We start from the raw sequence: 72,089 nt of genomic DNA, 5'->3' as shown, positions 1-72,089 counted from the left end.
CTAAAGTTTCTAGGTCTAAGGACTTTTACCACTAACCTTTGGAGGTCTTTAATGAAGCTAACCCTAAGTTCTTTTAAGCTCCATTACCTGCTCATTGCTCTTTGGTAGACCATCTCTCTTTTGGACCCTTCATGAGATGTAGCCTTCTCTCCCTTTGGTCTCATGCTGAGAGAGGTCCAAAATCAAACATCTATATTCTAAATCTTGTTCCCGTTCATTTTTCTACATTAAATGATCAGTTCAATATGAGAAAATCATTTGGGATAGGTAGATATTAGATTTTATGACATTACCTCTCTTTTGAAACCATAGTCGTCCTCGACTATGAGGTAGAGAAGATAAAGCCTTAGTCATTAGTCTATGTTTCTTAGCGGGTAGAGAACTTGCCTTGTGTGTGTGTGTGTGTGTGTGTGTGTGTGTGTGTGTGTGTGTGTGTGTGTGTGTGTGTGTGTGTGTGTGTGTGTGTGTGTGTATGTGTGTGTGTGTGTGTGTGTTTTCTCATTCCCCTACCTTTAGGACTTGCCCCCTCCTTTGAGGACTCATCTTTGACTTGAACACCTCAAGCACCTTGGTCAAGAAGCGTGACGAGCACCTCAAGTACCTTAGTCATTAAGCACCTCAAGCACCTTAGTCAGCTCAAGCACAACAAGTAGCTCAAACACAGGCCTGGCTTGCCGAAGGCCTAAAGTACCTAAAGTTCCTAGGTCTAAGGAATTTTACCACTAACCTTTGGAGGTCTTTAATGAAGCTAACCCTAAGTTCTTTTAAGCTCCATTACCTGCTCATTGCTCTTTTGTAGACCATCTCCCTTTTGGACACTTCATGAAATGTAGCCTTCTCTCCCTTGGGTCTCATGCTGAGATAGGTTCAAAAGCAGATATCTATATTTTATCTCTTGTTCCCATTCATTTTCCTACATTAAATGATCAGTTCCATATGAGAAAATCACTTGGGATAGGTAGATATTAGATTTATGACATTAGTTGTCTTTTGAAACCATAGTCGTTCTTGACTATGAGGTAGAGAAGATAAAGCCTAAGTCATTAGTCTATGTTTCTTAGGGGGTAGAGGATCCCTGTTTACCCTACAACATCATTCAAGAATGTTCGAGAATGAATGACTAATCCATTTGGTGCTTGGGAGACTTAGCTGCCGCAAGTATGTCTGCTCTTTAGTCCATATCATACTCCCAAAGTAGAGTTACAAATTCTACTTGGTGTTTGCGAGACATCGTCATCACAAAACATGATTCTAAGCATGCATACTACTTAAATTTGTGCACAATAAAAATAGAGCTACAATTATAGCATTGTTATTTCAAAACATTTACATTTGCTTACTCTAGTGTAGCATTGTAAGCATTGACAAGGGCCATACTATCCTTAAGCTATGTTCCTTGCATCCATCTAGCATCTTCAAAAGGATAAATTTTGAACTTAATAAGATACCATCGGATAATGTTACCATTTCTTAGTACCTTGTCTTCATGTCAAAGGATGGATTCGGGCTAGAGCACCTCTTCTTGATCTTCGATCTCGGGCAGAATTCCTCAATTATTGGTTCTCTTGGTGGTTCTCCTTTGTAAGGCTTAAGTAGGCTCACATGAAAAGCATTGTGTATGAGCCAATGATTGGCCAACTTTAGTTGATAGGCCATCTTGTTGATTGGTTTTAAGATTTGAAAAGGACCATAGTATATTTTTTATGGTCTTAGGGAGGATGGTGGCATGCAGGATCCATGGCGAGAGGTTGCAGAGAAAAAATGAGAGAGAGGGAGGGAGAGAGAAAGAGAGAGAGAGAGAGAGAGAGAGAGAGAGAGAGAGAGAGAGAGAGAGAGAGAGAGAGAGAGATAGAGAGAGAGAGTCGATATTGCAAATCAAATAACATTGTATACCTATTGTATTAAAATGTCTTTACATTTATAACCTTGTGGAGTGATATTGACCACTCCTTGACTCATGCAATCTCCACTAAGCCTCTGCATGTATGAAGAGGCGTTCCCATAGGCTAAACTCCAGGCAAAGGACTTCAATACCCAACAACCCCCCCTCAAGCCCAAACCAGTGACTATGGATTTGATACAGACCATGGTAGAGTCCATTCACCTAAAATCATGAGTAGAAGTCCCCCCCTTGACAATAACATAGGTGTGTGTGTGCACTTCCCTCAAACAACCATCAGTGTGAGACATACCAAAACTCGAACAAACAACAAAAGGGCGGTCTTACCACTTTATTTGTGGAATTGTCTGTAACCTGTACATTTTATTGACAAATGACTGACATAAAGGAAACAAAAAGACAAATTGAAAACTATAGGACATCTCTTTCTACGAGAAGCATTGGTGCTTCACCATCGTCGTCATCTTCAACCATATTGATTTGTTGCTTATTCTTCTTAAAACATTTATCGGAAGGATGAATGTCTTTCTACAGTGGATGCAAGGATTTCTGTCAAAACAATCTTTGGTTTTATGATTGTTGAATCCACATATCACACAAGGTCTAGTGTTGGTAGTAGGCTTGGTTGAATTTGCAGTTGAAGTGCAACCACGAGCTACATATGCAGTCAATACGAAAGAGCTAAGTCATGGTACTCATTTCTCTTCTTCCTGCAATGAGCTAACAATACCATCCAAAGAAGGCAGAGGATCCTTCTCCTTTAAATTAGTGACAATTTGATGAAATTTTGCAGGTAGGCTATTCAGAAAAACGGCAACAAGATCTTCATCTGGGACAAGAGCTTCAGCATAAATTAGCTAAGTGCGGATGCTTTTTAGTCTGTTAGCTAAAGCTGCAATATTCTCATCATCACGCATTGAAAGAGAATACAGCTCCATTTTAAGGCTCATCTTGGAGTATTTGGCTTTAGGACCAAACACTTTCTCTAGTTCCATCCAAGCAGCATTTGCAAATTGCATGTCATCCAGATAATGAATAAAATCATCTTTCAGAGATGTCAGAATAATACCTAATGCTTACTCGTCCTTGCGTTGTTGCTCGGCAGATAACACTCAAGTAATTGTAGTGGATGTGCCTGCTTCGCCAGTTGACAAAGGCTTAACGACGCTCCACAGATTCTTCTGCATCAGATATCTCATTATTTTAATTTTCCAGGTGTGGAAACCAAATCCGTTGAATTTATCCACCTTTGATGCCATGATAAATCGGCAAAAGAGTTTGATGTTGAAGGCCACTGTCGACGAATACAATTGGATTGTCACACCACTGTTAGTAAAAATAATGCGAGTCGTTTTTGAAGTATAAATTGATTTTACGCCGTTCAAATAGGGGCTTGTAAACTCTCAGTAAAAGCTTGCCAATATGCCGCCAATCTAGAAGTTCAGCTTGAAAAGCAACTTCCAAGATCACTTGATAATCAACTTGCTAATAAACCATGAGTATTGACAAGCACCGAGGGTAATAAGCTTGCATGAATGACCTCTTGAAGGGGTTAAAAGGGGCTAAGTTGAGTTTTAGAATTTGAATAGCTAATGTGAAAGCAAAAAAATGAGTTTTGTAATAGTAAACCAGCACAGACAACAGAGAGCTTGAGGATTTTTATTCACAGCGGGCTCATAAGGCAAAAAGAGCAGATGTTACAGTGTCAAAATTTGTTTCTATAGCCATGGCGCTTTTGCAGAATTTGATTGTGTTTGGTTTCGAGTAGATCGATGATCTCTTCTTCTCCTCCATAAGCGACTTCTCTTGTACTGAGCCTTTCAAACACAACACAGCGCCTTTAAGGTGTGATACTCCCAAGCTCTGATACCAGTTGATGGTCTTAGGGAGGATGGTGGCGTGCAGGATCCATGGCGAGAGGTTGCAGAGGAAAAATGAGAGAGAGAGAGAGAGAGAGAGAGAGAGAGGGGGGGGGGGGGGAGGGAGTCAATATTGCAAATCACATAACGTTGCATACCTATTATATTAACATATCTTTACATATATAACCTTGTGGAGTGATATCCGACCACTCCTTGACTCATGCAATCTCCACTAAGCCTCTGCATGTGTAAAGAGGTGTTCCCACAGGCTAGACACCAGGCAAAGGGCTTGAATACCCAACACTTTTTCCTAGCTTAGCATAATACTTTTGGTGGCCCGTAGAATTTTTGCCCGTAGTTTGCCTCAATCAAGCCTTGGGAAACTTGAGTAGGGCCCAAGGGTGAAAGCATGGTTTGGTGGTACAAAAAAAGGACCTATTTTGCTTCTACCTGGTTGGTACCTCTACATATGTCCACACTTTGGAGGGAACCTTTTTTTTCATCTATGTTAAAGAATGGTAGGAGGGAAATTTGTATGATTTAAACTTTCCGTGAAAGAAAACGTGGGTGGGGCAATAAGTAATGCGAGTGGTGTTTTGAAACCGTGCCAAAAGTCCCATCACAGACTGCGTTTGTGAGTGGCACAGTTGCTCAACACATTTTCCAACTTCCGCCTTGCTCTCTTACTACATCGCCTTCTACAAACCACTACAGTTGCAAGTAACAAGCTCCCCGAATACTCACAATCAGGAAGATGAGGACGCCAGCGAGGAAATCAGCAGCCAAAGCGTCACCGGACAATGGGAAAAAGAAGAAGAGGACAATGGATGCAAAATCCCCTCGAAACATCGACACCCCAAATACGAGGGCTAGCAAGGGGGCCTCCTTGGTGGAGAGGGAGAAACCTGTTGTGTCCATGGAGACTTCATTTTAGCCTGGGCCTCTTTTTGCCGATGATGAGACTCCACGGTCATCTACAACATCTAAAGGTAGGTGCTATGAGAGCTGTGCGTTTTCTGGTGATTTACCATTTTATTTTCCATGCATGCAAGCTTCTGCATGTCTTTTATCTGATGAGGTCTGCATTTGCTTTTTTTACATGCAGCAAGTACATGTGCATGTTTGGGATCTTCTTCGGAATTTAGGGTTTAGGAAAGTTACAAAGTTACATGTATAAGCTGCTCTTTAGATTGCTAACTTGCATGCATGCAAGTGCAAAAATCAGTATATGTTGTGCATGAGCATAGCACAAAGTTGAAGCTCAGTAGGGATGTCAGCATAACCAAATTTGGTTAGTACCAAATTTGGTACTTACCAGTACCAAATTTCATACTAACCACTACCAAATTTGGCTTTGTACACAACTGAATTTTGCAATTGTCACCTGAATGAGATACATTCATTTCATTCCATGTGTTTTGTTTTGCGCAACTGAAATGAGGCATATAATGAGGGCATGTCTTTACTTGCGTGTTGTTTCCACATCGCAGGAAAAAACAAGATGGAGGAGTACCCTATCTTGACAAAGTTCTGCTATACAGCACAAGAGCTTCATGATGAGTATGGATTGAGCATGGAGGGGGTGCTGCCAAAGGATCTTACGGAAGATGACATCCCCAATGACCAGTGGCTCACTGTATTCAGGCATTCCAGCCAGAAGAAGACAAATATTTACTTAAATCACGTGCAGCCACGGCTTCGGGATGAATGCAGGTTCCTGTTCCATAAGGTGTACCAAGCCCCACCATCATGTGGGGAGATCGGTACAAAATTTGCCCGTTGTTTTGCATATGAGAAGCGTCATGCAGCCACAAAGGACCCTACGGGCCACAGGGTTGCATGGGCCAGGTTTGGTGAGAGTGTACTCAACATGTGTTCCTCCCGACCAGGAGGCTTGGAAAAGAAGGTTGAGAATTGGCGAAAGGCAAACAATGCATCCCAAGGAGGCCACCCGTCAAATACCAAGAAGCCCCGACTTACGCCAGTCGGTAGTATGCCCCCTACACAGAAAGTCCCCCCACAGCGTCATGAGGAGAAGACACCTGATTATATTGCGGACCTTGAAGCTATGGTTGGGAGAGTCCCTCGGACATGTGTCGGGGTAGCCGATAGGCTGAAAGAGCTGACAATGTCTATGAAGCAGAAGCAGGAAACACTCTTGAGGGCAGAGGGTTCCAATAAACTTGTCAAGCAGATTATGGACGACATCAAGGAATATGAGACCCAACTGGAAACACTGAGAGAGGCCAACACTGGCAATGACACAGAAATCAATGTGATAGAAGCTGATTTGGCTGCCAGACGAAGGATACTACGTCGATACGGAATCAGTGAAGATACGTCATTGCTCGACAAGGAGATTCTAGAGCAACAAGTGCTGGTAGTTTTGGGAGTTTTTGGTAGAACTGTTTATGCTTGGTTTGGTGGGATCGGTAGTGTTAGGTACCTTTGGTAGAACTGTTTATGCTTGGTTTGGTGGGATTGGTAGTGTTATGTACCTTTGATAGAATTTTTTATGCTTGGTTTGGTGGGATTGGTAGTATTATAACTGTTTTTATTCTAGGTAGTTTATGGTTTCCTTCTGTCTTATGGTTTGGTATTTCTGGTACTATGAAGAAGTTTTGGTACGTTAAGGTACTTTAAGGTACTTTTTGAAAGTGCTGCAAAAGGTGTTATGGTAGTTTTATTCTGATAGTTTTGCTAGTTTTGGTACTTTTAGGTACTATTTGAAAGTGTTGCAAAAGTGTAATTGGTAGTTTGATTTTGGTAATTTTGGTAGTTTTGGTAGTTTTTGAAAGTGCTGCAAAAAGTGTTTCTTTGGTAGTCTTGGTAGTTTTGGTTGTTTTGGTACTATTTGAAAGTTTGATTTTGGGAGTTTTGGTACTTTTGGTACTTTTAGGTACTATTAGAAAGTGCTGCAAAAAGTGGCTTCTGTAGTTTGATTTGGTAGTTTTGGTAGTTTTGGTACTTTTAGGTACTATTTGAAAGTGCTGCAAAAAGTGGGTTTGGTAGTTTGATTTTGGTAGTTTTGGTAGTTTTGGTACTTTTAGGTACTATTTGAAAGTGCTGCAAAAAGCTTGCTTAGTAGTTTGATTTTGGTAGTTTTGGTAGTTTTGGGTACTTTTAGGTACTATTTGAAAGTGATGCAAAAAGCTTGTTTGGTAGTTTGATTTTGGTAGTTTTGGTAGTTTTGGTACTTTTAGGTACTATTTGAAAGTGCTTCAAAAAGTGGCTTTTGGTAGTTTGATTTTGGTAGTTTTGGTACTTTTAGGTACTATTTGAAAGTGCTGCAAAAAGTGGCTTTTGGTAGTTTTGATAAGGTTTGGGTAGTTTAGTTCTGCATTGAGGGTATTTATATGTTTTTGGTACTATATGATTCCCGAGTTTGGTACTTTTTGGTAGTTTTTGTGGTTTTGGTAGTTTGGGTTTTGTTTCGTAGTACAGTACTTAGAAGTACCAGTCTCGGTATGACTTCTTGGTAGTTTTTGAAACTAATTGGGACCGCTGGTTGTCAACAGGCTGAGTATGACACTCTGGAGAAAAAATGGAAGGAAGGTCAAGAGCATACCCTATTTGTGAAGGAGATGTTGTCTGATATCAAGCTTGGGAAGAGGTTCCTACCATATCCTAGGCCCCAGGTTAATGATTCGGTAAATGTGATCTCGGTGTTTGGTATGTGTGTTGCATGCGGTGAGCCCTTGGAGTGTGCACATGTAGTCGGAACCTTCATGCTAGAGTGCCGACACCAGTATCATCCCTTGTGCTTCAGTGCTCTGTTACAAAGCAGGGATCATTGTGTCAAGCCGGGTTGTAATATGGTAATCTCTGATTTGGCAAAGTCCTAGGCCAGTGGGCTTCAAGTTGTCAAGAGTAAGTATGTGTGCATTTTTGAATACATATGCGCACTTACAGCTCAGTGAGGTTTTTATACAAGTTAGTATGTGTTGTCTTTCTTTGTGTTTGCAGAGGAGCAGGATGTTGCAGTTGCTGACCAGCACGCCACAAAGTCGGCTGCAAGTCGAATATGGGAGATATCGAGGTGACAAGGGAGATATCATATGTTCTCCACGATCTGAAGCAAGGTAATTCTGTAGGGAAAGACAATGTGACGGGGCAAAAATGTGAGGCAACAGGTGACAACGAAAGTAAAAGTGAGGAGGAGGCCAGAGATGATAAAAAGATAGGTGACAGCGAAAGTAAAAGTGAGGAGGAGGCCAGAGATGGTAAAAAGACTAAGGACAAGGAGGAAGGTAAAGTCCCTCTTGTTGTGGAGCTAGATGCGGAGGAAAGCCAGGATGCTACCAACACAAAGCTCGATGAAGCAACGACCAAGAAGGGAGAGGAAGAACCCACAAAGGGGGGTGTTGGGGAGGGGGTGGAAACCACAAAGGGGAGTGAAGGGGAGGTCAAAGAGGGGTCGGAAGGCAACAAAGATCGGAGGGAGGCCGAGGATGAGCAGGAAGAAGTACTTGCGAGCAATACTGTTGTGGACAGCACCGACGGGGGCGTTGACTCTACTGCTACCAATGCTGTTTCGAAGCGGAGCGGTGATTCCCCTGATTCCGTGACCCTGCAGGAACTTTTCTGTTTGCAGAGAAAGAAGCGCAATCGCGTCCGTGATCAATTATCCCATGCATGAAAACTGTAGCCAGTGAGAATCTGTTGTATTCCGCACTTTGTGCTTTTTAGTGACTGAGTCAACTTGATTTTTTGGCCCTGAGCTTTATCTGTTCTCTCTATCTAGTTCTGTGTTGGTATGTTACCTTTCGTTACATTATTGTTTCAGTTGTCCTCACTATATGTGCATTACAGTACCAAATTTGGTACTTTTTAGTACTATTGAACTTGGGTGCACGTCTGTCCACTATTACAGTACCAATTTGGTACTTCTTGAACTTGTGATTTCGGATAGTCCTTATCACTTGTGCAATACAGTACCAAATTTGGTAGTTTTTGGACCATTTTTCTGTTTTAGATATGATGTTTGCACTGTGTATTTGTCCCCACTCATTATGTTTGTTGGTGCTGTAGTAAGTTGGTGGCTAGACGAGACACCGGCAAGCACATTGTTGCAGCCTGATGTGGCTGCTAGACGCGGGCGGATGATTGTGCTTGATACTAATGGCGTGCTACTAACCAGCTAATGCAACGAAATCCCTGAAGAACTTGAGTGCCTGCCAAAGGAGCACACGCCAGGGGTAGTCTATCTCCAAAAGAATGTAATTTGTCTTGTAAGGCCGAATGCGGAGCAGTTCATCCTATGGCTTAAACATAAAGCCAGCCTAGTGTTGTGGTCCTGCTGTAGAAGGGAAAAACTGTTACACGTGGTGAATGCGTGCTTCCCCAACCATAGAAGGCAAAAATATTTTGTAGGTAAAGCATGCCCACTTTGAATGTTGCAAGACATAAGTTATGCATACCTCTAACCTCGTTTTTTGGCATTAGCAGATATTCTCTCCCAAGAGGACTGTGAAATATGGCGGCCCCGTATGTCGGAGGTGCCGATTGTGCCCAAACACATGGGCGATAAGCCCGTTTTCCTGAAGAAGCTACGGATGCTGTGGGCAAGGCACCCGAAGTACGATGCCAGCAACACTATTCTTGTAGATGATTGTAGATACAAGTCTCTTAAAAATGACTATGAAAATTGTATGGCAATCCGATCATACGATCCCATGGTAGTAGGAACCGATTACCCGTTTTACTTGCTGGATTTTGTTTTGCCTTGGTTGCTCGGGTGGATAAGGGATCGGTACCCAACAGCGTACACTCGCAAAAACCCAGTCTTTGACACTGAAGACGATATTTCTGGGTACATTACTGATTACTTCATACAAATGGAGGGGTACTCCTATAAATTTGATCCCCCGAGGTAGCAGATTGCCATAATCATGTAAATAGTGGAATTTTGTAACCCGATACTATACATAATGGAAAACCACTTCTCTTGTTCAGACTGTCTTGGTATCTTGATCTCTACTATTGAAACCTCTGACTAATTCTGTTGAAACCTCTTGGAGCTAACCAGGTTGCCCAACATTTTAATTTTTGAGGCAGATAGCATCTATGTTTGGCATACCTTTCATGTTATCAACGTAGTTCTAGACATTGCTCAAGGTGGTCGTATCAAATACGAATAGACAAACTGAAAAATACCAAGAAATAAAGTAAACCATAAGTGATACAGCAAGTTCAAGGAGTACCAAATTGTACCAAATTTGGTACTATAATAGTGGACAGGAGTGCACCCAAGTTCAACACAGTACCAAAAAGTACCAAATTTGGTACTGTAATAGTGGACCGACGTGCACCCAAGTTCAACAGTACCAGAAAGTAGAGATATGGTGAGGACAACTGAAACAGTAATGTAATGAAAGGTAACATACCAACACAGAACCAGATAGAGCAATAAAGTAAACCATATGTGATACAGCAAGTTCAAGCAGTTCCAATTTGGTATTGTAATAGTGGACAGACGTGCACCCAAGTTCAACAGTACCAAAAAGTACCAAATTTGGTACTGTAATAATGGACAGAGAAGCACCCAAGTTCAACAGTACCAAAATGTACCAAATGCACATATAGTGAGGACAACTGAAACAGTAATGTAATCAAAGGTAACATACCAACACAGAACTAGATAGAGAGAACAGATAAAGCTCAGGGCCAAAAAATGAAGTTGACTCAGTCACTAAAAAGCACATAGTGCGGAATACACTTGGTACTGTTGACTACCAGATTTGGTACTATTGACTACCGGATTCAATTGTTCAATCAGGGCTTCTCATTGCCCTTAAGTAACATGGACGCACCTTCGTCGCTCTCATCATCATGATATGGCATGCTATTGTATATCCTCTCATATACTTTAGTAGACAACTTGTATTGTAAAATTTGACCTAGGGATCCTGCAATAGGCTCCATCGGGAAACGTATGGCCCTAACAAGATGTGAGTAGATCATTATCGGAGATGTGTGATCCAATAGCCGGTATGTATCAGCTTTTCCTTCAACTTGGCCATAAAAAAAGCCTTCAACAACCTTCCCACCTCTAACAATTTTGTTATGCCACTTATCCTTTTGTGCTTTCACCGTTTGGTACAACACTTCTGTGCATTTGATAATGTAGAAGTCTTCGTTTGCCTCAGCTGGTTTTACTGCAAAATTATCCCCTATGGACAGCATGCCACTTAACATTTCAGGGCATCCTTCATATAGTGGCAGGTTGGACACTTGGCTCATCGGAATCGATGTTGAATCTCCACCCTCCTCCTCGTCATCTGATTTGTCATCCCTAATTGTATCCCCGGACTCTGGCAATGGTTTGATGCAAACATATTTCCATTCTTCAATGTGCATTCTGTTCCTGCATCTTCTCCACAACCCACGCATACACGGATCACAAAAGCATGAAAGTGATCGAAAGCGTATGGCGGTGCGGTTGTCCTGTGAATAGCCACCCGCACAATGAAATGAGCAGGAGCCAACGATGCGCTCACAGTCCATTGCAGATTGCGCTGCACTTCATTTGCGCCAATAAGCCAAAAGACTCTTTGCGTATTACACCTCTGAGTCTGTTCTCTTGGCTGAAAAGTTGCTTTCAAAAAGTTGACAACATCGGCTGCACACTTCATATGCCAGCCATCTGGTTTCAATTCTTCATGCGTCAAAGTTCTCTTGATGACTGCCCCTACCCCATCATGTTCACCTTTTCCATGGCCGGATGCAGAGAAGTTATGCATCATGTGCAAGCCTGTCATTTGATAGTACCTGACCACAAAATAGTAAGGTCTACGGGCCTTAGAATTGTGAAGCAGCACCATCTGACCAAACCCAATGTTGTTGCAGAGAATGTCCTCGTTCTTTCAGCCACTTGTCATGCAGCAAGAAACAATGTTGTACAAACAATGTGTCATGCTGCTTGTCATCCGATATGTAGAAGTGTAGCGTCTTCTGTGTACCACTTGCTGCATTTCTTAAATAAGTGATGTGCACAAGTATTGTGACTTGGGTAGACCACCAATGCATTGACTGAATTTCATTCTGAACTTTAAAGGAATAATTCTCCGCAAAGTCAATAACAGATACTACAACGTTGCTAGGAAAATTGTGCAAACACTCCTTGAATTGTTGGGCTTGCCAGCGGAAGACAAAGTTGTGCCTAATGAAGCCTATCAGATGGGCTGAAAATAGGCTAAGAAAAGTCCCACTTTTCATCCGTTGCACAATCAAGTCCTTTCTCTTCTTCTCACTCCCACCTTCGTGAACCTGTCCTGTTCCAACCTCCATGAAAACCTTCACAGACACCTCCTTGTTATCCTCTGCTATCTCATCGGGACAAAATGTCAACCTCCGTACTCCACATTGTGAGCAGTCCCCCATCAATCATTTCTTTGCATGGTATTCACAATTTGGAGGCTTTGGGCACATGATGGATTCCCACATAACGGTGATGTGCTGACACACTGCTTGGTTTGCAAAACACATTCCTCTCTCATCACCTCTGCAACAAACGGAGCAATGGCAAAGGTGACCTTTCCTGTGGTGCCCGAACTTGTTCTGCCGCATTTGATTAAGGGCCTCTTTGAAATAGAGCATCTGCACATGAACCACATAGCAGCAAGTATTTCTGTCCTTCAACTTCCGTACAAAGTATGGCTTCAATGCCTCGAAGCATCTAAGAGACACTACCACTGTTGGGTGAGCCTTCTTGAATCTTTGGTACAGCTCAACCTATGGCACAAAAACAAAACGATTCAGAAAAAAACCAACATCATGGTACTGGTAAAATTTCACTACTACAGTAGTGCCAAAACTGGCTTTCGACAGTTCCAAATATGGTACTATAATAGTGGACAGACGTGCACCCAAGTTCAAGAGTACCAAAAAGTTCCAAATATGGTATCGTAGATTTGGTACTGTCGGTAGGCTTTGGTACTCTATAGATATTATTTGGTACTCTACATATAGGCTTTGGTACTATCAGAAGTGTGGGGTACCCTGTAAATATACTTTGGTCCTATAGTGGTAGGCTTTGGTACTCTACAGATAGGATCTGGTACTCTTCAGAGAGGATTTGGTACTCTACAGATAGTCTTTGGTGGTATCCGATGAGTTTGGTACTCTACATATAGGCTTTGGTACTATCAGAAGTGTGGGGTACCCTGTAAATAGACTTTGGTCCTATAGTGGTAGGCTTTGGTACTCTACATATAGGATCTGGTACTCTTCAGAGCGGATTTGGTACTCTACAGATAGTCTTTGGTGGTATCCGATGAGTTTGGTACTCTGTAAATAGACTTTGGTTCTCTATACATAGGCATTGGTACTGGATAAATAGGTTTTGGTACTCTGTCGAGAGGATTTGAAACTCTATGGATAGGCTTTGGCACTCGATCGCTAGGATTTTGTACTCGATATACCGGATTTGGTACTCTACAGATCTGAGTTGGTACTCCATAGATACGCTTTGGTACTCGATATACCGGATTTGGTACCCTACATATGTGCGTTGGTACTTTATAAATAGCCTTTGGTACTCGATAGACAGTATTTGGTACTCTACATATAGGCTTTGGTACTATCAAAAGTGTGGGGTACCCTGTAAATAGACTTTGGTCCTATAGTGATAGGCTTTGGTACTCTACAGATAGGATTTGGTGCTCTACAGAGAATATTTGGTACTCTACAGATAGTCTTTGGTGGTATCCGATGAGTTTGGTACTCTGTAAATAGTTTTTGGTTCTCTATACATAGGCATCGGTACTGGATAAATAGGTATTGGTACTCTATCGAGAGGGTTTGAAACTCTATGGATAGACTTTAGCACTCGATAGCTATGATTTTGTACTCGATATACCGGATTTGGTACTCTACAGATCTGCTTTGGTACTCCATACATATGCTTTGGTACTAGATACACCGGATTTGGTACTCTACAGATGTGCTTTGGTACTCCATAGATAGCCTTTGGTACTCGATAGACATGATTTGGTGCTCTACATATAGGCTTTTGTACTATCAGAAGTGTGGGGTACCTTGTAAATAGATCCTAGTCCTATAGTGATAGGATTTGGTACTCTACAGAGAGGCTTTGGTGGTATCCATTGAGTTTGGTACTCTGTAAATAGACTTTTGGTTCTCTAGACATAGGCATTGGTACTGGATAATTAGGTTTGGTACTCTGTAGAGAGGGTTTTAAACTCCATGGATAGGCTTTGGCAGTCGATAGCTAGGATTTGGTACTTTATAGATATTCTTTGGTATTGTAAACACCCTCTGCCGTACATCAGACTACCAAATTTGGTACTGTCTGGACCAAATAAGCCTTAAGTAGCACCAAACGAGATGAACAATTACTAGAAGTTGTTGGTACCTGAGATTCATCGAGTAGATGTATAGGATGTTTGACGACACTTTTCCTTCCAATTCTCATCTTGCATATGTCTTTCTTGTTGGGTGAAACTATGCTCTCTGATGTCCAAAAGGCATATACCAAATCTCTTGTTTCATTGGTAATAACGGTTCCTCGTGGCAATTGTCTCTCACAAGCACTCAATGGCAGCACTTCATCTTCATCTTTATTCTCTAGCCATGAGCTTGCTGCAGCTATATTCCTTCGATGGATCCCCAAGATACTATCCATTCTGGATTGGTTTACTGATTGTGAGTTTGTACTATTGTTCAGAATCATTGCCAAAGAGCTTCTCTTTACAAAAAGTTCACTTGCTGAATGAGGGACCTTGATTTGAGTCAAAGTGTTGCGCACACCTGATACAACAGTGTCTTCGCCTTTGCTGAAATTTGATGGTTGCAGCAAGGAAAATGTTTGGTGGTCCAGGAGTTTCCGGAATATTTCCTTCTGCTCATTCTTTGCAATCCCTACTGTTTGCTTGTGCCAACATTGAGCCACCGCTGCACAAATGTTCTTTCTTGACCTGGCTTCCCGTAATCCAAGAGCAGACGTAGGATGTCTTTCCTTGCTTCTCTGTGTGCATTTCTTTGCAGCCCAATAATCACGAAGAAAAGCCTGATTACCGACTGGAATACTAGTTCTAATGGAATTGATGTGCATCTGTTGAACATTGCTTGGGCCACCTTGTACCTCGTCAAAAGAGAGGAATTGTGCGTCACCTTCCATCTCGTATCGATAGAGAGGAGCTGTGCATCACCTTCTACCTCGTTGAAAGAGAGGTCCTGAGCATCACCTTTTATGTCATCGAAAGAAAGGTCCTGAGCATCACCAAGACAGTAATCTCCTACGCTACTATCCATTTGCAGAGAGAGAGAGAGAGAGAGAGAGAGAGAGAGAGAGAGAGCACAGCAGCTCGGTGGCTATGGAGGCGGAAGGAAGGCGAGAAGGTTCAAAACTGAGAGAGACACACAGGGAGAGGGACGTGCGAGGGGGAGAGAGAGAGAGAGAGAGAGAGAGAGAGAGAGAGAGAGAGAGAGAGAGAGAGAGAGAGAGAGAGAGAGAGAGAGAGAGCGAGAGAGAGAGAGAGAGAGGTGCTGGAGTGAAAGCTCCCAACCGTAACCCCACCCCCCGGCCCTGCCGTCACCCCCACCTCTTCTTAGGATTGCATGCCTCTAAAGTTAAAAAAACGTCCACTTAAAAAAGAAGTTTATTTGTCCTCCCCAATTCCAAAAAAATGCCCATGGTTTTTACACACAAGAATCACCAAGCATATGTTGTGTCAAGGACACTACTTTTTGTACCACCAAACCATGCTTTGACCCCCAACCATTTTCCTTGAAAGTTAAGGCCCTTCTATGCTTGTTAGCTGCATCTTTCTGCCTTTGTTGTGAGATGGATATAGCCTCCTTAATTTTTTGAAAAGATTCTTATAGGTCTTGGCTATACTCATCAATAGAGAAGATCTTCTCATGTAGTTTAAGTAGCAAGGGACTTTTAGATCTTCCCTCAATCATCTCAAAAGATGCCTTCCCTATAGTAGTATGGACAATGTTATTGTATGCATACTCTAAAAGAGGTAAGTGCTTGTGAGCTTTGATATACTTCCGTAACATATTACTTGAGTAGATCTAGAATTATAAGGTTAGCTATTTTACTTTGGCCATTCTTCTGTGGGTGATAGGCCAAAGAGAAATTTAACCTAGTTCCTAGATTTTCAAGGAGACCTTTCCAAAAATTGATGGTCATTCTAGGAGCTCTGTCTAACACTATGGATGTTGGCAAGCCATGGTGTTTGAAAATATGAGGTATGAAGAGGGTTTCCATTTGATGTGCCTTAACAGCCTTTTTGACAGGTATAAAATGTGCTTGTTCGCTAAACCTGTCAACTATTGTCCATATTCTTGTATTCCCATGGATAGACTTGGGTAATCCATGGATATGCTCTCCCATGGTGAATTAGGAATTGGCAATGATTGGAGTAATCCAGGTTGCTTCCCTCTATCATACTTTGTCTTTTGACCCCACGCATTTTGAAACATAATTTTGTATGTCTACTTTCATGGTAGGCCAATAGAAATACGTCTTTACTCCTCGAAGAGTAGGTTGAGTCCCTATATGCCCTGCATAGGGTGGAGCATGGGATTCATAATTTTTTTTCTCATGAAGGGAATTAGTAACACATAGCCTATTGCCATGGAGAAGATAACCATCTTGCAAGGTGAACGGTTCTTCTTTCCTCCCTAAGGCAAGGACTGAAAAGCTGACACGCCTCTAATCCAAGCATCTGAGAAACCCATCCTGCGTAAAGGTGCCCTCCAAAATGTCCCAATCAACTCTATCGTAGGCCTTCTCAAAATCGAGAAGCAGTATCACCAAATCCTCACCACAGAGCCACACAAGGGCAAAAGCCTCCCAAAAAGTAAAGATGTTGTCAAGGATACTATGCTCCTTGTCAAAACATGTCTGTGTTCCATGTATAATGCTCTCTAGAAGTGGCTAAATCCTCAAACTCGGAGCCTTGGCAAGAATTTTCTAGGTTGATTTGAGGATGGTGATGGGCCACCACTATCGAATCTCATCCAAGGAGCCACCCTCCTTGGGAATGACGTAAATCAGGCCCTCACTCGTGCCGTCAAGAATCTCTCCTGTGTGCAGGATGTACTGAAAAGCACTCCAAAGATTTAAGCCAAGCAAGTCCCAGTAGTCCAAGAAAAAACTGGGGGTCAAACCATCCTCACATGGACAGCTACCATGAGGAAGCCCACTAAGGGCTGTGTGTAGCTCCTCTAGCTGAAGAGGCAGCTCAAGCCTCTTGTGCATCTCCTCATTCTCACAAGACAAGCCATCTATGCCCACACGTGCTCTTTGCATGCATCCTGATGCTCAGATCGAGGCTCTACAAACAGTAGATCATGATAAAAGTCAATAGCAACTGCACGCATATCCTCTGGCTATAAAGCAACTGACCCGTCGAGCCTCCTCAACTGGCTGATCTTGGCATGTGTATGTCGGGGTCTCACTACCTCAAAAAAAGCACTTGTCACTCTGTCATTCATCTGGGTCCAGTGAGATGCCTGTCGATGGAAAGCAAACTCATGGTGCCTCTCCTCTGTGCTAGCACGCTCCTGGCGAGCCTGCTGCAACTACTCCTCCAACCAAGGACTATCCGGATGATGCTCATGCATCCTTTGCAAGGAAGCAATGCTCCATCAGAGACGCTGCTCCTCTTCTCTCACTATAGCCAGGCAAGCCAACGACTCCTAAAAAAATAATTGACTAAGCAGAGCAAGTTGTGAGGCCACTCTGTCAGCAGGAGAATCCTGCATGTCTAAGCTTTGTGTCCAAAGAGCCACCACTCGCTCTCTGAGCGCAGAGTCTCTCAAGGGCATCGTGCTCTCCCTCCTCTGCCTATTTGTCACTGTGAGGATCACTGGTGCATGGTCCAAAAAGAAAGTCCCAGCCAGAATGCAAACTGTCTTACCCAAGTCACAGAAGCGGTCACTGGTGTGGAAGAGATCTATCCGAGATAGATTCACTCCTCCCACTCTCTGGAGAAGGCCAAGCTATCTAGGGGCCTCACAAAGCTAGAATGTTGCCACACATACGAAACGCACAGAGTCATACAAAACCTCTCCCAAGCTGCCAAAATCAACTCCATGCACAGTAGAATGGCTACCTCCAATCCTGTCAGAGGGGTCCTCCAACATGTTGAAGTTACCCCCAATGCACCATTGCTTTGCCTGTGGTAGAGACTCAACAATCTGAGACCAAAACTTTACACGTGCATTCACCACATTGGACACATAAATGTTTAGGAAGCCCACAAGGCAACCCTAAACCTGCATAGTGATCCACTGAGCCCTGCCTAACACAATAATCTCTCTTACTGCTGCAAAGAATCCGCAATAGTCATACATATCCCTCCTTGCATGTCTCCAGGTCCAAATGAAGTTGACCAAAAAGTCTCATATCATCCACGCAAAAGCTATTCACAACGTCTAATGCAGCTCTCACACAGATGATGCTCCTGTAACATAAGAAGGTCAATCTCTCCTCCCACAAGGCATTGCTAAAGCTCCTGACACGCCCGGCCCCTCTGACACTGAAACTGGAGCCCACCTAATCCCTGCACGTTCCATGAGATGATCCTCATGGGGAGCAAGAGATAACTAATGCTAAAGCAGCAGTTAACCATGCTATCTTTGAGGCAGGCTTGGACGGGGAGTAATCTACATCCGAGCATCCCCAAGATAGGCGTGACTACCGAGAGTGTCTAGACCAAGCCCAAGTATAATGAGCCATGCACAAAGAAACCTCCTTTGTCTAGGAGTCCTCATGTATGTGTACATGAGGACTCCTATGTGTACATAACATGGCGGGCTCTACCTGTCAGCAAAGAAGTGAACCACACAATGTGTCTACATCCTGCTGAGTCGAGAGGTGTTACAAAAAACTTGGCCAACAGCCACAGAGTCTGAACCAAGTCTGTAAACCCTAGGTCTCCCATGTGGTGAGAGAACTCTAGAGCCTGTTTCTACAGCCACTCCAACATTGGGTCAAGAGTCCACTCAGCTTGGTCCCTGTCGCATAGGGGAAAAGAGAAGCCAACCGCTGAGTCTAAGGCCTCTATCCCCCTAGTTGCAAGGAGCAGTACATGAACTCTGAAGCAGGCTACCTCAAGGTCTGGTGAGGGGTTGCCAAGAAACCGTGCAAAGTCGTAGGCAATGAAATCCCGACGATGACAAATGTCGAAGCTCATCAGACCACAAGGAACTGCTGCAAAGGGGGACGTCTGCACTAGAAGAGGGGGTTGCAAGAAAGGTTGTCCCTCTGTCGCCAAGCGACTCATGGCAAAAGCACTACCAAGAGATCTCCTAGCAGTCGAGGAAGGCCCTGCCCCCAAGGGGACGGCTGTGGGGATGGAGCGAGAGGAGATGTGGGGGCAAGGGGGAGCGGCAGAGGGAGGAGGGCAAGAAGGAGAGGTAGATGGAGAGGGTGGAGGGGGAGGGGCAAAAGAAGAAGGGAACTCGCGGGGAGGAGGGGTTGTTGAGGGTGAGGGTGAGGTGGAGGCTAGAGGAGGGACCTCGACCTCCTGAAGAGAGTCAAATCGATTTTGTGTGGGAACCCACTGCTGCTGGGCAAGAGCCTGGGGACCACTCTGAGTGCTAGACTGGCGCGGTGGTCCCTGTCGATGTCAACCACGAACCTGCTGCCAACCCTTCTTCGCTTGAGCCCCAGGCTCGAAGGGTGGCTCTGCCTGTGTACTCGATGACTTTGTCTGCTGTTGTTGGCCAGCCCTTGAGGGCCAAGGCTGGGCCTATGGTGTAGGTCGGGGTCACCTCTATGGAGAGGCCTTAGCAAGATGGCCCATCTCTCGACAAATGAAACACTAATTTGGGAGGCCCGAATACTCCACGCTCTGTCAAAACCAACCCCCACTCACCCGAGGAAGTACGATGAACTTCGAGAGAGTGTGGGTGTCCCTAACCAGAACACATATTGAGGGGATGCCAACTGCCTTGGCAGCTACAAAGGCTGTCGTGCGAGGTGTCTCTAGGACAGTCCCAATATCTGAGCCTATCCTAGACAAAAGTGGTAGGTACTCCCTCCTCAAACCAGGAAAGCAGACGGAGATGGGGAGGTTTGTCTCCTCTATCAGAACATCTGTAGCTGCATCAAAACCATGCCTCCACTGTCGAAAGTGAACCAAAATGGATTTTTTTAGAAGGTTGTTTCTATTTCTGGTGTGATCCCCACATATTGTCAAAAATTGCATAGATTTTTCCCCATCTCTGTGTCAGGGTTCATGTCAATTGGCTAGCCACCCATCTTACTGACCGTACTAACCTTATCTCTAGTCATTGGTAATATATAGCAATAAGGAGCAGTGAGGTATTGCAATCCTCACCAAGAGCTCCACCCAAACTCTACATTCTCCTTCCTCACACAAAATGCCAAGCATATATGCATCCACGCATGCACTCTTCACAAGTGGTATCAGAGCCGATTGGTTGTCGATGAGAGAGATTCATCGTTGTGAGTGCTTTATGCACTATTTGGAGCTGATTTGTAGGCATTCTTGAGTGCTTATAAAGGAGAGTATTCAGCCAAAGTGTTGTCGTTTGATTGGACACACATTGGAGTGCATTGATGTGTGCTTACAACAAGATTTGGAGCAAGACATTTGCAGTCATGTATGGGATTGTGGAGCTCAAATCTTCAAGTTGTGTTTAGTTCATTTAGGAGCTGATTTTTGCTAAGATTTGGGACCGTTTTGGTGTGGTTATCCAACCTACAGTGTGCAAGATTAGCAGAAATAGGTGTATTTTTTGGCCCGAAAAAATGCATTTTTGTCGTAATTTTTTCATGCGGGCTCAAATCTGTGCAACCTAGGAGTCCTTTTGGAGGATTTGGCTCGTCCTAGATGCATTAGTGGTGTCCATTTGACCTAATTCTAATCATATTTTTTGCAACAATGTGCACAACAGCAGTATCCTCTACGCGTGCACACACATATCGATGTTGTGATTTTTTTTAATTTTTTTTAAAACACACACACGCACAGCTCTTTGGCATCAGAGTAGCAGCATTGTCTCTTCAACCTCAATGGCTTTGGCATAAGCATGACAGAGAGTGCATTGACTTTCTCAGTGTTTCGCATCAGCATTTGACACAAACAAGGTGTTTTTGTTTGACATTGGACATTGGCGTAGACATCTAGCGATATTTCTCAGGATCAACTTCTTCAACATCAAAATTCACACTAGATTTGGCATTGACACATCGTTTAACATCAACACAACAATTTTTACAGCATTGTCAAAGAGAGTAGTTTTGACAGTTACTACTCAGCTCCTTAGTGTCATATTTTGCACAGTTTTTGTGATGTATGCCTATTGTGGCTTGCTTATGTGATGCTTAGCCATTGAGGGCTCACATGTTATCAGTTTTCATTAGTTTGTTGGACTCACAGATCTACACAGCTACTAGTTTTATTGGTTTTCTTGGTAGGATTCCCTCTATGAGTCTGTTGTTCTTACACTTGACAAGTTGCATGGCATTTGTGGTTTAATTTTTCCTAGCCTAGTTGGCTACAATTGATAGGTTTTGTCTGATAGATTCTAGATTCAGTAGGAGACTTTTGACTAGTGATTGCTTCTTTTTTCTTTGGAAGCTTTATGCATATGGATATGCTTGACTAGCACCTTTGTGTGTGCTTGATCTCTATTGAGAGCAAATTTTTTTCACTCCCCATAGGAAGCTCATTTGAGTTTAGATTTTTTTCTTGCATCTCATTAGCACCAATTTGAGTGTGTGTCTTGTGGTTTGACAGTAGCAGATTTATGTTTTAATGTATGATATGTTGTGGATACTGCCATTGTACCTCTTTTGGCTTGTTTTGGCAATCCCGATTGTTTTTGAGCCTCCATCGAGACGAGCCCCTTTTGAGACTATGGCTAGTCATGTCTACATAATCTTTTGTGAGGTCTTCGTGTGATTTTTTTAAGTCGGCGGGATTTGGGTTACCTGGTGTGAGGTTGATTAGGTTGCTAGGGATCCCCATCCGTAGCCTAGCCATAGGACATGTATAGACGTGTATAGGTGCTGTGATTCCAAGTTGGCAATCTTTTGATAGTTTTTGTGAGTAGTATATGCTAGTTTATGCCCAGTCACCACTCTTTGTTGGTCTATGTATTGTTTTTTTCTCAATTTTTCTTGAGATTTTGACCTCTATATAGAGGAGACTTTGCCAAATTTTTCCTGTAAGTCCTCTAGTTTGCTTAGAACACTCTTTAGAATTAACATTTTAGTGATTTTTCTAAGTTTGTAGTTGATCTTTTTGATTTTTGAACAAAAGAGACTCTACTAAAATTTTTGCCAAAAAATTGCCATGAATTCTTAGCGTTGCTCTCTTGCAATTAGCTCTTGTCATTATGGTGGGATTTTCTAAGAAAGAATATCACTACATTAAAAAATTGATGGCACAAATTGCACCATATGGATGTAGAGAATGCTTGATGTCCTAACCAACAAAATACTTACAGCACCATTAAAATAGTGCAAAGACGGTTTGTACACTTATGATCATTGGGAGCAGCTTGATGCTTGTGCCATGCAACTATAAGGTTGCATCTTGGTGAGTCTATTTTCTTCATAGTTGTGGGCAAGACCAATGTTGAAGAACTGTGAAAGTATTTATACTCAGCATGGGATGGTAAGAGTGCATCAAACAAAGTGTTCCTAATGAAGAAGCTTACGCATCTTAACATGAAGAAGGTAGTAGTATCATTTCACATCTGAAAGAGTTTAACCATGTGTTTACTTGGTTGACATCAGAGGGACTTAATTTTGATGATGAAATGAAATCCATTTTCTTGCTAAGTTATTTGCATGAATCATCGGATACATTTAACACTTCCATTAGTAACTTCATTGTCCAAAAGTGTGTTGTCTAGCTGGGAAGGTGCAAAACCTTTGGCTGTAAGAGTTTGTGATGAGAAGCACAAACACTTTGTGAAAAACTGTTCATGGAAAATCACCAACCCTCTTTCTAAATATGGATTAAATTCTAAGAGCATTTGTGACAGAACAGTCACAAACCCTCTTTCCTATTGTGCTTGGAATTTGCTTATTTTTGTAAGCAAGTTCGTGATGATACAATTCTACTTCAGAAAAGCAATTAAAAACACTAAAGTTTCAACCATGAAATCTCAACTCTCTTACAAGCACAAGTCTCATTCAAAACCCAAACCTCTTTCATGGAATCTTGTAGCCTCTGCGCCCCCAATTACATAGTAGTAACTTCAAACATTTGAAAGGAATTCATGAGCTTCCACCTTCATGTGACGACCATTTTCAATTTTTTTAGAGATTTAAGAGGTTCCATATTGAAGCCCAAACACCTTTTGAGGAAGGGAAACCCTAGTTCACTCCCTCACAAGCACAGATACAAGATAGTGTAGAGGCAGGATTGCACTACACACTCATAAAGCAACCATAAAGTGAATTGCACAGAAGGAAAAAATTGTAGGTTTTTTCCCTTTAATAAGCAGCCTTCTTTCTCAAACCCATAGCCAAATGAGCTGACGTGTCAATGTTTGGGCCCTTCTGCCACTTTTGACCAAAATTAGGTCATTTTTATCTCATTTTTTACCCAAAACAGACCATTTTTTATTTGAAAATCCCCAAGCAGAGTCAAAAAATCCCTTAATTTGTGATACCAATTGCATAAGCATAACATCAAATATATGCATCAATTTGTATCACTTTTTTATTTGGATCACTTTTCGTGCAACTTTACGGCAGCGGATGTTAGTTGCTATTTTTGGAAGTTTTTTCTTGCATCAATCTTTGTAGGCGAGATGAGTGTGCCACCATGAAACACTTGGAAAAAAATTACATTATCAAAACAAATTAAGCATCTTATCAAGTGGAAAGACATGCAATGGCTCCACATCCAGGGCCATGACTCCCCAAATAAGTATGTACATGATAGCGACCGTAGTGGCCGCTTTAGCATAAAGCACAATATGGACATTATCGATTTTATTTCCATGCATCAAAAAGTGTCAAAATTGAGGTGAATGTTTTTGTGTTTCATTGTGCACGTGCGATGGCATGGCATCCACCCCCTTTGAACTTGCACATCCTTCAATATGTGCCACAATAGTCTTTGTGTTAAGCATCAAAACTCATGGTCAGATACCATATATCTTCACTTTCATTCTCGGTTTGCATATAGTTGTATCCATCACCTCCTCACTTGGTTGTTCATTGAATGGATCATCATCCCCTCTTCTTTCGAACATTTAACCCTTTTTCTTGCAATGGGAATTTTCATTTATATCCCATCCAATTCACGCAAGGTGTAAGTTTTATTTCCATGCACATGCTTGACAACATAAGGGCCAAACCATCTCTTTGCAAGCTTCCTTATTGTAGAGTGTTGGTTTTCAAAGCTACTATCATACACCAACACCGAATCACCTTCTTCAATGGCTTTGATCTTAGCATATGTCTCTTGTCAAATCTATCTTTGTTTGTCAACCTTGCATCCTTTAGGCGAGCTTTTGCAATGTTTTTAGGCCTTCTTTACAATTTCCGTATGCGCAATTTCAGCTTCCCACTTTTGACCATAAATCATTTCAATCGGCATATAGCTAGTGACTAAACTATGTGTTGTACATTCGGTCCATAATGTAAACAGTAGTAAACTTGGCCAGTCTCCAAGCTTACCTTCACAAGCCTTAGCCAAAGCTTTAATTATTGGAGGATGTCCTCTTTCACTCTTGATATTTTCCTCTTGGTTATAAGCACAAGTTGAAGTTAGTTTGATGCCCATCCTAGAGAAGAATCCCTTGCTTTGTCAGCATCCAATTCTCCACAATCTGCAATTATCTTTCCCACACATCCATAATGATAGATCACATCTTCTAGAATGAATTTACATATAGCTTTTATATTCTTTCTCCTCAATGCACACTCTTCAACTTGATTAGACAAGTCTTCTTTTGCAAGAACCAAAAAACTCATTTCCCAAAGTCGCAAAGGCATTTTGACCAAGTCAACAACCCATTTGTAATGTATGGCCAGCGGATAAGTAGGATGTAGTCCATCACGATGTTGTACATTTAAATACATTTGGCATGTCACACAAGACTCCACAAACGCAGCCACATGCTTATACATCCCTTTCCACCAATACCTTTCTTTTACTTTGGCAAATGTTGCCCATACATCGCCCATAAACTTTCATGGAACTCCTTGATAATCTCTTGTTGAGTATCCTTATCACACACTACCTGAAACGGTGTTCCATCTCTTCATTTAGGATGCTCCAACAAGTAGCTATCCTTCAAGAAATATCCATATGCTTCTCTTCTTATCCTCTTAAATTCTTGCTATGTCCAATCATCCTATTTTTGCAAGGTACTTAAGTAGTGATAGCCATTTTTTCGGCTCTTTGTAATTGCCATAGTGAGTTACCTCACCCTACCAAAATCACCCAAACACTGTGGCTATCCCTACCATTTCACTGTACATAGGCGTGCGTGAGTCACGAGACTTTTCCCTTATCTTCTTAAAAACCCTCAGCTAGCTAGTCACTGGGCTAGGTGAGCCAAAAAAAATAAAAAAAAATAAAAGTATATTATGGCCTCTTTGTGTGTAAATATTTCATTGTATATATGGCCTAAATATAGGGATTTTTTATAATTATTTTGGTATTTTATTTAAATATTTCTACTTAGGTGTGTGTTTTATTAAACCTATGTACACCTTCTTTCATCCTCTTACACCATAATTTTATTTTTTTGCCAATATGTACATACTCTAACCTCATATTTTTCCTTTATACAAATCACTCCCACATTTTCACCCTCACCCTCGTGAAAACAAAAAATTGATTTCTACTCATTGGTTACTTTTATTATATTATTTACTTGCATACATTTTCCTCTTTCACCCAAAATAATTCAAGGAGGGACCATATCATATGATTCCAATATCTTTCCATATCCATAACTCCTCCATATTTTTATTATTATTTTTACTCATTATTCTAACACCATGTGCTCATTGAGCTAAAGTCCATGAATAGTCCATACACTAGTCCCACCATGTATATATTTCTTATTTCACCAATAATCCTCCTCCATGCATGGGTCAAGGGCAACTTGAATGCTTTGTATTATAATATGACAAAGGAGGGGCTCACTCTTGGATGCATTGTACAAATTCAACAAAGGAGGGGACCACTAAAAGACTTTTGCAGGCCTAAAAAACAGGCTTTTTGGTGAGAATTTTGGCACCTATCTCCACTCCGAATTTGGAGCGGTGGTCAAAAGAGAAAATGTAGCCCACGCTCTGAATAATCACCCCAAATTTTTTCATGATTTTTGGAGCTACCAGCTGTGAGCTATGATTTTTTTAGTGGACCCCAGTTTTCCCATGCTATGCAGCCACACTCTCTCTTCCACTTTATCATTTTCCTCTTTCACACACACTTCTCCACTCATCATCCCCATCTCTCTCACCACTCCTCTCTGCACACTACTCACCTTCTCCTCAACCTTGAAGAATAAGAGAAACCATGGTGAACTCATACCTCCCACACACAATTCCATTCCAAAATTGACCACCTAGTCTCATTTTTCCTCCTCCAAATTACCCATATCTATCAAAAAAACCACAAAATTCAGCCTCTTCTCTTAAAAGACAGCATCATGGTGGTTGATTACTCAGCTTCAATTACCTTGTCTCTCAAGGAAGGTCAAGAGTGGAGAAAAAATGTACCGTCAAAGCTAGTGGACCGTCAACAAGCGTCAAAATTGGCCCTACTCAAGACACTTGGAGCATCAACCTTGTAAGAAATCCACCTTTTCTTACCTCTTAAGAGTTTTTCTTCCTTATTTGTATCCTACATGGATACTCCCATTGTAAATATTCAATTCCATTTGTAAATTAATACTAACTCTACTAACACTAACCCACTATGAAAAGTCCTATCACCTCCATTTCTCTCCTCTCTCTTTCCCCACCAACTTCTTGATAATTCCAAGCAAAAGAAATTAGATAAATTGCTGAAAATCTAACCCAACCATGGTTAGAGGAGTAACCCTAGCCTTCAAAATTGCTATAAAAGGAGGGTGTAGCTAGCATAAAAGGGGGGAAGCCATAAGCAAGAGCACTATGCTATAGCTTGAGAAGCCAAGCTCAACCTCTCTAGAAGGAGCTCTTGAGTGGAAGCTCATTGTCCTATGCATGTGCATGTGTTGTAATAGGGGATTAGCAAGGGAAATCTATGCCATTGTAAGAGAGAGAGTGATCATTCAATTGAGAGTAGGAAATCTATCATTTCTCCTACTAGTGTAAGCCCAACATTCGCTGAATCAAGGAGGGTGGATTTGGACTAATCTTGGATATTTTGTCTCCCTTCCAACGTGAAGTAATGGACAACAATGATGCGTAAGTGTCTTGGTTTTTTTTTAAGTTCTTGATAGCTTGTCTCTGGTGTTGTCATCAATCTAGCCATAAATCCCACATACTGTAAGAGGGCGACAGGGTGGAGAGGACTCCCCTGGCCTTAAGACAGTGATTGGGGTGGCTTTTCTAGTGATGTGTTGTGGTGAAATGTACGCAAGCTATGTTGAACAAGTACTAATCTCACTTTGATTTGTCATGATAGATTTGTAAGAAGGTATTAATGCAACAAGCACCCCCTCCCCCTTTCTCTCTCTTTCTTAAATATATAGTTGTGTTTGCTTGATCATCGCCGATACGTTTCAAAGCAGCCCGAGCACTATATCTCTCTCTCTCTCTCTCTCTCTCTCTCTCTCTCTCTCTCTCTCTCTCTCTCTCTCTCTCTCTCTCTCTCTCTCTCTCTCTCTCTCGTGTTTTAGTGTGTGAGAGTATTCCATTGGTGTTAGGGTTAGTGTAATTCCTTGCTTGTTTGTGGGTTGCTCTAACGATTCTCCTCTTTTGCGTCCTAGTTCGCTCTTAAACTAGGTGGTGCCCCTTGTGTAGTTGGGATTTGGCGGTAGGTTTGTTGTTTTGGTTTGTGTTGTGTTGTGCCCCAGCCCCATTTGAGCAGCACGGGAGCCTTGAAGGGTGTCTAGAGGCCACTCTTCTTGTTGCCCGCCCCGGACCGCCTCAAATTGGTGCCCCCACTGAGGACGGCTTGTGTATTTTTGTGTAGAATCAACCTTTAGCATAGTCAAGTAGTTTGCATGAATCACGAAGCTTTGTATGATCCCTTCATTCCCATTGCAAGGCAAAAGGTACACATAATTGTTAGTACTAAGTTGCAATTTCAACGTGTCATTCGTAGAATTTTAGGTCCTCTTAGGTTGGCCGAGATAAACGCTTCAGTAAATCCTTTTATTTTGCCTCTCATTAGGTATGACCTTAGTTTGGACGTCTATATTTTTGTTTTGTTTTAAGCATTAGTACATGCATAGGCCATGGATAATGGCCCAGGAATAGAGGTTTTTCACTTTCATTTTACTCCACACATTAGAATAAACGTTGCAATTAGTAGAAAGATCCATTTTCAACAACGAATGGTGTTCATGTTTGGTGCCCAAAGAGCAGGAGAAATTCTTGCATCACCAAACCCTGTCATTCTACCTCTCATCAACTACCACACTTCTTTTGATGTACATGTGTTCATTTTATTTTAAAATGAAGTGCAGCCCGGCAAAGTAGTGTGTATGTTTGTTTTTTCTTTGTCCAAGTTGTTAAAAGAAACAAAAAAACGATCATTTGTTCTAACTGGGAATGTGTGTGCAGTGAAAGTTCAATCCTTAGAGATCTAGCTCTATTACCAATTGAGTTGCAGGAGCAAGTAGTAAGGCGTCTCCCTCATAACAAGAGGGTGGTGAAGTTAAGACGGAAGGTCCTACGCGTGGATTCCATTTTCCTCTTGTTGTTGGGCACTAAGGAAGACCGCGCATTCATCCAACTAGTGTGTGCCCTAAGATTGGTAAATAGAGTGAAATTTGGCATTTGGCGAGTGCATTTCACCATTGAGGAAGACTCTTCAGGAAACTTGCGGCCAGAGTTCATGCTTCATAGACTCACATTTGGTGAATTTTTCCCTCATTTGCGTCTTATTAATAGTCTTCCTTTCGCTTTCAACAAAGGAGATAGGGAGCTATTCAGAGCTTGTCTTAATAAAGAGAGCATAGAGAAGATTGCAAATTTGTATAAATTCTCATCCTTCTCTACTTTCTATGACACTTTGTTCATAGAGACATTGTAAATCTCTTTATGCTTTTGAATGATTTAACCATAATCCTAAGGAGTTTTTGTCCAGGAATTTTGTAGCACAAGTGGAGTCTTTAAATCTTGCAAACTTGATTGGACTTGATGAGGATGTTCTTTATGAAATTGTGAGAAGGTTGCCTCACTCCGACTGTGTGGAACTCGAAGGAAAGGAGCTCCTAGTCAATTGCTACTTTCTCACGGCCTTCGACGAGCATGAAGATCTAGTTTTTATACAAACCGCTTGTGCATTGGGAATTGTAGAGCAAGTGCAATTTATCACTTGGGACGTGGTTGCTCTTTTGGATCCAGAAAATGAAGTTCTAGAGATTTCTGTTTATCGCCTTAGCTTTGAAGAATTTCAACCCTTCTTAGAGCTCATCAATAGTCTACCCTTTTGTTTTGATCAAACAAATCGAGACCTTATTGAAGCTTGGATAGCTGAAGAAGAAAACCTAGAGTGGTATTTTCTCACTTCTTCATTTGCAGGCGAGTGGTTCTAGATCTCTATTGTATCCCTTATTGTAACTCGTATTGTAATCTTTCATAATAATGGAGAGCCAACGCCAAATGTCTGGATATCCTCTTTTCTTTGGAGAGCCTGGAGAGGATGCAGAATTATTTTTAGCAAATTTCAAGATGTCTTGCCGTATCAAGAGGATAGTAACCGATCAAGAACGTGTAGAAATGTTTGAGGTGGTCCTTAGGAAAGATGCTAGTACTTGGTTTGACTCTTTGCCTGAGGAAGTTAAGGGGAATTACACAGAAGTTTTGAATCGTTTTAAGAGATACTTCTTTAATCCCCAAAACACTCAAAAACTATGGCAAGACATTGTTTCTCATAAGCAAAAAGACTTAGATGACTACTACTTGTACAAGCAAGAGTTTCTACGTCTTTGGGCTCTATGGATACGAAATGTTACTAACCCTGGTGATGGTGCAGAATTTTTAAAGAAGGAGAGGTTCATAGCCGGACTCTTTCCTGACCTTAAGGTAAAAGTTGAGGCGGGTGCACCTGCTACTTTTGATGCAGCTGAAACTAGGGCTGCTGAGAAGTATAGGAAACTCAAGTGCTTAAGGGGAGAGGTTCCAATAGAAGGTCTTAGACCCAAAGGTAAGTCACAAGCATCAACATCGAGGGAGCTTCCTGAGGTAACGGTGGAAGTAATTGAGAAGTTAAACGAATCTTTAAGCAGCCTATCAATTCACCTTGCACAAGCTGTAGGTCCAAATGGACAAGCAAAGAAGTCTGAAGAGCGAGATCCACGACCTAGGAGAGTCTTGCAATGTTGGAATTGCGGAGAGTCTGGACATGGGATGTATAATTGTCCTTGGCCCCGTGGGGAGCCAGGGAGGCCTAACTTGAATTACCCAGTGATGAATGCAGGTGAAGGAACTGGTCAACAACCAAGGCTTCTACAAAGGCCAAATGGACCAAGACCACCTCCACAAGGGGTAGAAGGAGTTCCACCTTTGCCAGATCCAAATGTGCATGTGGTAGAGGTGACAAATTCAAATGAGGTTGACATGGAAGCCAATGGAATTAAGCGTGGCCGAGGAAAAGGTAAAGAGAAAGAAGGAGTCACATTACAGCGTGACCATGGACAAGGCAAGAAGGCAAAAGAGACCAAGGAAGCTAAGAGGACTCGACGTCGTATCAATCTCCAAGACTTCCCTCTTGGACATGGTATGGCTCCGTACAACTTGTTGGAAGACATGAGAGGTAAGGGTCCTGATATTTCATGGCCTCAATTTCTTGCATTATGTCCACAAGTTAGGAAGGATTTAACAAGGGCAGTTAGCACTAGGAGAAAGGTAAAAGAGAGTGTGCCTGTTGTAAAAATTGCACAAGCTGAAATGAATGAGGACATTACACCGGTGCTAGACTATTACATCAAAGGGAGATTGGTTAGGAAAGGTCTAGTGGATGGGGGTGCACAAATTTGCATCATGACAGAGGGACTCATGCAAAAACTAGGCATGCACATCCATGAGACACCTGAAATTAGGGTCAAGATGGCAAACAATAGCAAGGCTAGGTGCGTAGGCATTTGTAAAAATGTTTTTGTGGAGGCCTTTGGCATTAAGAAGGCAGTGGATTTCTATGTCATGTCTACCAAGGGAAATGGTTACCCATTTATCCTAGGAAGACCATGGCTAATGAAAATGCGAGCTTTGCAGGATTGGGAGAGTGGAAAGCTAATTTGCAGGAATGACAATCACAAGAAGGTTGTCTTTGACATGAAGGAGCAACGCCAAGAGGAGCTCCATGAAGAATCATCTCAAAGTGAGACGGAAGAAGGTTGGACCGATAGCACTTCAGAAGAAGAAAGTAGCGGCAGCATTACTGAAGAGGAGTCTTCCATCGAAGTCATGGGGGTAAGGTTTAAGCCAAGCAACCAAGAGACCTCTTGTCAAGGCTTGGAGGAGGTAGGTCCTCAAGAGAACGAAGGTGATCAAGATGAAGGGATGTTGGAAGGTATGCTATCAACAACACTTACAAAGGATGAAAGAGAGGAGTTCAAATGTGTGCTAAGGAAGTTTCCTAGGCTTTTTGCGAAAGACTACACCGACGTGCGTGGAGTAGATGTTGTTCAACACAAGATTGAGTTGAAGCCAGAGGCCACACCTAAGGCTCAAAAGCTACGAAGGCTAGGAGTCATTAAAGAGCAGGCTCTACTCAAGGAGGTAAGAAAGCTTCTAGCAGCAGGGTTCATTTATCCAATGGAGAATTCAGAGTGGGTCTCTCCTGTTGTTGTCACTCCTAAGAAGAACGGCAAGTGGAGGGTGTGTGTGGATTACCGTCCCCTCAATGAGGCAACAAAGAGAGATCACTTTCCCCTCCCATTCCAGGATGAGATACTAAATGAGGTAGCTGGTCATGAGAAGTACACTGTGTGCGATGGTTACTCAGGTTACTTTCAAATAGGGATTGCACTGGAGGATCAATTGAAAACAACCTTTATCACTCCTTGGGGTTGTTATGCTTTTAGAGTCATGCCATTTGGTCTGACAAATGCTCCTGCAACATTCCAACGTTTCATGAATATGGTGTTTCAAGCATTCTTTGGAAAGTCAATTAGGGTGTTCATTGATGATTTCTGTATTTATAGCTCAAAATCATTGCATCTACAAAGGGTAGAAGAAGGTTTAAAGAAGCTCTACGACATGGGAGGTCAACTCAACCCCGACAAGTGCCATATAGGTGAGGATGAAGTAATCTTGCTTGGTCATAAAGTTTCTTACAAAGGCATTGAAGTGGATCCTTCGAAGGCAAAGGATCTTATTGAGCTACCATCACCCAAGAGTCTTAAGGAGGTCATCTCATTCATTCAAAAGGTGAAGTATATGTCACGCTTCATTCACTTAGCCTCGGAGTTACTTCACCCTTTGCAAAAGTTGACACAACAAGTAGAATTTGCATGGTCTGATGAGCTTGAAGAGTACTTTTGTAACATTAAAGTCATTTTGTCAGAGCTACCAACACTCATGCCTCCTTGTTGGGAGTACACATTCTTTGTTAGCTCTAGTGCTGGGAAAGAGACAATTGGTGCTGTGTTGCTACAACAAGATCCCCACAGTACAAGGATGCGACCCATCTACTTTGCTAGTAGGGTCATGAATGCTTTGGAGAGAGACTACACAGAAGCAGAACTCATGATGCTTTCTCTCATGTTTGCGGTGAGAAAGTTTAGATCCTACCTGCTACCAAAACCTTTTGTAATTCTCACTGCAGAAAATTTGTTCCCTTGGGTGTCATCTCAAATGAATCTTAGTACTAGGATCTCAAAGTGGATTATGGAGTTGCAAGAGTTTCAATACTCTTTCAAGGTAGAAGATAGTGTGCGTGCACAATTGGCAGGGATTCTCACTTATAGGGTGCACGAAAAGGAGATTAAGGTGCCTGAAGTAAAGACCCTACCATTGCCACCACCAAAAAGTATTCCTAATGCTTTTACTTTGTTCTTTGATGGAGCTTTTCGTCGAGCCACAGGAAAAGCAGGGGGAGGGCTAGTGTTGCTCAACCCAAGTGGAGAGGTGGTCATGAAAGAGAAGTTCAATCTACCAAGTTCAGCTAGCAACAATGAAGCAGAATATGACACTCTACTTCAGGGTTTGAAGATGTGCATTGGCCAAGGGATACAACGCCTCATGGTAAAGGGAGATGCACTTCTCATTGTTAAACAGATTTTAGGCATTTGGGCATGCAAGAATGAGAGCTTACGGACAAAAGTTCATGCCATTCGTAGATTGTTTAATCAATTTGAAGAAGTGCAACTATATCATATTCCTAGGAAACAGAATGAAGATGCTGATTTACTTGCACAACAAGCCGTTGCATGTGTAAAGAAAGAAGTGCAGGTCATCATGGTGGCGGCTGCTGTGAAGCAACCGAGGTACCAGGGATTGGAGTCATTGGCTCCCATCATTGGCTACATTTTGGAGGGTGAGTTTCCACCAGACTTCACAAAAGCTCGGAAGAGGAGACTCATGAAGAAGGCAAGCGTATATCTCTTCCTAGAAGGCTCCCTCTATCAAAGAGGGAAGGATCAAGTGTGCAGACGAGTACCAACTATCAAGGAAATTCCAGCCATTCTAAAAGGTTTGCATGAAGAGGCATGTGGTGGTCATTTTGCCCAAGAATTAACTATGAAGAAGATTTTGTTTTCGGGGTATGTTTGGCCAAGTTTGCATGTGGATGTTCAACATTGGTGTAAAAGCTGTCACACTTGTCAGATAAATGGAAATAGAAGGTTGGTGCATGGCCCGAGGCAAATAGTGCTTGCAAATGGACCCTTTGAAAAGTGGGGCATTGATGCTATGGGTCCTCTGCCTAGGACAAAAAATGGTAAACTCTACATTCTAGTGGCTGTAGACTATATGACTAGGTGGGTGGAAGCACAAAGTGTGGCAAAGGTAAATGAGAAGACAGTGAGCAAATTCGTCTACACTCACATTTGTTGTAGATTTGGCACACCTTTGGAGATTGTTTCTGATAATGGTCCAGGGTTTAGAAAAGGATTGCTCACAGACTTTTGTGAAGAGCTTCACATTCTACATCGTCATAGCACACCATACTACCCACAGTCAAATGGTTTGGTGGAGAAGGCTAATGGTGTCATTGCAGGAATCATTAGAAAGATGGTGCAAAACAAGACAAAATTATGGGATGACTTCTTGGATGGTGCCTTGTGGGCATATCGAACCACATATAGGGAAGCCACGGAGTTCACACCATTTCACTTCGTCTATGGTCAAGAGGCTTTGCAGCCTATCGAGCTCAACATTCCAACAATGCGACTTCATGGCAAAGGAGCACAAGATGATCAAGAGGTATGGATGGATCGACTTCTTACGTTAGTGGAGCTTGAGTGGAAAAGAGAAGCAGCATATGAGTGCTACAAGAGGAAAGCCACACAAGCGAAAGAAACGCACGACAAGAAACTGAAGGACAAAGGCATCAAGGAAGGAGAGCTTGTGCTAAGGTATGACAATCGACTTGATAATCGTTTTGATGCCAAGTTTGAAACAAGATGGCAAGGGCCATACATAGTCAAGAAGGCTTTCAATTCAAGTTACTATCAGCTTATGGACTTGAATGGTAAAGAGCACTCCAGGAAAGTAAACGGGTATCGCTTGAAGCCCTATTTGAGTCGCTTGATGTCCTAACCAACAAAATACTTACAGCACCATTAAAATAGTGCAAAGACGGTTTGTACACTTATGATCATTGGGAGCAGCTTGATGCTTGTGCCATGCAACTATAAGGTTGCATCTTGGTGAGTCTATTTTCTTCATAGTTGTGGGCAAGACCAATGTTGAAGAACTGTGAAAGTATTTATACTCAGCATGGGATGGTAAGAGTGCATCAAACAAAGTGTTCCTAATGAAGAAGCTTACGCATCTTAACATGAAGAAGGTAGTAGTATCATTTCACATCTGAAAGAGTTTAACCATGTGTTTACTTGGTTGACATCAGAGGGACTTAATTTTGATGATGAAATGAAATCCATTTTCTTGCTAAGTTATTTGCATGAATCATCGGATACATTTAACACTTCCATTAGTAACTTCGTTGTCCAAAAGTGTGTTGTCTAGCTGGGAAGGTGCAAAACCTTTGGCTGTAAGAGTTTGTGATGAGAAGCACAAACACTTTGTGAAAAACTGTTCATGGAAAATCACCAACCCTCTTTCTAAATATGGATTAAATTCTAAGAGCATTTGTGACAGAACAGTCACAAACCCTCTTTCCTATTGTGCTTGGAATTTGCTTATTTTTGTAAGCAAGTTCGTGATGATACAATTCTACTTCAGAAAAGCAATTAAAAACACTAAAGTTTCAACCATGAAATCTCAACTCTCTTACAAGCACAAGTCTCATTCAAAACCCAAACCTCTTTCATGGAATCTTGTAGCCTCTGCGCCCCCAATTACATAGTAGTAACTTCAAACATTTGAAAGGAATTCATGAGCTTCCACCTTCATGTGACGACCATTTTCAATTTTTTTAGAGATTTAAGAGGTTCCATATTGAAGCCCAAACACCTTTTGAGGAAGGGAAACCCTAGTTCACTCCCTCACAAGCACAGATACAAGATAGTGTAGAGGCAGGATTGCACTACACACTCATAAAGCAACCATAAAGTGAATTGCACAGAAGGAAAAAATTGTAGGTTTTTTCCCTTTAATAAGCAGCCTTCTTTCTCAAACCCATAGCCAAATGAGCTGACGTGTCAATGTTTGGGCCCTTCTGCCACTTTTGACCAAAATTAGGTCATTTTTATCTCATTTTTTACCCAAAACAGACCATTTTTTATTTGAAAATCCCCAAGCAGAGTCAAAAAATCCCTTAATTTGTGATACCAATTGCATAAGCATAACATCAAATATATGCATCAATTTGTATCACTTTTTTATTTGGATCACTTTTCGTGCAACTTTACGGCAGCGGATGTTAGTTGCTATTTTTGGAAGTTTTTTCTTGCATCAATCTTTGTAGGCGAGATGAGTGTGCCACCATGAAACACTTGGAAAAAAATTACATTATCAAAACAAATTAAGCATCTTATCAAGTGGAAAGACATGCAATGGCTCCACATCCAGGGCCATGACTCCCCAAATAAGTATGTACATGATAGCGACCGTAGTGGCCGCTTTAGCATAAAGCACAATATGGACATTATCGATTTTATTTCCATGCATCAAAAAGTGTCAAAATTGAGGTGAATGTTTTTGTGTTTCATTGTGCACGTGCGATGGCATGGCATCCACCCCCTTTGAACTTGCACATCCTTCAATATGTGCCACAATAGTCTTTGTGTTAAGCATCAAAACTCATGGTCAGATACCATATATCTTCACTTTCATTCTCGGTTTGCATATAGTTGTATCCATCACCTCCTCACTTGGTTGTTCATTGAATGGATCATCATCCCCTCTTCTTTTGAACATTTAACCCTTTTTCTTGCAATGGGAATTTTCATTTATATCCCATCCAATTCACGCAAGGTGTAAGTTTTATTTCCATGCACATGCTTGACAACATAAGGGCCAAACCATCTCTTTGCAAGCTTCCTTATTGTAGAGTGTTGGTTTTCAAAGCTACTATCATACACCAACACCGAATCACCTTCTTCAATGGCTTTGATCTTAGCATATGTCTCTTGTCAAATCTATCTTTGTTTGTCAACCTTGCATCCTTTAGGCGAGCTTTTGCAATGTTTTTAGGCCTTCTTTACAATTTCCGTATGCGCAATTTCAGCTTCCCACTTTTGACCATAAATCATTTCAATCGGCATATAGCTAGTGACTAAACTATGTGTTGTACATTCGGTCCATAATGTAAACAGTAGTAAACTTGGCCAGTCTCCAAGCTTACCTTCACAAGCCTTAGCCAAAGCTTTAATTATTGGAGGATGTCCTCTTTCACTCTTGATATTTTCCTCTTGGTTATAAGCACAAGTTGAAGTTAGTTTGATGCCCATCCTAGAGAAGAATCCCTTGCTTTGTCAGCATCCAATTCTCCACAATCTGCAATTATCTTTCCCACACATCCATAATGATAGATCACATCTTCTAGAATGAATTTACATATAGCTTTTATATTCTTTCTCCTCAATGCACACTCTTCAACTTGATTAGACAAGTCTTCTTTTGCAAGAACCAAAAAACTCATTTCCCAAAGTCGCAAAGGCATTTTGACCAAGTCAACAACCCATTTGTAATGTATGGCCAGCGGATAAGTAGGATGTAGTCCATCACGATGTTGTACATTTAAATACATTTGGCATGTCACACAAGACTCCACAAACGCAGCCACATGCTTATACATCCCTTTCCACCAATACCTTTCTTTTACTTTGGCAAATGTTGCCCATACATCGCCCATAAACTTTCATGGAACTCCTTGATAATCTCTTGTTGAGTATCCTTATCACACACTACCTGAAACGGTGTTCCATCTCTTCATTTAGGATGCTCCAACAAGTAGCTATCCTTCAAGAAATATCCATATGCTTCTCTTCTTATCCTCTTAAATTCTTGCTATGTCCAATCATCCTATTTTTGCAAGGTACTTAAGTAGTGATAGCCGTTTTTTCGGCTCTTTGTAATTGCCATAGTGAGTTACCTCACCCTACCAAAATCCCCCAAACACTGTGGCTATCCCTACCATTTCACTGTACATAGGCGTGCGTGAGTCACGAGACTTTTCCCTTATCTTCTTAAAAACCCTCAGCTAGCTAGTCACTGGGCTAGGTGAGCCAAAAAAAATAAAAAAAAATAAAAAAATAAAAGTATATTATGGCCTCTTTGTGTGTAAATATTTCATTGTATATATGGCCTAAATATAGGGATTTTTTATAATTATTTTGGAATTTTATTTAAATATTTCTACTTAGGTGTGTGTTTTATTAAACCTATGTACACCTTCTTTCATCCTCTTACACCATAATTTTATTTTTTTGCCAATATGTACATACTCTAACCTCATATTTTTCCTTTATACAAATCACTCCCACATTTTCACCCTCACCCTCGTGAAAACAAAAAATTGATTTCTACTCATTGGTTACTTTTATTATATTATTTACTTGCATACATTTTCCTCTTTCACCCAAAATAATTCAAGGAGGGACCATATCATATGATTCCAATATCTTTCCATATCCATAACTCCTCCATATTTTTATTATTATTTTTACTCATTATTCTAACACCATGTGCTCATTGAGCTAAAGTCCATGAATAGTCCATACACTAGTCCCACCATGTATATATTTCTTATTTCACCAATAATCCTCCTCCATGCATGGGTCAAGGGCAACTTGAATGCTTTGTATTATAATATGACAAAGGAGGGGCTCACTCTTGGATGCATTGTACAAATTCAACAAAGGAGGGGACCACTAAAAGACTTTTGCAGGCCTAAAAAACAGGCTTTTTGGTGAGAATTTTGGCACCTATCTCCACTCCGAATTTGGAGCGGTGGTCAAAAGAGAAAATGTAGCCCACGCTCTGAATAATCACCCCAAATTTTTTCATGATTTTTGGAGCTACCAGCTGTGAGCTATGATTTTTTTAGTGGACCCCAGTTTTCCCATGCTATGCAGCCACACTCTCTCTTCCACTTTATCATTTTCCTCTTTCACACACACTTCTCCACTCATCATCCCCATCTCTCTCACCACTCCTCTCTGCACACTACTCACCTTCTCCTCAACCTTGAAGAATAAGAGAAACCATGGTGAACTCATACCTCCCACACACAATTCCATTCCAAAATTGACCACCTAGTCTCATTTTTCCTCCTCCAAATTACCCATATCTATCAAAAAAACCACAAAATTCAGCCTCTTCTCTTAAAAGACAGCATCATGGTGGTTGATTACTCAGCTTCAATTACCTTGTCTCTCAAGGAAGGTCAAGAGTGGAGAAAAAATGTACCGTCAAAGCTAGTGGACCGTCAACAAGCGTCAAAATTGGCCCTACTCAAGACACTTGGAGCATCAACCTTGTAAGAAATCCACCTTTTCTTACCTCTTAAGAGTTTTTCTTCCTTATTTGTATCCTACATGGATACTCCCATTGTAAATATTCAATTCCATTTGTAAATTAATACTAACTCTACTAACACTAACCCACTATGAAAAGTCCTATCACCTCCATTTCTCTCCTCTCTCTTTCCCCACCAACTTCTTGATAATTCCAAGCAAAAGAAATTAGATAAATTGCTGAAAATCTAACCCAACCATGGTTAGAGGAGTAACCCTAGCCTTCAAAATTGCTATAAAAGGAGGGTGTAGCTAGCATAAAAGGGGGGAAGCCATAAGCAAGAGCACTATGCTATAGCTTGAGAAGCCAAGCTCAACCTCTCTAGAAGGAGCTCTTGAGTGGAAGCTCATTGTCCTATGCATGTGCATGTGTTGTAATAGGGGATTAGCAAGGGAAATCTATGCCATTGTAAGAGAGAGAGTGATCATTCAATTGAGAGTAGGAAATCTATCATTTCTCCTACTAGTGTAAGCCCAACATTCGCTGAATCAAGGAGGGTGGATTTGGACTAATCTTGGATATTTTGTCTCCCTTCCAACGTGAAGTAATGGACAACAATGATGCGTAAGTGTCTTGGTTTTTTTTTAAGTTCTTGATAGCTTGTCTCTGGTGTTGTCATCAATCTAGCCATAAATCCCACATACTGTAAGAGGGCGACAGGGTGGAGAGGACTCCCCTGGCCTTAAGACAGTGATTGGGGTGGCTTTTCTAGTGATGTGTTGTGGTGAAATGTACGCAAGCTATGTTGAACAAGTACTAATCTCACTTTGATTTGTCATGATAGATTTGTAAGAAGGTATTAATGCAACAAGCACCCCCTCCCCCTTTCTCTCTCTTTCTTAAATATATAGTTGTGTTTGCTTGATCATCGCCGATACGTTTCAAAGCAGCCCGAGCACTATCTCTCTCTCTCTCTCTCTCTCTCTCTCTCTCTCTCTCTCTCTCTCTCTCTCTCTCTCTCTCTCTCTCTCTCGTGTTTTAGTGTGTGAGAGTATTCCATTGGTGTTAGGGTTAGTGTAATTCCTTGCTTGTTTGTGGGTTGCTCTAACGATTCTCCTCTTTTGCGTCCTAGTTCGCTCTTAAACTAGGTGGTGCCCCTTGTGTAGTTGGGATTTGGCGGTAGGTTTGTTGTTTTGGTTTGTGTTGTGTTGTGCCCCAGCCCCATTTGAGCAGCACGGGAGCCTTGAAGGGTGTCTAGAGGCCACTCTTCTTGTTGCCCGCCCCGGACCGCCTCAGTAGCAACCTATTAGGAGTCACTCATCCTCATATAGGTCCTTTGAAAAGGACTCAAATGAAGATAAAAAACATGCATGATTATTCTTTGCATGAGCAACAATGTAAAACTTTGTCCCTACATCATCTTTCTCGACAATATTCTGTTGATCTTCATATCTTGACCTAGATAGCACATCTACCATTGGATTGTCCTTCCCTGCAATATGTTTGAACTCGTGATTCAAGGACTATCCATCGTAGCATAGAAATTTTTGGCATTTCTTTAAAACATTTCTTCTTTTCTTCTATTAAAAACTCCTCACAAACAACCTTTATCTCTTTTAGAGATTCCATTGTGACTTCTGCTCAGCTCTTTTTGGATCCCTGAGATTTGGCTGCAAGGATGTTCTAGATTTTCCCTGCAATTGGATGGCAAGGGTAAGGCCATCTGTCACACTTTCTTTGCCATGGTTTTGTACTTGGTCTCTAATTTTTTTATCCTTCAATAGCATTGAAATCTTTTTTATCTTCAAAAGCCTCATTCACTTCATACATTTCCATAGAGCACACTTCCAAAACTTGGATCCCATCTTGCATACTAGAATCCACTATAGCCTCAAGATCGAGCATAATATCTACATGAGAAACTTGTTCAAAGAAACCTAAAATGCATTCACTATCCTTATGAAACCATTTCCTTCATGTCTTACTGTACATTACATACATATTGTCTTGCACTTATTTTCATATCCTTAAGCTTGCCTAAAAAGATGTAGAAAAGTCCTCTTCTTACTTGGATCAAGCAAGAACCTTTTTCTTCTTGTACCATTGTAATCCCACTTTACAATGGTACATGGCCAAAACCCCTTGTCTGCTTGTAGTCTTGAATTCTTTGTTTGCCTTCAGTAGAGGAAAATCATGAGGACTATCATGGTTCCTTTCATTTTGAACACACTTTCAAGAATTTCATAGCTCGCTTTCCATCTTTGCTCTTTATCCTAGCATAAGCAAAACCATCATCAAGACCTTTGTTTCATGTAGACGGCTATGATGTGTGGCTGTCCAAGGATAAGAAGATAGGTAGACATCTCATATACAAAGAAGTTTTGCTCATATTTGACATTACCAATCATCACTTTCACATATGTACAAGCCCTATATAGATCTCTTGATGAGTTGTTTTCTACTTTAATCATCCAACCATGCTCTCTATCTATCGGCCACTTGCCCTTCATGTAAAGACTCTTGCACATAAGGTTGATTTTAGAGCAACATATGGCTCCTCAAGTTCACCCACCTTTACCAAATTTTTTGTTGTAATTCTTGCCAATGACTTTTAGAGTAGTGGCTTTCATGGGAGGCTTCATCTTCATCATCATTATCCACAAATCTAGCATTCATTACTCTTCCAGGAGATTGGTAGCATCCTACCCCACTATCATCACATTCACTCTCTTGTACATATATCCCTTGTGTTGAGTGACTCTCCTTCACCTTGAGATTGTGGAGGAATAGACTTAGTGAAAGTTTGCCTCTTTCTTTTTATGATATCTATAATTTCCTCATGAAATTTGTGCTTAGCTATGCCAAGAACTTCACCCAAGGTAAGTGTTACCATATACATCTGGTAGTGATGTGTGTGAACACACTAGGACCGCCGGGGCATTTTTTCCCTCTTTAGGAGGTTTTTTCCCCCGTGCATCGTATATAGGCCCATCACTCTAGGGCTATCTATCTTTCCATTGCACACTAAGTAAAACACTCTCTATTGTGTGCCTTGAGCTTCCTTCATCTTCTCCAAGCTGTGTGTGTTTCTCTGCAACCCTAATTCCAACAATTGGTATCAGAGCAGGTCACGTCCTCCCGGGCTTAGTCCCCAGCTACTGCAGCACACGCCTGCTCACTTTCTCCGATTTCAGTGAGCTTTGGCGAGCGTTCACAGGTCGACAAAAATTTTGGGTAAGCTCGAAGATCTTGGTCTGCTCAGAATTTTGATTTGGGCTCATATCGGCCTCCGTTTCCACTACATGCAGTACTGCACGGGCTATTTCGTCATTTTGTGCAGAATTTCTGTCAGTGCCGTTTTCTGCATAACAGGTGCCTTATAGTATTCTACGGTTTGTTCTATATAGCACAGGTTGTTCCCGCTCCGTTTCTCCTATTTTCGGGCAGTTTTCACATCAGGTGCAGCATTTACCATGGCTAACAACAACAACACAGATGTGTTCAAGATGTTTGCTGTTGAGGACAGGTTGGATGGGGACAACTACCCTATGTGGGCTTATATGATGCAACATGTTCTTGTGTCAAAGGGTGTCTGGAACATTGTGCAGGGCATTGATGTACGTCCTGGTTCTGAGGATGTAGGCGATGTTGAGGATGTCGCAGGTCTTACTGCAAGGATTGCAGCTGTTAGAGTTGTTTTGCCTACGGCAGAACAAGCTCGTTGGGATGTTAAGGATGCGCAGGCTCATGCATTGATTGCGTTGTCTGTGAAGCGCACCATTGTTCCTCACATCCGTTCAGCAAAATCTACAAAACAGGCTTGGGATATTCTACCAGGTCTTTATGCAAGCCACAATGAGGCTAAAATTGCTTTGCTGCGTAAAGACCTGGAGTCGAAGATTATGCATGAGGAAGATGATATGGACACTTTCCTTGCTAGTGTCAAGGATATCAATGAGCAGCTTATTTCTACAGGTGAAGTCATTTCAGACAGTTCCCTTGTGCAGACTGTTCTTGATGCCTTACCAGATTCCTACCAGACTTTTGCTAGTACTTGGAGACTGATGACCCAAGGAAATCCTGAAGTTGTCAAGTTTGATGCATTATGCACATTGCTGTTGCAAGAGTCACTTTCTAGAAAACACAGGACAACCTTGCAGATCTTTTCACAAAGGCATTGTCTCGTGAGAAGCTTGAAGCTTTCCGCAAAGCTTTGGGCTTACTCCCCTTTGTGGACTGATCCTGTCCTCGGGGCATGGCACTTCCCTTTACTCATGTGCCAGCTCTCGTTCACCGCATCACTCCAGGGGGGATTTGTTACCATATACATGTGGTAGTGATGTGTGTGAACACACTAGGACCGCCGGGGCATTTTTTCCCTCTTTAGGAGGTTTTTTCCCCCATGCATTGTATATACGCCCATCACTCTAGGGCTATCTATCTTTCCATTGCACACTAAGTAAAACACTCTCTATTGTGTGCCTTGAGCTTCCTTCGTCTTCTCCAAGCTGTGTGTGTTTCTTTGCAACCCTAATTCCAACAGTAAGCTCAAATTTACTATTCAAAATCCTTTCCTCCAATACTTGCTTTAAGTTTGTGGCAGCTACAATGTCGGATTGTAGTATGTACGTAGGGCCTTTGCTTTTGATTTTCCTTGATCTTCATTCTTTCTTGTAGATGCCTCCTCCATAGGAACACTACATTGTCTTTGGAAGATTGTCCTGACCTAGGAATCAAGAAATATGCATGTTAATTATTTTTCCCATCATATGTAGAATGGATTCTTAGCATCAAGCTCATGTAAGGACACCTGAAACTTAGCACATGTACAAGGAATATTAATTTTTTTCCAAAACCCTAAAAGGACACTTTTATGTCCTCTTACATTACCAAACTAGTGTTGAAAAACAAAAGATCTCTTTTCAAAGTATTACTGACGATATCACAATCCCTTCTGCCATGGTTTGTGCTATCACATCATATGCATTTGTGAAAAAATCCTTCTTTACTTAGGGATTTTTGTCCATAGCAGCTACAGATTGAAGGAACAATTCAGTCTTTTTGCTATCCAAAGTACCTCACTCTATACCTAATAGTTGAGCCTAGCGTTGCTCAAACTCCCTCAATAGTTTGGTGATAGAAAGTCCATCTTTTGGCTTTGCAACCCATTCTAAGAAAGTAATGAATTATTCCTCCTTTAGAGATAATTTGAATTGCTCCGATCTCCTCCATGCTCCTCTCGGATTTCCCTTACATGGTCTCTAATCTCAGAAACCACAACAAGCTCGAAAGTGTGAATCATGTCCATTGGTACCCGTTGTAACTCCATCTCCTTCACATAACCACGAAGGTACTTTGTGATATCTTTCCCTTCAAATTGGTCCATTTTCTTCGCAATAGCTTGAAGATCTTTGGTTGCTGACACCTCCCTCCTTTTTGCGGTTTGTTGTTGTTGCATAAATTTAGAAAATACTTGAAAATTAAATTGTACCTTGATCAAAACGCGTTCCATGTTGCTCTCATTGATCCCTCACCCCAGCTGCTTTGCATCGGGTTCACCAAAAGCATGTTGAAAAGTGTGTAGTCTAGCCTGATGTTTGGCTATGATAGTTTGTGATGAGAATCACAAAAGCTTTGTGGAAAAGTGTTTATGGAAAACCACCAATCCTCTTTCTAAACATGGCTTAAAGTCTAAGAGAGTTTGTGACAAAACAATCACAAACCCTCTTTCCGGTTGTGCTTAAAATCTCCTTGTTTTTGTAAGCAAGTTTGTGATGAAAGGATCCCCTATTCACATCCAATGTACTTAAAAAGAGAAATTAAAAACATGGAATTTTCAACCATGAAACCTCAACTCTCGTACAAGCACAAATTCCATTCAAAATCCAAACCTCTTTCATGGAACCTCGTAGCCTCGCCCCCAATTACATAGTTGTAACTTGAAACGGTGAAAGGAATTCACAAGCTTCCACCTTCATGATGACCATTTTCTAATTTTTCAAAGATATAAGAGCTTCCATATCAAATCCCACACACCATTTTGATAAAGGGAAATCCTAATTCACTCCCTCACAAGCTCAAATACAAGGTAGGGGAGAGACGAGAATGCACTTAGTGTGTTCGAGAAGTTCCTAGCTATGGTAGGAAATCAATCAAGCAATAAGTTGAAGGCTTTGTGCACTGACGACGAGGAGAGTACATCACCACTACATTTAAGGACTTCTATAGTAAATGAAAGCATTAGGAGAGAGTTCACTACGTCGTACACACCTACTCAATATAGAGTTCTTGAGTGCATGAATAGGACTATTTACGAGAGGGTCACTTCCATGCTATATATGGAAATCGAACTCAAGAGTTTTAGGGAGAATCTTTTATGGTAGCGGTTCATATAATCAATAGGTCACCTAGTATGCCATCAAACTACAAGATTCCATAAGAGATGTGGATAGGCAAGAAGCCTAATTATGATAGATTGTGTATGTTTGGGTGCAAGGCACTCTCACATGTTCCTAAATAGCTTAGAAAGAAGCTAGACACCAAGTCACACAAATGCATCTTCATTGGCTATGGTGTAGATGGAGAGATGGATTATCATCTCTAGAGCCCCAAAATCTTGGAGAGTTATTTGCAAATCACAAGTGATCTTTAATAATCAAAGATGCATACAACCCATGAAAGAGGTTGAGTATTGCTCGCAAAGTGAGATTGATGTAACCACAAGTCCAGTCACACAATGTTGATGAGTGCACAATGCAAAAGGGATGCAAGGGCTGAGAGATTGGTGAAGAGACACACAGAGAGAGAGAGAGAGAGAGAGAGAGAGAGAGAGAGAGAGAGAGAGATTTTGGTGAAGCTTCTTTTCACACTTTGTGCGAGCTCATTATTTTTCTATATTTATCAATAAGAAAGAATGAGATTAGGGTTAGTGAGTGATTAGTCTTTGATGGTATTGGCCTAATGGCCTTTATCCCAAAATCCTCCCACTTAAATGTCAATGTGCAAATAAGCGGAGAAAAGGCTAAGTAGGGTATGATGGCTCTACCCAATTCCCATCAAGTCATGACAATATGCAAAACACTCAGGAGCTAAACCCTTCATGAGAAGGCCAGCAGGGTTGTCAGTTGTGTGCACTTTGACAAGTTGGATGCACCTTGACAAGCTGGGTCCTCATGTATCTCTCGAATGAAATGATATTTGATCTCAACATGATTTATCTTTGCATGAAACACAGGCTTTTGTGCTAGTTGAATAGAACTTTGGCTGTCACAATGCAATATTGGAATCTCAGCACTTATGCCCAAATCTCCCACTACTAGATGAGCAAGCCAAATAGCTTCTTGCAAGCTTTAGAGACGGACATATATTCTGCCTCAGTTGTTGATTAAGCAATGCAATCTTGCAAACAAGATCTCCATGATATTGCCTTCCCAACCAATGTGAAAATATAGTCACTAGTGGACCTTCTAGTGCCCACATTCCTTGCATAATCAACATCCGTGTATCCTTTTACACATGCCTCCTTGTGTCCAAAGCATAAGCATTTGTCCTTTGTACAATGCAAATATATCATCACTCCTTTCACTGCCTCTCAATGCTTCTTACCAAGATTAGGTTATATTTGCTAACTACTCCCACTATAAATGCAATGTCCAAACATGTAACAATCATAGCATACATCAAGCTATCAACCGTACATGCATAAGGAACCTTCATCATTTCAGCCTTTTCCTCCTCTAATTTAGGAGAATCAATTTGGCTTAGTTTTACATATGGAGGTAACGGGCTCTTGGATGCCTTCCCCCTCTCCATATTAAAACATTGAAGTACCTCAGAAATGTACTCACTCTGAGATAAGTAAATCATTTTCTTGCTCCTATCTATGACAATCCGCATACCAAGAAAGTGATTGGCTTCTCCTAAATCCTTCATATCAAAGTTTTTGTGCAACTTTAATTTTGATTCATCTATCTCACTATTACTTTTCTTAGGAATAAGCATGTCGTCTACAATGAGATCAATATCGAAAGACTACCATCTATGGACTTTTTAGTGTAGAGGCAATGATCTTTGTCGCTCCTTCTAAAACCTTGAGACCTCATAGAAGCATCGAACTTATGATACCATTGACAGAATCCCTGTTTTGTCACTCAGAGAGACTTTCTAAGTTTGCAAGCCATCTTTTCCTTGCCTTCAGTAACAAATCCTTTTAGTTGTTATATATATGCATCTTCATGAAGATCCCCATGTAAGAATGCCGGTTTGACATCCATTTAAACAAGTTTTATATCCTCAATGGCTACTAATGCAAGCACGAAGCAAAGAGTAGTCATCTTCTCAACTGGTGAAGAGATTTCATCAAAATCAGCACACTTTTGCTTCTTAAAACCCTTAGAAACCAGTTTAGCCTTGTACTTTGGCTTATCATCAATGGAAGCAATCTTCATTTTGTAGACCCATTTGCAAGGAAGAACGCTCATGCCCTCTATCAGAGGTACTAAGTCCCACATGTCATTGTTTTTCAAAGAATTTATCTGAGATTGCATAGTCAATTTCCACTTAAGGTTATCATATGTGGACGTAGCTTCCTCATAGCATGAAGGCTCACTACAATCTTTCAACATCACATAGTCAATAGATGGAAGAAAACGTTTAGGAGAGCGAGAAACCCAAGTAGATCTCCTTAACTCAGGCACATTAGGTTGTTCCACTCTTTCTTCTAATGTAGGAGGATTTTCCACATGTTTTGGTCGTTGTTCAAGTACATTATATACTCTATTATACAATATCCTACCCTCTTGAATCACCACTGTTGAATCTCAACTGTAGGTATAGGTTTCTTATGAATCTTTTCCTCCTTGAAGTACACATCATTATTTTGAACAATCCTTTTGGATTCAAGATCCCAAAGATGATATCCCATTTTACAAGGCTCATCATAACCCAGGGATATACATTTCCTTGACTTGGGATCAAGCTTATTATGCTTATTCTTAGGAACATGACAAAGTGCTTCATAGCCAAAAACTTGAACATGTTCATAAGAATGAACCTTTTTAGACCACAGAATCTCTAGAAGTTGTTTGTCTAGCACACAATGATATGACTTATTGATGTGATGAACTATTGTAGCAACTATTTTTGCCCAAAACCCTTTTAGTAGATTGGCATTGAACATAGATCTGACTCACGTTTGACTCCCTTAGAATCACAAAAATCTTGAAAAGACTTTGAAATATAGTCCCCACCATTGTTAATGTGTAAGAACTTGACCTTCTTTCCACTCTAAGTGCTCACTTCTTCTATAGCCACTTGCTTTGTGAGGATTTTTCCATACAAACATCTTAAAGGTAGAATAATCAAGACCTATCAAATAACCCAAATGAGACAATGCTTTCATTTCCTTTTCAGTCATATGACCAATTTGGCAATGCCACAAAGAGGTATTTGGTTGCTTGGCAATACATATAACAGTGTTCGTAACACTAGCAATATGTAGAGTGTCAAGAGTTCCATGTTTGAAACCCTTTGACACAATCAAAGAACCCTTCAAAAACTTCCAAAAAGCATCTCTAAAAGAGGTATGATAACTGTCACCATGAAGTTGCCCATTGCTAATCGTGTCTCACATCTTCAAAGTGAAGTTATAGCCATTAACCATAATTGCACATCACCAATGCCCACTATGTCACACACATAATTAAATCCAAGATGGACCACACCTTTCCTTGAAGCATCATAAGTAGAAAACCATTCTCTACATGGAGTAACATGAAATGATGCACCAAAATCGTTAATCTAGCTTTGAAAGGTAGTCATGGAACTTGCAACTTAAACATCATAGTCAAGGGATGATAAGAACAACACATCTCCATGTGATTCCATTGTGTTTGCTTCTTCAATCTTCACAGATGAAGCTTTTCATTCTCCTTTGTCTTGAACTTTCTTACCTTTAGCTTTTCTTTGCTTTCTCTTCTATCTAAAACAATTCTTTTGTATATGGCCACGCTTATTGCAATGGTAAAACTTTATGTCTGACGAGAACGAGATTTGCTTCTTGATTTTTCTCTTTCTACAAATTCCTTTGATTGCAATCTACTACAAACATTAAGAACAGTAGAACCTTTCCCACTGTTATTGTTATTCTTGTTCATCTCTTTAGCCAACAAAGAAATAGCAACCTTTTCCATGGTGAGTTCATTCATAATAAGACTGTTACTAATTGCCGCATGAAAAGTATCCCAACTTTGTGGAAAATTGGTCAATAGAAACATACCTTTCAAGTTATAATTAAGAGGAACCTTTTGTGAAATCAACTAGCTCAAAATGGCATTGAAGTCATTCAAGTGATTTGACATTGAGCTTCCTTCTTTCATGGAACAATCAACAAGCTTCTTTAGCCAATAGACTTGTGATGCAGTACTAGTCTCATCATAAAGATTGCACAAATGGTTCCATGATGCATAAGCACAACCTTTAACATCTTCCACATTGTAGTACACAGCCTTAGACAATGATAAAGAAATAATAAAATTAGCTAGCTCATCTAGCTCTCCATGTTCTCAGGTTTGACACCTTGAAACTTTATGGGATTAACCTACTTCTTTTAAACCAAGACATTCTTCCACATCCCTGTTCTCAGGTTTGACACCTTGAAACTTTATGGGATTAACCTACTTTTTTTAAACCAATACATTCATGATTTGCTTGTTCCAATAAGAAAAGTTGTTTCCACCAAACTTTTCAATGTTAAGCAAAGAATTATCTAAAGAAGAAGAATACATAATGCCACTAAATAGCAAGAATAATCCTGACAAAAGTTTGGCAAAGTTTCAGCTATAAATTGAGTAAAATCTCAACCAGCAAATCCAGCTCAAGAGAATGATTGTCAATCACATCCATGAAATTTGTGTTGCAAAATTTCCCTTATACAAGGAGAAAAATCAAGTAGAGGGTTTTGATGTCAAACCTGAGAAGCCTACAAGGGCAAAACTATTGTGTAGATTTTGTAAGGCATTATATGGCCTAAAACAAGGCTCAAGGCAGTGGTACATGAAATTTGACAAGTACATGCAGTCCCAAGGGTATGAAACAAGCCAAGAAGATCACTGGTTGTATACCCAAAAGTTGAACAATGGTTCACTCATCATCTTGATACTCTATGTTAATGATATGCTCATTGTTGAGAAGTCTAAAGACAAGATTTCCATCTTGAAGAAGTCACTTAGCATGCAGCTTGCTATGAAGGATTTGGGAGATCCAACAAGTCACTTTCTTGGTTTGCATATCAAGAGGGATAGAAAACGTGGAATACTTGTCTCAGGAAATGTTCATCCACAAGGTCTTGCAATGTTTTAACACTAGGTTGGTAACCTAGGAGGACATAAAAGTGTCCTTTTATGATTTTAAAAAGAAACCTCCATATGAGATCCATTCTTTTTAAAAATATTTTCTTATGCTTAAAATTAAGATGCAACTACTTATGAGAAAAAGGAGCAACTTTGAAAATTCCTCACTATTTGGTCATGGTAAGCCTCCAAAGTTGATGTACCATAGCATTTCACTATTAAAAAAAAAGCAATAAATTACATACTAAGAAGGCTGAGGATTTTTCTAGACCATGTCATAATTTTTCCCCATAAAATTCAATGAGTTAGTGATTATACCATGTTATTCTTCTAGCCTCACCGATTTTGTTTAGAGACAAAAAATAAGGTTCAAAAAAGTTACGTTTTTCCCATTCTATTGTTATCTCATCAAAGATTATATAGTCATGTTTATTGGTGCTGCTAGCTGCATGTTTTCTTGGGTCCCCATAAGCCTCTACATTCATATGTAGCCATGGCCACTTCAAAACAGAACAAAAAAAACGTTTCACCATTGACAATTTTAGGCATAATACAAAAGTATTAAAACCGCAAATATAAAAAACTTGGGCTCCATGTTTGACCTTTTCAATTTCCTAGAGAATACTCAATATAAAGGCAAATTTAGAGATCGTGATTAGATATGGATATAAGCTACAAAGTTTGCATAATTTGTCGTTGAAATTATCAATACAATGAAGATTAAAGTTGTTAATGTAGAATGGCTCTAATTCTTATTGAATCAAAAAACTCAATCATGCTTGTATAGTTCGCTATATGGGATATTGGGTGCCCCAAAACTCAAGGAAGAATATTTTCATGTTATGAAACCCATGTACACAAGTAAAATTTTCTTTGTGTTTTATTAACATCACTAAAAAAATCATGAAATTCTAAAATTTGGTTCAAAAAAAACAAAATTAGGAAAATCTTGTATTTAGGTCATAACTTTCACAATAACCATTTGTTACAACTTAGAAGCATGGAAACATGTTGAGAACTACTACTACGTACTACTACTACTACTACTTCAACACTATAGATCTCACAAAGATGAGTTTTCATGTGTTGTAGGTGCAATTCTTTGAAAAAAGCACACCTATTTTGCATAGTTTACGTTGAGAAATGCTTTGCAAAAATAAGGTTAAAGGTGGAATTAGCATCCAAAAAATTTGTTAAGTTTTTTTGATGTCATAAGCCAGTTTTGTGGATATATAACACTAAAAGTTTCTTTTCGAAACTCCTCAAATAATACAAGGAAAATGGTCACTTAGCAGGATATAAAAGTGTCCCAAGACAAATAAGTGTTACATTACCAACCTGGTGTTAATATGTAGGGGGAAAGGCTACATTGAGTACCCCAATGCGTGCATATGCAAAAGTTAGCAAGAATGATGCTCCCAAGTTTGATACAAAGAAAGTTGAAATGGCTAAGGTGCCATATTTTTTAGCAGATAGTAGTCTTATGTACGCCATGGTGGCCATGAGACCGAACATTGCCTTTATAGTAGGCATGGTAAGCATATCTATGGCAAGTCCTCCTAGAAAGCACTCAAAAGTGGTGAAGCACATCTTGAGATATCTAAAAGGTACGGCAAACAAGTGATCACACTATGGGAATAGTGATGCATCCATTTTGGGTTACACCAATGCGGATTATGCAGGTTGTGTGGATAGTAGAAGATCAATGTTTGGCTATGTTATTCTATTTGTTAGAGCATCTGTGTCATGGAGATCGTGTTTCTAAAATTGTATGTCATCTTCCACTAGAGAGGCAAAGTATGTGGCATCTTTTGATGCTAGCAAGAAAGTTGTGTGGTTAGCTCACCTAGTGGGAGAACTTGGCATTACTCAAACTCCATTGTTGCATTGCACTAGTCACAGTGCAATCACATTAGCAAAGAGCCTCGTGTTTCACTCCAAGTCAAAACACATAGAGGTTCGTTATCATATGATATGAGACATATACGGCTAGCAAGTGCATTGAGTTAGTCAAGGTTCATACAGATGACAACCCTGCAAATGCTCTCAAGAAGAGGCTACTCTCAAAAAAGTTTGCACATTACATGGAGATGATGGATATAGGATGAAGCCACTTGAATGCTTAATGGTTGTACGGATGTACATACTTACACAAATAGCCACTTGAGCCATGTTGGCCCTTCAAGTGGGAGATTGTTAGGGTTTAGGCCAATTGGTCGAACGCCCATCTTATTGATCGTAATGACCTTATCTCTATATTAATTGGTAATATAGAAAAACCAGGAGTAGTGAGCTATTCCAATTCTTATTGAGAGATCCATTCAAACTCTGTGCTCCTTCCTTGCACAACACACCGAGCACACATGCATCCATGTACGTGCTCTTCACACTCTGCTTCAAATCTTGGGACATAACAAACACCATGAAGGACAGAATGGGAGTTAAGGAGGAAGAACACCACACATGACACATGAAGCAACATAGTCTTCACCACTTGCATGATTATGATGTACTCTAGAATTGAACCTAAGCATGATCAAATGGCCACCTTTGTGAACTGTAGAGTGATGAATCAAGTTGAACCATCTATGATGTATCAATGTACCATCTCTAACCCTAGATGAATCACCTTAGAGTATCCATGATTAGGTCAAGGGAGATTTTGTTGGGATTTTCCTAGCCATGGAGTGTTATCGGAACACCCACTCTCTCCATGACATGATGGCCATATAGCCATGGAGTATGGAAACACCCTCTCTCTCCATGTCATGATGGCCATACACTTCCATAAAGCATAAATGCATGCATACATCCATGACCCATGAAGACTCTATTAAATGAATTCCAAAGATTGCATTAAAAAAAGGTCCATGACTTCTATGCTTTTAGAAGCCTAGCCTCCGGCTATAAAAGCGCCATGTACTTATTTCATTTTGAATTTAATGCATTATATACTTGTTTTGCCTATTGATTCTATTTATTAATTAAATTGAAAATAGTGTACATCATGCTTATCGCCCATAAATGCAACTAACATTAATCCACCGTAGCAATTACTAGGTCTCATCAGGATGGGATATCATCTCTCACTCTTGGAATCTTGCAAAGTAATTTGTAGTTCACATGTTATCCTCAATGAATCAAAGATGCATAAAAAGCCTGTCAAAGAGGTTGAGAATAGAAAAGTCACATTTGAGGACATTACCCCAAAATGTGTGAAAAATCATAAGACTAGTGATGTACCTTCCACTAGTAGCACTCCAATTGATAGGGCCAAGAGTAGTAGTCAAGCTTTGAGATGATCTAGTAGCTCCTCACACCCACCTTAACGGATTCATCCAAGGTTGATATATGTCATGCTAATAGATTGAGAGCCATCATTTTACAAAGAATCCATGCAAATGGATGAAAAGGTCAAAGTGGGAGCAAGCCATGCAATTTGAGTATAGCTTGATTTTCAACAATGAGACATGGGACTTGGTTGAATTTCTAGATGGCAAGTAGGCCTTACCTTGCAAATGAGTTTACAAGAAGGAGTTTACTCTGATGATCCCAAGCCTAAGCACAAGTTTAGATTGGTTGTTAAGGGATTCAAGTAGTAGAAGGGAGTTGATTTTGATCAAATGTTCTCCTTTGTGGTCAAAATGACTACAATGCACATAGTGCTTGGACTAGTAGCCATTTAGGACATGGAGCTTATCCATATGGATGTGAAGATAGCCTTCCTTCATGAGGATCTTGAACAGGATGTTTCATGAAGCTATATGGAGATTTTGGATAGCCTAGCAGGGAGAAGCTTGTATGCAAACTCAAGAAAAGTGCTTTATGGATTAAAGCAAGGTTCAAAGCAGTGGTATCAAAAGGTTGATGCTTTTACGTGGTCCTAGGGATTTATAACAAGTCAAGAGGATCACTTCTAGTGTACACAAAATCTCTACGATGGTTCTTTGGTCACTCTCATTTTATATGTAGATGACATGCTTATTCCAGAAAAGTCCACTGAGTGTTAGGAAATAAGACGTAGCCTAAATAGATAATTGAGTAGATTACTTAATGGAGAGAGACAGATTTACATACATGAGATTATAGAGTAGAGAGAGAGAGAGAGAGAGAGAGTACACACGATATACGTGGTTTCACCCAATGTGGGCTATGTCCCCCACGGGAAAGCAGCCACTCAATGGCTTTAGTACTTCAAAACAAGAAGTAGTTTACAAAGGGATTATACCCTTAATGGAGCTCCCGCCTTGCTTCACTCTCACCACCTCACACTCACCTTGTTGCATCAACTTCACACTATGAAATGTGTGTAGAAATGGCCTCCTTTTATAGGCCAAAAGGGCTGCCCTCTCTTATGAGAGGCAACCATGTGTAGCCGCCCTTGTGTGAATAAGTCCAAATCGAACCCTCCAATCCGCCCATGTGTGGCCACCCTTGTGTAGACAAATCCGCTTTTGAATTCGGCCACCGGCCACCGGCCATTGACTACCGGCCACACCAACCAACTGACCGGTTGTTTTTCGACCACTTTCCGGCCCGCTGTCCAGCCATAATATTCCGGCAAAAAGGAAAATTTCGGTGAGGGAAAACAAAAGTCTCGGGGGCTTCCGCCCCCGAGGCCCCTAAAGTTGCCCCTGATTTTTTGCCATGAAAATTTTGGTTTCTGACGAGTGATTTTTCTTTACGCACGATGGCTTCTCCTCATAATGGGGGCCTTACAAATGTGCGCTTTTACCACAGAAAATTACAAGGGTAAATCAGGCTCCATACTTAACAATCTCCCACTTGGAGATTGATCTCCAAACCAAACCTGTGACTGCTTTCCATCCTGGCTTCTTATCCTTGAATGCCGATTGAAGATGAGCAAAAGCTCAACTTCTCCTTGTTGACCACCTTTGTAAACATGTCTACACGATTTTCACTTCTATGCACCTTTCCTAGGTTTAGTTGTCCCTCTTCCAAAAGAGTGCGTATGAAGTGATATCTCACCTCAATGTGCTTTGTCCTTGAATGAAAGGCTGAGTTTTTCGCAAGATGAATAGGGCTTTGGCTATCACTGTACAAGACACAATTGTCTTGGTTGAATCCAAGCTCTTCTAAGAATCTGTGAAGCCACAGAATTTCTTTGCTTGCCTCCGTCATTGCTACATACTCTGCTTCCGTGGTAGAAAGTGAGACCACTTTTTGCAACTTTTAAGCCCAGCTTATTGTTGTGCCTCACCCCGTGAACACATAGCCAGTAGTGCTCCTTCGAGTATCTTTGTCACCTGCCAAATCTGCATCAGCATACCCTTCTAAAAAAATATCAGCTCCTTCAAAATACAAAGCATTTGTTGTTGTCCCTTTTAGATACCTAAGTATCCACTTCACAGCTTGCCAATGCTCTTTACCTGGGTTGTCCATGAACCTACTCACAACTCCCACTGCATGTGCAATGTCTGGCCTTGTCCAGACCATAGCATACATTAGAGAACCTACCGCTGCAGCATATGGAACTTTAGACATATAGGCTATCTCCTCTTGTGTCTTTGGACACATATCCTTCGTTAGTTTAAAATGTGCAATGTCTAGCCTTGTCCAGACCATAGTATACATTAGAGAACCTACCACTGCAGCATATGGAACTTTAGACATATAGGCTATCTCCTCTTGTGTCTTTGGACACATATCCTTCGTTAGTTTAAAATGACAAGCCAAAGGTGTAGAAATTGGTTTTGCATTTTGCATTGCAAAACTTTCTAATACCTTCTTGATGTAATCCTCTTGAGATAGCTTTATTGTCTTCTTCGTCCTGTCCCTTGATATTTTCATACCAAGTATCCTCTTTGCAGCACCTAAATCTTTCATTGAAAAAGATTTAGACAGCTCCTCTTTTAGGTCTTTGATGTCTTGCATGTTAGCACTTGCAATCAACATGTCATCAACATACAACATTAGGATGATGAATTTTCCATCTCCCAAATTCTTCGTGTAGACGCAGTGATCTGAGTTGCATCTTGTGAATCCATGATCCAACATCCATCGATCAAACTTCAAGTACCATTGTCTTGATGCTTGCTTTAAACCATACAAGCTCTTCTTTAATCTACAAACCATTTTCTCCTTACCTTTTACTTCATACCCCTTTGGTTGAAGCATGTAGATTTCCTCCTCTAAGTCACCGTGAGGGAATACCGTATTTACATCCATTTGCTCGAGATTTAGATCATGAGCAACCACAAGGATAAAGAAAAGCCTAATTGAGTTCATTTTTACAACAGGAGAAAATATTTCATTGAAGTCCATACCTTTCTTTTGAGAAAACCCTTTTACCACAAGCCTAGACTTGTACCTTTTCTTCCCACCTTCTTCTTCCTTCACCTTGTACACCCATTTGTTTTGAAGTGCCCGCTTATCTTTAGGCAACTCAACCAATTCCCATGTTTGGTTGCGATGTAGTGAGTCCATCTCCACTTGCATGCTCTTCGTCCATTCTTCTTTGGATTCATGTTGCATAGCTTCTTCGTATGATTATGGCTCTCCAGAATCTGAGATCAAGAGATGGTTGAAGGAAGGAACAAACCTTTCTGGAGGTCTACTTGCTCTTGTAGATCTTCGGGGAATAGGTTGAGGCTCCTCATTTGGTTGACATTGTTGCACATTGACACTGTTTGCAGTCCTTGAGTCTTCACCGTCCTCAAGCTCCATGTACTCATCACCTGTTTCTTTTGTTTGTTTTCTTTCCAAGTAATCTTTGTACATATTTTGTTCGTTAAAAATTACATCCCTACTCCTTAAGATTTTACCATCTTCAGGATTCCATAGGCGATACCCAAAGTCACCTTCTCCATAGCCAATGAAGAAACACTTTTTGGACTTTGCATCTAGCTTTGATCTTAGGCTTCTATCTATGTGCATGAAAGCCTCACACCCAAATACTTTGAGAAATGCATAATTCACCGGTTTACTTATCCATGCCTCTTCTGGAACTTCCCCATCCAATGCGGTTGAGGGTGACCGATTGATTAAGTACACAGACATACTTACAACTTCCGCCCGAATCTCAAGCGGTAGGCCTGCATGTAGCCGCATGCTTCATGCTTGCTCCATGATTGTGCTGTTCATCCTTTCCAAAATCCCATTTTGTTGAGGTGTTCTTGGGGTCCTTTGCCTCCGAATACCATTGCTAGCACAAAAGCTTTCAAAAGCTTGGCTGCAATATTCGCCTCCATTGTCGGATCTGAGGCATTTAACCTTGGTACCTGTTTCATTCTCCACAAAGGCTTTCCACCTTTGAAATATGGAAAATACATCGAACTTATTCTTCATGACATAAACCCATGTTTTTCTAGTCGCATCATCTATGAATGTTACATAGTACAATGAGCCACCAAGTGATGGTGTACTTGCAGGACCCCAAACATCAGAATGAACCCACTCAAGTTTTTTATTTTTTCTTTCATTTCCTGATTTTTGAAATTTCACCCTCTTTTGTTTACCATAAACACAATCTTCACAGAACTCTAAGTCCACTTCTTTCAAACCTGGTAGAAGCTTCTTTGTTTGAAGGATTTGCATTCCTTTCGCACTCATATGCCCAAGCCGGTAGTGCCACACCGCAATGTCAACTTCTGTAGTTGCTGCACAAGCTGAAGGTTGCGTGCTCATAGTACACAAGTAAAGTGTGCCGACCTTTTCTCCCTTGGCAACCACCAAAGATCCCTTTGAGATCTTCCACCGTTTGTTTCCGAATGCAATGTTGTGACCTTCATCGTCCTATTGTCCTGTAGAGATCAAATTTTTGCGAAGAGAAGGAACATGCCTAACATCTTTAAGCTTCCATTCATCTCCGTTAGCAGTTTTGACAGAAACTGTACCTTTGGCGACAATCTCACAAGCTTCATCATCTCCCAAGTATACATACCCAAAATTACCTTTGGTGTAGTCTTGGAAATATTGCTTGTGTGGTGTCGCATAGAATGAAGCCCCAGAATCTACTATCCAGGAATTAGACACATTGTCTAATGAGAGAATTAGAGCATCTTGCTCTACTATACCTGCCACATTGGCCTCCGATGTTGGCTTGTTGTCTTGCGACTCTGTATCCTTCTTCTTCTTGGACCAGCAATCCTTCTTGACGTGGCCCTTCTTGCCGCAGTTCCAACATTCAACAACTGACTTTGTGTGTGACTTGCTCCGCCTTGAGCGATCACGACCCTTTTGGTTTTTGAACCTCTCCTTAGGTCTTCCTCTTGTTTCCACTGACAGTGCAGCACTTGATGATTCTCCTATGCTTCTCCTTCGTATTTCCTCGCTTAGGAGAACACCCACAACATCATCAAACTTAAGAGTATTTATGCCAGTGAGGGCGAGCTTTTTGAAATGGGGCCTCTAAACCCAAACCAATGGGCCTACCCTCACAAAATGTTCGTAAAGAGGTACGCACACTACTTGGGGCACCACCTTCTTTTGGGAGTGGAGAAGGAAACCAATCAAAATAACACTTGCACTCACCCACTCAAGCAACACACTTTGAAAACCCCCTTACTCTATATACACTTTGGACACTTGAACACCATCAACGATTATGCAACCCAATGTCGTGCATCAAATGAAATATGCAATTTGTGGAATAGCATTCACCTTCTCCCCATAATAATACCCATAATACATCCAAACTCCTCCTCTCTCAAGCACTCATCAAAAAAATCATGCGCACAAGACTTGCCTCTCAAACACACAAGAGAATCACTTACATCAAACTAACACACTTTGCATAGAGAGCTCATCTCCATCTATGCAATGCCATGACACAAATAAAATCACCATGAGAGGTAGCCACATGCATATGTAATGAAGCAAAAGAGAGTTGGAGTGAGAAATTTCTTTAGACCAATTGAATAAGTGTGGAGAAACAAACCAATGGTAAATTGAAAATAGAACACTTACTTGATTTCTCACACACCTTTTAAGGGGAGGACAGACGTTGGCTAACCATCACGAATTGCGACACTTGAAAGTTTGAAGATGATTTAATGATCATTAACATAACCATGAGAGAGATCATGATGTATTTACAAGTTATTGAGGTGCTACAAATGATTAATTGGGTTGATGGAGTAAGAGATTGTAGACTAGAAAGAGTGGAGGATAGAGTTGCACTTCCTCCAAAGAGGAGGGTTAGGAGGGAGGATGTGAAAGAGGGAGAGGTGGGGTTTTCTCTACTATTGATCAAGAAACAACATGAAGTTGAAAATATAGGTGTGTGTCCTTGAGTCTCTCCAAGGGGGGCTATTTATAGTTGTGTAAGAGTGGGATTATGCTACACTTAATTAGGGTGAGTGATTAGCCCTAATTAAGTGTCCTTTGACCACTCATTGAATATTGGATATAAAAGGGACTATTTATTCACCAAAAATATCATTTTAGACCGTGAAGGCTCCATAGGGGTGCATAATGTAGGTGGGCCCCACCATGAGGCCCTACGGGTGGCTCCTGCGGGGTATCTCAACTTGTCTGTCTTGGCATTTAGAAAGCATCTTTAGGTTGGTCCCATCACATGCAAGTGACCTTGAACACTCATTGCTCTTCTAGAAGATGAGTAGGGGAAAAATAAGATCTCACCCTCTTGATTTACTTGATTTACAGTTCCCTTTTGCTGCGAATCTGACAGATATACACTATTTTGACCATAACTTTTTACCTGTAGCTCGGAATATACAATTGGAGTCTTTTTGAAAGGAAAAAAACTATATGTATATTCTTAAGAGATATTGGGCCACCTATGTAGGGGGCATAGAAGACTTGTAAAGAGGGACCATAATCTTTGGTAAAGACAAGTGGAGAGTTGATTTCCATGGTAATTTATCTATATGGGATGGAAGATGGATATATTATTTTTCTACTACTAATTCACAAGAGGTAAGAAAGTTTGGGGGTAAATAGTTGGTTATTGTATGCTTACTTTTATTTACAAAGCAAAAAAGAAAAGGGTGGTAATATAAATATATGACTAAGGTGACATTTTTGGGAAGAGTACAATGTATGTGTCGCCACAAAGGTTAAACGAAGAGGGGGAATTTACTCTAGATAACCTAATAGCGTAGAAAAATATATACACATATGAGGAAGAGGACGTTGAGTAGGCTGACAAATGTTGCAAAAAGATGGTTACCGTTTTATGCTACTCATATTAGCCCTCCCCCAAGCCTAGAGATATTCATATCTTTAGGAGGACGGTGTTGCTTCTTTTTTTTCCTCTTTTTTTTGTCATTTTTCCTTTTCCACTTTTTTTTTTTTCAATAGGAGGAGTGTCATGCACTCTTTTACTCCATTAGACCTGCTTTTCATTACCTCAATCCCATAAATCGGAGATGGGAGGGTTGCCTTGGGTATGTTCAGATTCCAAGGCTGGTTCTTCTTTGCACATCAAAGCTTTAAAAATAGGTGGAGCATTTTCCAAGCCGAAGGGAGCCATGCCAATTTGGAGCTGAGACGATGTAGGCAGATGACTTCCTATCAACGGATTGATACGTTGAAAGTAGGGCTTTAATCTCCATCCATTGACTCTGGTCTTGTGGAGTTTTCCTGATAAATCTACTAATCTGTAACTACCATTCCCAAACTTTGTTTTAATCATGAAAGGTCCCTCCCATCTTTGCAAAAAAAATTTGTCAAGTCGAGTATCAAGTCGGTTATCATAGCGAAGAACCAACATACCTTCCTTCAATCCTTTCCCCTTGAGTTTCTTGTTGATTTTGTCCCTTTGGCTTGTCGCTTTGGTGATGTAGTGATCAATGGACTCTTCTCTATCTAGCTCAAGTCGTTGGAGATCTAAGATCCTTTCATGTAAAACCTCTTTTGGTTTTTTTGCCACTCTTGCAAGAACGCGCAATCTTGAGAGCTCTACCTCAATGGGGAGAAGTGCCTCCTATCCATAAACTAGATGAAAAGGGGTGAATTGGGTAGATACCTTGAAAGATATCCTATACGCCCAAAGAGCAGCCGTCAAATGGCGATCCCAATCATTAGGCCGGTCCACAACCTACTTAGAAATGATCTTACATATCATTCCATTCACTTTTTCCACCAATCCATTGCATTAAGGATAGTAGGGTGTGGAATGCAGGTGTTTCACTTTTAACCTCCTCAAGAGATCATTCAGAAGGTCAGCCCTAAAACCTGGGCCTCGATCTGATAAGATTTCTAGGGGTGTTCCAAACCTACTACAAATATGGTCAAAAATAAACTTTGATACCTCTTCAGCTGTGATTCGGGTTGTGCTTGTTGCTTCCGCCCAAAGTGTCATGTAGTCAACACCCATGATGATGAAAACCTTCCCTGTAGAAGTACAAGGTAGGGGACCTATTGCATCCACACCCCACTTTTCAAAAGGGCCATAAGATATTATTGGGACTCGAGGCTCATATGTTAGTCGTCTATCCCCAGCAATTTGGCATGGCTTACATGCCTTACACCAATATTGGACATCACGATGTAAGCTCGGCCAAATAAACCTTGCTTGTAAAATCTTCCTACTTGTAATATCTTGAGAAAAGTGACCACCACAGACATCATCATGACATGAAAGAATAATTTTCTCTATCTCTTGCACACCTGGTACTCTCCTCAAGACCAAATCTTTCCCTTTGTGATATAAATCATCCCCGATCAACTGGTAAGGTGTGGCCTTCTTAACTAGTCTATGTCTTTGCACCTTGTCTAAGTGTTTGGGACACTCACTTGCTTGTAGAAAGAAGATAATGTCTTTTAGCTCCTCTTGACCTTGATATTTGGGTTCATATAGTTTCACACCTCCTACCGCCATTTGAAGCTTTTCATTTGCGAGTAAGTCTGCTTCCTTGTTATGAGTTCTCACAATGTGTTGTACCTGTGTTGCTTTAAAACCCTTCATCAAAGCTCTTACACTACTAAGCCACTCAAACAATGTACGATTCTTGCACCTCCAAGTCCCTTGGATTTTCCTGACCACTAGCAAAGAATCACCTTTTATAATAAGTCTTTGTATGCCTAATTCTTTGCATTCTTCTAACCCAAGGGTTAGAGCAGCATACTCAGCCCCATTGTTAGAGTGAACATTGGGTAGAGTGATACCTTTTCTAACCATTACCTCCTTTTGTGGGTTCAAAATGATGATCCCCCCTGCCGCTTTGTCTTGTTAGCGTTGATAAGCTCCGTCAAAGCATAAAGTATGGGCATTATCAATCTCCTTCACTTTGAACTGTTTTGAGCCTTCCTCTCTTTGTAGTCGTGATCATTCCCTTTCTCTCACTTTGTAGGTGAGAATGTCTGCAAGTCCTGCTCTTGTGCTATCTTCTACAAGGAAAGTGTATTCAAATTCTTGGAGTTTAAGCGCCCACTTTGCTATTCTAGATGACAGGCTCATGTGTTGTACTACATATGGTAGATTGTGCTCTAAGGTGAGAAAACCAAATGGCACAGGGAGAAGATACGATCGAAACTTCCTTACCGCAAACAAGATTGCAAAGACCACTTTCTCCATTTCTGTGTATCCCTTCTCGGCCGGAGTCATCACCTTGCTTGCAAAATAGATCGGCCTCATGTATGATGTTTTAGGATCTTTTTGCATCAAAACAATACCAATTGCTTCGAAACCTACACTTGGAGTGACATAGTAGGTCTCCTTTGGATCTGGTGGCATTAGGATTGGGAGAGAGCTAAGAATGCCCTTCACTTCCTCAAAACATTTTGCATATTCCCTCCCCCATTCAAATGTAGATTGGCTTGCCAACCTATGCAAAGGGGCGATGGCTTCTGCTAGGAGATGGATGAAGCGAGACATGTACCTCACTTTGTGGTTGAAGGTCATTAGCTCCTTAGTTGTTGTTGGTGGAGATAATGACAAAAGGGCCTCTACTTTAAAGGGATCCACTTGAATTCCTTGTGAAGAAACCACATGGCCTAGCAAAACCACCTGAGATTCACCGATATGACACTTCTCTGGGTTGAGTTGTCCCCCAAATTGATGGAGCCTCTTAAGCCCCTCTTCAACCTTTTGGCAGTGAAGTGATCTACAACTATAAATACAGAAATCATCCATAAAGACTCTTATAGATTTTCCAAAGAATGGCTGAAATACAAATATTGTGAATCTCATGAAGGTACTAGGAGCATTGGTGAGCCCAAAAGGCATTACTCTGAATGCAAAACATCCCCAAGGTGTGATGAAGGTGGTTTTTGGTTGGTCCTTTTCTGCTATTCTAATTTGAAAATATCCTGAATACCCATCACACACAGTGTAGCATTCGTGACCTGCTACTTCATTCAAAATTTCATCTTGGAAAGGGAGAGGAAAGTGGTCCCTCTTTGTCGCAGCGTTGAGGGGTTTGTAATCCAGGCAGACCCTCCACTTACCATTCTTCTTGGGAGTGACTACAATAGGTGATACCCATTCGGAGTTGGATACTGGATAGATGAAGCCAGCCTTCAAGAGTCGATTCACTTCTTGTAGGAGGGCCTTTTGTTGCACAGATCCTAGTCGCCTTAACTTTTGAGCCACGGGTTTGGTCCCTGGTTTCAATTCCATTCGATGCTCTATTATATCTACACCTCTTATTTGTGAGTAGTCAGTGATAAACAAATTGGGATACCTCCTTAACATATTGATGTAGGACCTCTTCTCCTCACAAGTAAGATCTTTTGCAAGCATCTTCTCAAATCCTTCTTCAAGGTGGTGGCATCTTTTATCCCCTCGTGTGTGATTGTCTGTTGGCTGTTCTTCTACAGAAACATCTTGGGTGTTGGCATTGAATACAATTCCCATTACCTCCAAAGAAGACTCCTCTTCACTGGTTGATGCTTCCTCATCACTTGAGTAAGGACTCTCCTCCTCGCTCTCTTCATCTGCCGTGGTTTCATAATTGATATCTAGTTGCTTTCCTTCTCGCCAATCATACACCACCGGTTGACCCTTCTTAAGAATCAAACGACCACTTCCCCATTTTTGATCTGCATTCACAGCAATGAGCCAAGGCCTCCCTAGGATGATGGGATAGCCCTCCCCCTTAGCTGGCATGACATACATATCCACTCGTGCATCTATGTTACATACAGAGACTTTTACATTTTCAATGATCCCCAAACACTTCACACTTGAGTTGTTGGCTAGCCTAGCTTGACAATTAGAAGACTTTGTAACTTCAAGCCCTAACCTGTTCATTGATTTTTTCGTGATCACACACATTTGAGCTCCACCATCAACATATACATTAGACACCTTTTTACCCCTTATGTAAGCCTCCACAATGGGTTCCACATCTTTTTGTAGCTTTGAGGCCACAACCTTAATGGAAAGATTTGCTTTGTTTTTTGGAATTCTTGTACTTACCAACTTTGGCCATTGCCTTCTTACTTTGGCTGATAGGTGTAGAAGTTGAGGCCAAGAAATGTTTGGCTTTTGGGTTCGTAAATCCTCCAGGATGTTGTAGGGCTCTAGCTCCTTTCCCAATGGGAAGTCGTTGATACCAATTTCTCCTTCGCCTTGATCTTTTCTTCCTGCTACTTTCAGCTTCTTCCATCTTTGACTTCTTTTTCTTGTCCCTTCTGGCTGAATTTTGTTCTTTCACTTCTCATGTCTTCATCCTTATCATGTGCTCTTGTGCGTTTTTCTGCCGGCATAACATCAAAGTTTAGAGTATGCTCATCTATTACCTCTTCTAGCTTGATGATGTTGACTCCTCTTTCTTCCTCCTCATGTGGGACGGGAGGTATATTTGTTGGTGGTGGTGGTTGACGAAGGATTTGTGGGCCTTGAGCTAGTTCTTGTTGCACAGTGAGAGGAGGCAGTCTAGGGGGATATATGTCTCCCGGAAGTCGCCTTGGATGTGGACAATTGTACATTCCATGGCCCATTTCATTGAAATTCCAACATCGCAACTCTTGAGCTTGTCTTCGCTGATTGCGATTCCCTTCTCTTGGTTGTCATTGTTGAGGTAGGCCCTGTACTAGATTCAGAGTGAGGTTCTCAAGCTGTTGAGTTAGCCTTTGTAAAACCTCTTGTTGAGAGTTATCTCCTATTTGTGAAGATTGTGCAAGAGGGCCCTAATTGGTGCTTCCATGGTTTGTGAAGACTCCCTCTCACTCACTTTATTCAAACCCCTTGCTCTATGTGCTTGGAAGTGTAGTTTTCTAAACTTGATGATGGCTACCTCACGTGCTTCTTCGAAGGTGGATGGGAATTTTAGCTCTACTTTAGCCTTTAAAAGTGGATACAAGCCAACCATGAATCTCTCTTTTTTTAGAAAGTTAGGTGCACCACCATGATTTTCTAATGTGGCCTCCCACCTACCCCATAGATTGACAAAGGTTGCTTCATAAGAGGGATAGTCTTCAAGTGATACCTGCTTATGTCCAATAAGACATTTCCATAGTCCTTCAGAAGTATCACCTTGCCCGAACTTGGAGAGGAAGCTTGCTCGCAGTCTCTCCCATTTGGACTTGATTTGGGGTTGCAAGGTCTCATACCATGCTTTAGCTTCTGCTTTTAGAACCAACGGGAAGGCTCGTAGCTTTACTTCCTCTTCATCTCTCCCGGATATGAGATGTGCCATCTCCAAGTTGTCAAGAAACTCTTGCGCATCTTCCCCACTTCTTGCATAGAACGTGGGAAAAGAACTTGACATTTTGTTTAGACTTTTTTATTATTATTTTTTTTTAAGAAACTTTTCTCTTACGGGCCGCACGAGATTGTTGACACTATAAATCTGATTACATTAAAATGAAGATGTACACATCCATTGTTAAGTCGTACTTTATCATAGGTAGAATAAATGGATTAATTGAAGCATTGATTTCATTGAGGCGAGTGGATCCAAATATCCTCCTTATGATAGATTGAAACCTAAACTTAGTTGCAATGATTATATGAATGGATTACTGAGCAATAGGCCTAAAAGGTTCATTGTTTTGATCGTGATTCATGTGCTACTCCTCGTTGTTGGTTTGAAGACCTCGTTCCTTCATATGGCCCTTGAGCACCCCTTCACCACTCCTTGTTCCTGCCTTTTTAAAAAAATGAAAATGTGATCATCAAAAGAAGTTTCATAATTGATGATTGGAAGTATAATTGGATTGGGTGATGCCAGTATTTCTCTAAGTCTTTCTGCACCAAACATAAAAACAATGCGTTGCTGGAAAAGACTTTTCTATCTATGTGAACATTTACTCTAATGTGTTGTGAAAAATGAAATGGATAGATGGGAACTCCATTGTTCATCACTAAAAAATTTGAAGGTAACTTGGAAATATGTTCCTCAGTGGGGGCACCACTTTATCAGGACGAGCTTTTTGAAATGGGGCCTCTAAACCCAAACCAATGGGCCTACCCTCACAAAATGTTCGTAAAGAGGTACGCACACTACTTGGGGCACCACCTTCTTTTGGGAGTGGAGAAGGAAACCAATCAAAATAACACTTGCACTCACCCACTCAAGCAACACACTTTGAAAACCCCCTTACTCTATATACACTTTGGACACTTGAACACCATCAACGATTATGCAACCCAATGCTGTGCATCAAATGAAATATGCAATTTGTGGAATAGCATTCACCTTCTCCCCATAAGAATACCCATAATACATCCAAACTCCTCCTCTCTCAAGCACTCATCAAAAAAATCATGCGCACAAGACTTGCCTCTCAAACACACAAGAGAATCACTTACATCAAACTAACACACTTTGCATAGAGAGCTCATCTCCATCTATGCAATGCCATGACACAAATAAAATCACCATGAGAGGTAGCCACATGCATATGTAATGAAGCAAAAGAGAGTTGGAGTGATAAATTTCTTTAGACCAATTGAATAAGTTTGGAGAAACAAACCAATGGTAAATTGAAAATAGAACACTTACTTGATTTCTCGCACACCTTTTAAGGGGAGGACAGACGCTGGCTAACCATCACGAATTGTGACACTTGAAAGTTTTGAAGATGATTTAATGATCATTAACATAACCATGAGAGAGATCATGATGTATTTACAAGTTATTGAGGTGCTACAAATGATTAATTGGGTTGATGGAGTAAGAGATTGTAGAATAGAAAGAGTGGAGGATAGAGTTGCACTTCCTCCAAAGAGGAGGGTTAGGAGGGAGGATGTGAAAGAGGGAGAGTTGGGGTTTTCTCTACTATTGATCAAGAAACAACATGAAGTTGAAAATATAGGTGTGTCCTTGAGTCTCTCCAAGGGGGGCTATTTATAGTTGTGTAAGAGTGGGATTATGCTACACTTAATTAGGGTGAGTGATTAGCCCTAATTAAGTGTCCTTTGACCACTCATTGAATATTGGATATAAAAGGGACTATTTATTCACCACAAATATCATTTTAGACCGTGAAGGCTCCATAGGGGTGCATAATGTAGGTGGGCCCCACCATGAGGCCCTACGGGTGGCTCCTACGGGGTATCTCAACTTGTCTGTCTTGGCATTTAGAAAGCATCTTTAGGGTGGTCCCATCACATGCAAGTGACCTTGAACACTCATTGCTCTTCTAGAAGATAAGTAGGGGAAAAATAAGATCTCACCCTCTTGATTTACTTGATTTACAGTTTCCTTTTGCTGCAAATCTGACAGATATACACTATTTTGACCATAACTTTTTACCTGTAGCTCGGAATGACATGCTTCAAAAGGCAAATTTGACCTTCTCAACATGTTTGATATGAATTTGGACTATTCTTCACACTGTGAGCGGGATGAAAACACACACAGCGCCTCTATAATGACCCGACACACACTCTTGGGAAGATACACACACACACTATGGGACACCACTCGGCTTAGACAACACACCTCTGGAGTGAGAGGAGAGAGACTATCCACTTGTCCACTCCACACGGACACACACACACACACACACCCAAAAAACTCAGCTCAAAAGAGGATAATTTTTTATGTTTAGATACAATTGAGCTTGGGCCAACACCAATGGGGCAAATAGCTCACAATATGGGTAAAATAAGCCAGATACAGTCACAAACTAGAGTAGAAACTTTGCTCATAGGAGAAACTTACACAGAAAAACAGCAGGAAAAGAATGAGGAATTTGGCAAAATGGACAGCACCATCGCGTCCGGAACGGCCCAAAACCCCAATCTACAATGTCAAAGTGCTCAAATCCGACCTCGGATGAGCAGTTTACAGCCAAAACAAGCTCCAAAATGAGCAAAAACACACGTGCAGCTATTCCTCCTCTCTTCTCCACGTTTTTTCTGGTCTTCTCTCAGTTTTTTCAGTTCCCACACTTAGCTTTATTAGTTGGGCACCCTTGGCCTTTTAGATGACCTCAAACGGACCCCGAACAGGCCAAAAATTGACCTAGCAGTGCATAGTTGTCACCCTGCTGCATCCATGCGCACACCTGGCACTCATTTCTTTTCAATAATGCGTCTCACAACCACGTGAAGTGGCCCCAAAAAGTGGTCCTAATGATGACTTTTCTGCATAACTCTCACAAGAAAACACCACTTTGTGTCCGTATTCATCCACGTGCAAATATTGACCCCGTTCGCCCTCCTGACGCCACTAGATGCCATCTGACGCACCTGCTTACCTCATGTCTTCGGCCCGCGGATAGCTTCCTCGAGAAGTTTTACGCGCTATAAACTCCTCATTATTGTAGAAAAAACATACTGGTACTGGTGATAGTGAAAATCGATGCACTATGTACATGTTGTCCTACCTGTACACATGTGGGCCCCATGTAACCACCTGGCTCTGGAAAATGGGCAATTCTTTATTTGATACACCATGCATGTGTATGTACATATGCGCAATCCCTTGCTCCAAAAAACTCCTGACATAATTTGCCCCTCCCCTAGCCTGCTAGATCACTCATGATCAGCAGCAGCAAAGAGAGATATGAGACTCGCCGCATCACAGGTCTCCTCATCCCTCACCAACACTGCTTTATCCACAGACAGCTCATCTTGCTCCACCATCATCAATCTAGCATGATACAATTTAAGACGCAATCCATTTACCCTTGACTTATGTAGAACACCATCCAGGTTAGCCAGCTGATATGTGCCATTTGGAAAACACTCCACTACCTTCAAAGGGCCTTCCCACTTAATTTGAAACTTCTTTTGGAAGGTGTTGTCCAGCTTACTGTTGTAGCGCAAAACCAAGTCATGTTTCTTGCTACCCTTACTTTTGACCTTTTCATTTATCTTTGCCAAAGCCTTATCCTGCATCTGCCCATAATGCTCCAATGCGCTCATCCTATCCAACTGGACCTCTTGTAACTGCAAGAGCCTCTCTTTGAATGCATCACTAGGCGGCCCAAGCAACTTCTCTAACATCTTGACCGCAGGCAACTCTACCTCCACAGGCAATAGTGCTTCCTTTCCATACACCAAATGAAATGGAGTAAACCCTGTACCTGTCTTCACCGAAGTACGGTAAGCCCATAATGCACTAGGCAATTCCAAATCCCAATTCTTTCCTTGGTGCTCTGTCAGTTTAGAAAGAATTTGTACCAACTCACCATTGAATCTTTCATTTAAGCCATTACACTGCGGGTAATAAGGAGTGGTATGCTGGTGCCTAATCTTCATCTTTGTGCATAAGAAGTCTAGCAGTTTAGCTCTAAATCCTGGCCCCTTATCTGAAAGTAGCTCTAATGGCACCCCAAACTTGCAACATATTTCATCATACACAAATTTTGCCACATCCTTTGCAGTGATCTGTTTTACTGCTATAGCCTCTGCCCATCTTGAGAGATAGTCCACTGCCGTCAAGATATAGCTTTTTCCCCTGCTTGTGATAGGTAACGGGCCTATTGCATCAATCCCCCACTTTTCAAACACATCAAACGCCATAATGGTTTTTCGTAGCTCTGGCTTCAACACTCTCTTCCCAAATGCTTGACACCTATTGCAAGACTTACACCAATGGTGAACATCCTTGTGCAAACTAGGCCATACATACCCCTCTTGCAAAATCTTATGCAAGGTGATCTTTAGAGCAAAATGGCCACCACATGCGCCTTCATGATTCTCTTCCAACACTCTGTAAAGCTCCTCCCGCCAAGGTACACGTCTCAACACGAGATCAGCCCCTTTCATGTATAAGACATCACCAATCAATTTGTACCTGTATGCTCTACGCACAAAGCCATACTTCTTAGACTTCTGAATCTCCTTTGGAATGATTCCTGTTAGCAAAAACTCCTCTTCTTGAGCCGAACTTTCCCGGCCATGATAAAGAGGTAAAGTGGTCCTCAACACAAATAGCTCCCCAATCATGCCTTGAGCTGCTTCATGTGCCTCTCCATTTAGAGCACGTTCAATGTGTATGATGCTCCATGCTTCGAACTTTTTTAACAGGCCTTTAATTATGAAGCACAATTCCTTCAATGAGGTGTTCTTGCTCTTCCACACACCCAGCACTTGCTTCACCACTAACAAGGCATCACCTTTTATGCTCAACCTTTGAACCCCATGCTTCAAACAAATGTGTAATCCGGCTTCCAGAGTAGCATATTCAGCCTCATTGTTACTATGAGCATCCAATTTGAACCCTCTCTTGCATACTAGCTTCCCCTCTGGATCATAAAGTGCTATACCCCCTGAAGCTCCATCATGGCTCTTTCTGTATGAACCATCAAAGAACAACACATGTGCATTGCTGATCTGTGGCACTTCTTCAACTACCTTTCTCACCACCTCTTCCTTAACAATAAGGGGATTCTCCTTGTAGGTCAACAAATCAGCTAAGGTAGCCCTTGTACTATCTTCCACTAGAAAAGAGAACTCAAACTCTTGCAGCTCAATTACCCATTTCTTCACCACATTTGGCATGTTAGTACCATTAATTAACTGTGGCAAAAAGGCATAACTCGTCAAGAAAACAAAAGGCCGTGGTAGCAAGTAATGACGAAATCGTCGACAAGCAAATATTACACTGGCCATCACTAGCTCTACTTCCGAGAACTTTCTCTCCGCTACCAACTTCACTCGGCTTGCACAATATACTGGCCTCATATAATGGCTGCCCTTCCCCTTTTGCAATAGCATGGCTCCAATGGCATCATCCCCTACTGATGGATTTACATAAAACACTTTCTCCCAATCAGGAGCCTGCATGGCTGACAACCCCCCCTAACACCTCTTTCACCTCTTGAAACACTTCTTCACACTTGTCATCCCATTGCAATGGATCATGCTTTGCCACTTGCTGTAATGGATAAAGAATCTGCGAAGACAATGGAATAAACCGTGCCATGTACTTCACTTTGTGTATAAAAGTTGCCAATTGCTTCGTACTCATAGGTGATGGAAGAAGAATAATAGACTTAACCTTATCTGGATCAGCCTCAATGCCATTTTCTGACACCATATGGCCCAATAACTTCACCCTTGGCTGTGCTAGATGACATTTCTTTGGATTTAGTTGTCCTCCACATTCATCATATCGAGCCAATACCATCTGCAGCTTCTCATGGTGTTCAGCCCTACTGCTATAAACACAGAAGTCTTCCATAAAAGCTTTAACACAACTACCAATGAATGGTTCCAACACCCAATTTGCTCTCTCTTGATAGAAGGAAGGTCCATTTGACAACCCAAATGGCAATACTGTGTAGCAATAGCAGCCCCATGGCATAATAAAAGTGGTCTTTGTGCGGTCTTTAAGAGCAATCTTCAATTGAAAATAGCCTGAAAAACCATCACACACACTGTACCTCTCATAACCTACCACTGAATCCAAGATCTGATCGATGAATGGAAGAGGATATGGGTTCTTCTTAGTGGCTGCATTTAAGGGTTTAAAATCTAC

The sequence above is a fragment of the Adiantum capillus-veneris genome, chromosome 8, assembly GCF_014529385.1.
Source record: "Adiantum capillus-veneris isolate H3 chromosome 8, ASM1452938v2, whole genome shotgun sequence".
Classification (NCBI taxonomy): domain Eukaryota; kingdom Viridiplantae; phylum Streptophyta; class Polypodiopsida; order Polypodiales; family Pteridaceae; genus Adiantum; species Adiantum capillus-veneris.
This window is presented reverse-complemented; position numbering follows the sequence as displayed.